The 72089-nt window shown below is 40.2% G+C and overlaps 1 protein-coding gene across 2 annotated transcripts; it reads left to right on the top strand.

The window, feature by feature from the left end:
* The first annotated feature begins 18790 nt into the window (after positions 1–18790).
* Positions 18791–49516, top strand: DIRAS2 (DIRAS family GTPase 2). Of its 2 annotated transcripts, none has more exons than XM_017528450.1 (2): positions 18791–19112; positions 45521–49516. In XM_017528450.1, exon 2 carries the CDS (start codon positions 45557–45559, stop codon positions 46154–46156), a length of 600 nt encoding a protein of 199 aa, XP_017383939.1. In that variant the 5' UTR covers positions 18791–19112; positions 45521–45556; the 3' UTR covers positions 46157–49516. The 2 variants fall into 2 exon arrangements, with proteins under 2 accessions (XP_017383939.1, XP_017383940.1); XM_017528451.2 differs by lacking the exon at positions 18791–19112 and adding an exon at positions 19119–19297.
* The last annotated feature ends 22573 nt before the right edge of the window (positions 49517–72089 follow it).

Below are 72089 nucleotides of genomic sequence, written 5' to 3' on the forward strand. Positions count from 1 at the left end.
CATCATGCAACCTTAGAACTTCTTTTTGCTCAAGCTGGAGACCTGTGTTTGGTGTTGAACAAAAATAAATGTTGTACTTACTTCTCCCCTTATTTTGTTACGACAGAAAGCCTAATTTAACGGTGGCTGATACTGCTGTTTCCTTAGACACTGCCACCAAACACATTAAAGCAATCTCTCAAGAGAAAGGAACTCATGATGTGTTTACAGGAGCAATTAACAGTTGGTTTGTAGGCATCCTAAGGATGGCAAGCTTGCATTTTCCAAGGGTCTCTAATCTTCATATTTCCAGGGATCTCTAATCTGTATATGACTGGCAATATACAAGTCAAATAACTTGGAAACCTACTAGGATGAAAAAGAATACCTCTTTAAATCAGGTGACTTTACAGTAAACTATGGTCCTTAATTGCTATCACACTCCAAAGGGGACTATGGCCAATTAGACCCTAATACTGTTGAAGTGCCTATGTTGTCTGAACCTTAGCTTGGCTACTTTGGTTCAGTTCATTTCATAAGAACTATTATTAAAGAGTATGCCTTGGCATTTTGGTATCATCTTGATAGTCATAATCATAGTCCCCCGGTACACTGTATCCTCTCAAGTCTTAAATGTTTTGTATGCAGTCATCCATTGAGAGTTGAATGGTCTCATCCCAACTGGGTCAGCAGGGACATAAAGAATCATTCAGCTGGTACAAAGTGTGACTTGTGAGTTCCACATTGACACCAAAGAAGACCCGTGAAGCTCCATACTAAAACTAAAGAAGACCTGTGAATTCCACACTGAGACCAAATGCATCTTTATGATGGTGGCAGTGAGTGGCAACAACGCCTAAAGTTTTGGTTAACCTCTCTAAATTGAGAGGCTGACCAAAAGGGGAGAATTGTTAAAGTGAACTAAACATGGCCTGAGAAGGACTCCATACTTCTATATTTGAGTTCTTGTGGACAAACTGTAACCTAACTTAGTTGGCAGACAGGATTGAAAACCTAACTTAGGAGTATGCATCTGTAACAGTCACTGAATCTTGGCCAATCTCAGTGGCCATACTTCAACCAATGATACACTGCTGAGTGTTCAGACTATGTTCAAATAAGGCAAATGCCAACTGTAACCAAGTCGGCTGTTTCTGCACCTCACTGTATGTCACGTTCCCTTTTTGTCTATAAATTTGTTCTGACCACAAGGCATCCCTGGAGTCTCTCTGAATCTGTTCTCTGGAGGCTTCCTGATTCATGAACTGTTTTATTTTCTTGCTCAATTAAACTCTGTTAAATTTAATTTACCTGAAGTTTTCTTTTAACAGATCCTACACTACCTTTAGTCCTTCTCTTGGTTAATTGATTACCTTTTAAAAACTGATAAAGTCTCTATTTGAACCTAAACTCAAGATTGTCCTGACAATGTCTCCTGACTCCATTCAAGATGAGGAAAGATTCCAAGGACTCTCATCTTTTTTCCCGATTACACCTGCAATCTAGTTGATTACATGATTGTCTTAGTCCATTCAGTGTTGTTATAAAGGACTACAGAAGACTGGGTAATTTATAAAGTGTAAGGCCAGTTGCCTCGTTGGGAGTCAAACAGACACATCCATCTCTCTCCACGCCTGATAACCACGTCACCACTTAAGCTCGGCCTGGCCACATGGCTTCCCCGCACCCGCCTCTGCATACCATACCCAAGCCCACACTCAGCACTAAACTATGCATCCAACCCTCAGCCCGCTGTTAAAAAAACCTGCAAAAGAATTTTTAAAGAAGCCCCACCAAGCCCTACCCAGTAGCAGTCTGCCCCGTATGACCCCAGCCGGCCCACTTACCCAAGGTCCCACCTGCCTACCAATGGCAGCTAGCTCCAGGCATTTCCTGCCTCTCAACAACCAATAAAATTGCCTTCGCTTTGTTTCCCCAATAGCCAGTCAATTGCCTTCCCTTCCCATAAAACCCCTTGCCCTAAATAGCTGGGTGTCACTTCTTTGGCCCCTTCCTGGACCACAGAACCTCGCCTGGGAGCTGAATAAATTAGCTTCTCATTTTCTTATACTTGCCTCAGTTTCCTCATTTTACCTTGGCAATAAACCTTACAAAAAGTAAAGATGTTTTATTTGTCTTATGCTTCTGCAGGCTGTACAAGGAGCATGGTGCCAGCGTCTGCTTGGCTTCTGGTGACAACCATAGGCGATATCCATATTCATGTTGGAAGGTAAAGGGGAGCCAGTGTGCAGCTCACATGGGGAGAGAGGAAGCAAGAGAGAAAGAAGGGAGATGTCAGGCTCTTTTGAACCACCATCTCTCACTGGAATGAGTGAAGTGAGAACTTGCTGGTCCACAGGGAGGGCATTAGTCTATAAATGAGCAATCTGTCCCCATGGCCCAAACCCTACTCATTAGGCTCCACCTCCAAAATTGAGGATCAAATTTCAACATGAGGTTTAGAGGGGACAACATTCAAACGATAGCAATAATGCCTTTTTTGTTGTAATTTGTGTTATTTTATAACATTTGCATGTCATTTTGCAACCATAGTTCCCGTACATGTTAGCTTGAGTTCTATTGCCCAGTGTTCTTACAGATTTCCTGTTGGCCTCTTGGTTTTCTGAAGTTCTTCTTTTTTGTTCCCATCTCCCACTCAAGACAGATTTGTGTTAGCTAGTATTTGGCTTTCTCTTTGTGTAAAATTTTGGTTAGTGTCAGTTTATTTTTTGTGAATTAAAAATAGGTAGTCTAGGGAAACATTCAGGATCTAACTGTTATTTTCCTAAAACTTCTCTATACTGTTCTCATTTCCTTTCTTAAATTTTGCTATGGAGAAAGTCTGCAGCTGGCCTGTAAGCCTGAGTTCCTTCATCCCAGGTAGTTTTGTCTTTGCAGGAGGAAGAAAACTTGTACATTATTCATATAATTTGATTGTTTCTTTACATTTAAAAGGCTATTACGATTAGCAGTTTATGTTCCCTGTTAATTATTCTGTGTCTACCTTTGCTGTGACACATTGTACCCTTTAAATATGTAGATTTAGATCGTTTCAGGCATTTAGAAATTACATCTTTAATACTTATTATTTTCTGTTCAAATTTTCTAGGGATATTTATTATTCCTATGTTGATATTCTATTGTCTATTTTCCAGATATATACTTTTCTCTATTTATTGGTGGACACATGTTCAGTGATAAGAAAAATAAAACCAACAGAAAATGACTAAATATGATAAACCACATAGCTGCTCCCTCACCCAGGGAAGTAATGAGTGAATGACATAATGTTCTATGTGGAAAACCCTACAGATTTCATAATATAATGTTAGAACTAATGAACAAATTTTGTAGAGTTGCAAGATACATAATACACAAACATTAGATATATTTCTATACATTAACAATTAACAATCCAAAAAGGAAATTTAAAAAAATCATTTTCAATAGCATCAAAAGAATAAAATGCTTAGCAGTAAACTAAACCAAACAGACAGAACTCATGAACAAATTTTGTAGAGCTATAAGATACATAATCAATGTACCAATGTTATATATAGTTCTATAAATTAACAATTCAAAAAGGAAATTTAAAAAAAAATCATTTTCTGTAGCATCAAAGGAATGAAATACTTAGGAGTAAACTAAACCAAAGAGGCAAAAGACTGAAAACTATAAAACATTGCTGAGTAAAATTTAAAAAGACATTGAAAAATGAAGGTATATTTCATATTCATGGATTGGAAGACTCAATATTGCTAAAGTGTCATTACTACCCAAAACGATTCAGCAATTCAATGCAATTTCTACTAAACTTTTTCAGAATCTCAATTACAGTTTTGCAAAACTAAACTTTTCCCAAAATTCATATGGAATCTGAAGCAATTCTAAATATAAAAAATCTTGTAGAAGAAAGACAACATTGGAAGATTCACACTTCTTGATTTCAAAACTTATTACGAAGCCACAGTAATCAAAACAAGGTAGTACTGACATAAAGATACACAAATAGACCAATAGAATAGAATAGAAAACTCAGAAATAAGTCCTTGCATATATGGTTAAATGGTTTTTGCCAAGACCATTTAATAGAGAAAGACTAATCTTTTTGACAAATGGTGCTGTGCAAACTGGATATTCAGATGCAAAAGATTGAAACTTTTCATCATATGCAAAAATTAACTCAAAATGAACCATAGGCCAATATGTAAGAACTAATACAATAAAACTCATAAGATAGGGCAGGCACAGTGGCTCATGCCTGAAATCCCAGAACTTTGGGAGGCCAAGGCAGATGGATCACCTGAGGTCAGGAGTTTGAGGCCAGCCTGGACAACAAGGTGAAACCCTGTCTCTACTAAATAAATAATCAGACAGGCTTGGTGGTGAGCATCTGTAATCCTAGCTAGTAGGGAGGCTGAGGCATGAGAATCACTTGAACCTGGGAGGCAGAGGTTGTAGTGAGCAGAGATTGGCCACTGCACTCCAGCCTGGGCAACAGAGTGTGGCTTTGTCTCAAAACAAAAACAAAAACAAAAACAAAAAAACTCGGGAGAAAACGTAGAAATAAATCCTTGTAATCTTGAATTAGGCAATGATGTCTTAGGTACAACACCAAAAACAGGCAACAAAAATGTAGATAAACTGGATTTCATAAAAATGAAAAACTTTTGTTTTTCTAAGGCCAGTATTAACAGAGTAAAAAGACAACACACAGAATGAGAAAATATTTGCAAATCATGCATTTGATAAAGAATGATAACCAAATTATATAAAAAATCCTACAACTCAATGACAAGAAAATGGTTTAAAAATGGGCAAGGAACTTGAACTGACACTTCTACAAGTAAGATATATAAAAGGCCATTAAGCATATGAAAAGATGTTTGACATCACTAATAGTCAAATATAAACCAAAACTGCCATGAGACATCACATTTGTTAGGATGGCTAATATAAAAAACAAAACAGAGAAGAATAAGTGATGTCAATGACGTAGACGACTGTGGTCAGGACTGTCAAATGGTGCAGGTACTGTGGAAAATAATACGGTAGTTCCTCAAAAAATCAAACAGAATTTTCATATAATCCAGCAATTCCACTTTGAATATCTGCCCAGAAGAACTGAAAGCGGGGACTTAAATAGATATTTGTACACCCATGTTCATAGCAGCATGCCTATGAACACAATAGCTAAAGGTGGAAACAACCTAAATGGTCACTGACAGGTAACTGGATAAGTGAATGAGTTGTGTATATACGATGGAGTATTACTCAGCCTTAAATAATTCTTCCTCATACTATAATGTGGATAAACCTTAAAAATGCAAAGTGAAGTAATCCAGACACAGAAAAAAATACGATTGCACTTATATGAGGTGTTTAGAATAGCCAAGTTCATAAACACGGAAAATAGAACCGCAGTTCGCTGGGGATTGGAAAGGGGAGTTATAATATAATGGGTACAGGGTCTCAGTTTGGGATAGTAAAAAAGTTCTGGAGATCGATAGCGGTAATAGTTTCAAAACAATGAGAGTGTACCTAATTCTACTTAATTGTACACTTGAAAATGGTTAAAATAGATTTTATATTATGTATGTTTTACCACAATAAAACACATTTTTAAGTTCTTCTAAATTTAATACATTAACTCTTTGAACATTGTCAAAATAACAGATTTCTCATCATAATCTCCAGAGTAATATTCAAGAAATATAAGCCAGTGCATTTAGTAGGAAAACTAATTTCCTTTAGTGCATTTCTTATTTGATACAAGTAGCCTTTCAAAAGTAACTACTTAATGTTCAGTCTTGCTCTCACACCAGTGCCATCTGACCTTCTGAATGCTGCCTCATCGAGAACAGACACATTTGGGGTTAGCTCTTCCATGCCCATCTTTCAGAATTAGAATTTTTACTTCCAGCGTCCTCTTTGTTTATGACTACACTTGCTTTTTTCTCTAACTGCATTTCATCATTTTAACTGCTTACTTAGGTTTTTTTTTTTTTTTTTAAACAGGGTCTTGCTCTGTCACCCAGGCTGGAATGCAGTGGTGTGATCTCGGCTCACTGTACTATCTGCCTCCTGGGTTCAAAAGATCCTTCCACCTCAACATCGCAAGTAGCTGGGACTACAGTCATGGGCCACCATGCCCCGCTAATTTTTGTAAGCGAGGGTCTCACCATGTTGCCCAGGCTGGTCTCAAACTCCTGGACTCGAGAAATACCTCCAGCCTTGGCTTCACAAAATGCTAGGATGACAGTAATTAGGGTTTTGTTTTTTTTTTTAAAGAGAAGTCCTTAATGTTAAAAAATTATACAGTGGAGCATGAACGTCTAGAGTATCCAAATCCTCCCAACTAGTTTTAGTTGTACCAGGATCTATCCAGCAAGCCATGAACGTGGGAATACATTTGTGCTCTCCCATCTCTGGCCATCAAACCTTGCCCAGTCTACTTCCTTAAGTATCAATTCTCCCTAGCTTCTGTGCTCTGTCACTGCCTCAGTTCAGCCCTTCATCTCTCCCTGCTATGATTCATGATGTCTCACCTGACTTGTCTCTCTGCCTCTAGTCGCTTTCCTTCCAAATCCACTTCAGATTTCTAGCAAGCCCAGAAAACAATCAGTCCAAATTAGATCAAGTTGCCAGTAGCCTTTGGAAAAGAGATCTTGGAAACAAAACAAAACAAAATGTATTCTCTGGGCTTTAAACATATGGTCTTTATTGTGTTAGGGTAGCTTCCTTTTTTTGCTGTTTCTAGTTTGTTGAGTCTTTTTATCATGAAAGGGTGTTAAATATTGTCACTTTTTTTTCATCAGTTGTGTTGATTATATGTGTATTTTCTCCTTCGTTCCAGTTATATGGTAGATTACATTGATTGATTGATTTTCATATGTTGAATCATCCTTGCATTGCAGAAATACATCCTACTTTGTCATGGTGTATACATTATTATGTACTGTTGAATTATATTTGCTAGTATTTTGTTGATATTTTTGCATCAATATTCATATAGAATATTGGTCTGTAGACTTATTTTCTTATAGTGTCTTTAACTGACTTTGGTATCAGAGTAGTGCTGGCCTCATACAATTTTTTACATGACTGAGAATAATTGCTATTAAGTATTTGTTAAGTTTTTGCTTACTGATTAAATCTCCCCATTAGTCATAGGTATATGCAGATTTCCTATTTCGTCGTGATCCTGTCTCATTAGGCTGTGTTTCTAGAAATTCATTAATTTAGCTTGGTTATCTGATTTCTTGGCATACAATTGTTTATAGTACATTTTTATAATCCTTTGTATTTCTGTAATATTAGTAGTAATGTCTTTTCTTTCACTTCTGAATTTAGTAATTTTAGTAATTTTAGTCTTCTCATTTTTGAAATTTATCAATCTACTTAAAGGTTTGTCAATTTTGTTTATCTTTTCAGAAAGTCAGCCCTTGGTTTTGTTAACTTTCTATTGGTTCTCCTCTATTTGGTTGATCTCTGCTCTAATTTTTATTATTTCCTTTATTCTGCTAGCTTTGGATTTAGTGTGTTCTTCTTTTTCTAGTTCCATAAAGCATGATATGGTTTGACTGTGTCCCCACCCGAATGTCATCTTGAATTGTAGCTACCATAATTCCCACATGTCGTGGGAGGGACCTGGTGGAGGTAACTGAATCACGGGGCAGGTCTTTCCCGTGCTGTTCTTGTGATAGTGAATAAGTCTTATGAGATCTGATGGTTTTATAAAGGGGAGTTCCTCTGAAAACACTCTCTTGCCTGCCACCATGTAAGATGATGTGATTTTGTTCCTCATTTGCCTTCAGCCATGACTGTGAGCTTTCTCCAGCCATATAGAACTGTGAGTCAATTAAACCTCTTTCCTTTATAAATTACCCAGTCTTGGGCATGTCTTTATTAGCAGTGTGAGAACACACTAACACAAGGCACAAGACTTAGGTTGTTATTTTGAGATTTTTCTTCACTTTTTATGTAAGCATTTACAGATATAAATTTTCCTTAGCCCTGTTTTTATTGCATCTCATAACTTTTGGTATGTTGTGATTTCATTTTCATTTATGTTAGATATTTTATAATTTCTCTTATGATTTGTTCTTTGATTCACTGGTTTTTATTTTGGAGATTTTCCAGTTTTCCTTCTGCCATTAATTTCTAGTTCCATTCCTTTGTGAACATAAAACATATTTCTATGGATTTCAATCAATCTTTTAAAAAAATTGAAACTCATTTTGTGACCTAATATATAATCTATCACATAATTTTCATGTATTCTGCCCATGTTGGGTAGAGTGCTATGTATATGCTTGTTATTTCCAATTGTTTTACAGTGTGTTCACTCCCTGCTTTTTTATTAATCTTTCATTTAATTGTTCTATTTTTTTATTTAAAATGGAATATTGAAGTCTCCTACTATTATTGTAGAGTTGTCTATTTTTCCCTTAATGTTAATATTTGATTTTTATATTTTGGAGCTCTGATGTTTGGTGCATGTATTTTTATAACTGTTATATTTTCTTGATAAATTGAACTTCATCATTATATAATGTATTTATCTCTTATAACAGTCTTTGACTTGAAGTTTATTTTTCTAATTTTAGTATAGCCACCTATGCTTTCTTGGTGACTATTTTCATGGAACATTGTTTTTCATTTTTTCACTTTCAACTTAGACATGTCCTTGGGCCTGAAGTGAATGTTTTGTAAACAGCGTATAGTTGTGTCTTATTTATGCATATTCTGCCAATCTATGCTTTTTGATTGCAGAGTTTAAAGTAATTATTGATAATATAAAACTTACTATTACCACTTTATTTTTTTCTATATGTATGATAGGTTTTTTTGGTGCCCTCATTTTCTTCCTATTGCCTTCCTTTGTTTTCAGTTGATTTTCTGTAGCAGCTATTTTGATTTCATTTTCATTTTCTTTTGTGCATATTTTCTTTGTGCTTACCAGTGGATTATATATAACATCCTAAACTTAGAAAAACCTGTTTCAAACTTGTAACAACTTAACTTCAATTGCATACAACCAAAAAAAGCCTTTTAGTCATTTACAAATCTGCCCTCCTTTTATATTATTAAATGCCATAAATTATATCTTTATGTACTTTGTATCCATTATATACAGTACTCATTAATATAGATTTACAATTATTTTTATGCTTTTGTCTTTTAAATTCTATAAAATAGTAAGTGGAGTCAAGAACCAAAATTACAATAATATTATTAATTTTTTCCCTCAGGTATTTACCTTTACCAAAGATTTCTAAATTTTTGTGTGGCTTCAAGTTACTGTCTCTCATCCTTTCATCTCAACTTGAAGAATTTCCTTTAGGATTTCTTGTAGGGCAGATCTAGTGATAATAATCTCACTCAATTTTTTTTTGCCTTGGAATGTCTTAATTTCTCCTTCATTTTTGAAAGACAGTTTTGGGAGATACAGTTGTTTCATTTTTAACACTTTAAATACATCATCCTACTGCCTCCTGGCCTGCAAAGTTTCTGCTGATAAATCTGCTGATAATCTTATTAGGGATCCATTGTACATGACTTGTTGCCTTTCTCTTGCTACTTTGTCTTCGACTTTTAACAGTTTAATTACAACGATGAGTTCATGTCCTTTGTAGGGACATGGACGAACCTGGAAACCATCACTCTCAGCAAACTGACACAAGAACAGAAAATCAAACATCGAATGTTCTCACTCATAGGCGGGTGTTGAACAATGAGAACACATAGACACAGGGAGAGGAACATCACATACTGGGGTCTGTTGGGGGGAAATAGGGGAGGGACGGGGGGGTGGGCAGTTGGGGAGAGATAGCATGGGGAGAAATGCCAGATATAGGTAAAGTGTAAGAAGGCAGCAAATCACACTGCCATGTGTGTACCTATGCAACAATCTTGCATGTTTTTCACATGTACCCCAAAACCTAAAATGCAATTTAAAAAAGCAGTTTAATTACAATGTGTGTCAGTTAGGTCTCTTTTGATTTAGTCTACTTGAAGTTCATTGTCATTCTTGCATTTATGTATCTATGTCTTTCTTCAAATTTGGGAAGTTTAGAATTTTTTTTTTTTGCCTCTTTTTCTTTCGAAGTTCCTCTAATGTATATATTGGTCTGCTTGATGGTGCCTCATAAAACTCTTAGGTCCTGTTCACTTTTCTTCATATTTTTTTTCTTTTTGCACCTGAGACTTGGTATCTTAAAATGATCTGTTTTCAAGTTTGCTAAGTCTTTTTTGCATTTGTTAAAATCTGCTGTTGAAGCTTTCTGATAATTTTTAAAATTCAGTAATTGTATTTTTTAGCTCTTAGATTTTGATTTGGTTCTTTTTAATAATATTTTATTTATATTCTAATTTTGTTTATATATCATATTTTTCAGATTGCCTTTAGTTCTTTGTCCATGTTTTCTTTGGCTCTTTGATCATATACAGAACAGTCTCTTTTTAGTAAATTTTTGTCTAGTAAGCCAAAGCCAGTGTTTCTTTAGAGTATGTTTTTATAGATTTATTTTGTTCCTCTGAATGGGCCATATTTTCCTGTTTCATTGTATGATTTGTGAACTTTTGTTGAAAATTGGGCATTTGAATAAAAACAGCCACATTGCAGACTTTGCAGACTGCCTCTGTGCAGGAAAGATCCTTATTGATCAGCTTGGCATGAAGGTTTAAGGTCTTCTCTGGCTCTTCTGGGGATGCATCCTCCCTAGGACTGTGTATGCACCCTTTTCCCAGTGCCCTTATATACATGACTATTTTTACATGTCTTAATTTTCTAGGAGTTTTACCCCTTTCTCTTCCCTGGGCTTAGATGTCCTATTGTGGTTCTCTGCCTGTAATATCTTCCTTCCAGATATCTATGGGTCTGCAGCTCCCCTGTAGTTTTCAAGCATTGCAATACCCAACACTGCTTTCAATATCCCTGACCTACTATCCAAGCTGCCACCATTCTTGTGTGATTGCTGAGTCAGGCAAGACAGGAACCCATTCCCTGCACAATCCCCAGACAAGCTAGAACACTGCAAACAAGTTCTTCTCTTTTACTTCTTTCCCAAGAAAAATACCAGGAATTGAGTAGCTTCCTTTGGCACTCTGCTAAGGCGGGAGTGGAGCAAAGTGAGCACAAACACAATGCCATTTTCTGCTATTAAGAATTTTCTTTTCCTTCGTTGGACATTTACTTGGTTGCTACAAAGCCTTGACTGGTTTCTAGAACTTTCACTGAGCTATTCAGTCTGTTATTGCTTGATATTTCTCCAGGGAACAAAAACCTAGAGTTCCTAGTTTTCCATCTTGCTCAAGTATTTTGATTCCTGAATATTCTTATGTATATTATTTATTGCTTTAGAATCCAGGTGGTAAGGGAGGTAGCATTTATGCACTTCCTTCCTAAATTCTTTTTCAACCTGACATGCTGAAGAAATGATGAAAAGGACTCATGGTGCCTAACTTCATATAGCTTATAGAATAAAGAGTAAGACAAAAATATGCATATAAATGACTAATACACAAAATTGAAGATGTTATAACCTAGACTATAAAGCAAGCAGAAATAGGGGCTGGATGATGGAAAGTGTCCTGGGCAGTCCAGGCTGCTAGGCTGCTATAATAGAATACTATAGACTGTGGATTAAACAACAGAAGTTTAATTCTCACACTTCTTTTTTTTTTTCTCTCTTTTTTCCTCTTTTGAGTCTTGCTCCGTCACCCAGGCTGGAGTGCAGTGGCACGATCTCAGCTCACTGCAACCTCCACCTCTCGCGTTCAAGCGATTCTTCTGCCTCAGCCTCCCATGTAGCTGGGACTATGGGTGCATGCCACCATACTCAGCTGAGTTTTGTATTTTTAGTAGAGATGGGGTTTCACCATATTGGCCACGCTGGTCTCAAACTCCTGACCTCGTGATCTGCCCCCCTCGGCTTCCCAAAGTGCTGGAATTACGGGTGTGAGCCACCACGCCTGGCTAATTTTCATACTTCTAAAAACATTAAACTCCAAGATCAATGTGCCATGAGATCTGGTGTTTGGTGAGGGCTTTCTTCTAGGTTTGCACGTTGCCACATTTCTGCTGTGTCCTCACGTGGTGGAGAAAGAGTGTGCTAGTGTCTCTTCTCATATAAGGGTACTACTAATCCCATTATGGGGGCTCCCATCATTATCTAATTCCCTTCCAAAATCCATATCTCTAAATACTATCACACTGGGCATCTAGGCGTCAAATATATGAATTTGGGGGAGGGTTACAAATATTTAGCCCATATCAGGAAGTATATTAGTTTGCTAAGGCATCTGTAATAAAGTACTAAAACTGGATGGTTTAAAAAACATAAAGGTATTATCTCAGTTCTAGAAGGTGGAAGTCCAAAACCAAGGTTTCAGCTCTGTTCCTTTTAAAGCCTTGGGGAAAAATCCTTCCTCACTTCTCTCAGCTCCTGGTGCTTGCTGGCAATTCTTGGCATTCTTGGGCTTGTAGATGATCACTCCCATCTTTACCTCCATTATCACTTGATGGTTTTCTCTCTGTGTGTCTCTTTCTCTCTTCTTAAAAGGACACCAGCCATGTGTTCTACAAGGGGTGTTCCCCGTAGGGGCCCATCCTACTCCAGTATAACCTCTTCTTAACCTATTCTATCTGTAACAGCCCTGTCTCTAAATAACGTCACATTCTGAGTTACTGGGGCTTAGTATTTTACATATCTTTCGTTGGAGGGCACAGTTCAATCCACAGCGGAAGGTGATGCAACTTTAAACGAGGTGGTCAAGGAATGCCTCTCTGTGGACAAGATTTTTAGGAGTATGTTGGAGGCAAGGAATCCAGTGGAACAGCCACGGCCATAAAAGCATACAGAGTCCAGTATGGTATGTGCAGCAACCCAGGGGGAGGAGGGGCAGGGTGAATTTTGAGAATTGAAACAAAGCCTGGCCGGTTGGCACCTGTGAGTAGAGAAGAGGATCTGAGATAAAACTGGAGATGAAGCAAGCGGCTGGATCCTAAGAGCTTTATAAGCCAGATGAAGCTCTGGGCTTGATTCTCAAAGCTTTATAATATCCTGCTCTGCTCATCCTAGCTGCTGCGGGAACAGGGTGGAGATAACATAATTCAAGGAGACCGCTTCGGAAACTCATACTTACCTGGTCATTCCTTCAATCTTTTTGATTCTTCAGAGGGGACAAATGAGTGAGAAGGACAGACAATGTCTTTTTGCTACCTATTATACAAATGGAAAAGATCTAACAGACAGGGAGAAATGAGGGTGTGGAAGAGACAGACACTTGGAAAGAAGAGAGCCTGAGCACAGAGGAGGTATGGGCCGGCTGAAGAGGAGGCGTAGCTATGTGACTGGCCTGGAATTAGGATGCTTGAAACCAATATTCTATTGCGATGCCAGGGAGCAGGATATGGCTGTCAGTAGGACAGCTGGAGTGCGGTGCAGGAAATGTCAAAGGAGAAAAGGAAACCATGACAATAGGGACCAGATGTGAGGCAAATCTTTCAGGCAGTCAGGTAGAGAGGAAGACCACCAGGCCAAAAGGATGGCAGATAATGAAAAGATGAAGGGAAGAGAATGGCATGATCCAAAAAGAAGCAAGATTTTGCAGCTGGGAGGGGAAGATATGGCCCAGAAAAGATAATGTATCCAGAGGAAGGAGAACATCTGGTTGAGATGTGACTGGAAGCAGGGGCCCAGAGAACGGTCCTTCCACAAAAAAAATTAAATTTCCAAGCAATTTGATGAATAGGACACAAGCATTCCAGAGGACATAGTGGAAGGTTTGGGGAGGAGGGAAGGAGAGGAGTGTGATGGGTTGGATCCAGGAATGCCCAGAGCAATGTTAGTGCACGGAGTTACATTTTACGCATATAATCATCTGTTTGTGTCACTAATATTTTGAATAGACTAAGGGAACTAGGTCAACCTCATATAAGGCAGGGATGAGAAACTCTCTGAGATTACGGAGAACAGATGTCAGCTTTAGCATCTGTGTAGCTCGGCTGAGCTGAAAAGATTAAGAACATATAGCAAGCATGGTGCCTCATTCTTAATGGGGCACACATGGTCGGAAGGAAGGAAGAAAGGGAGGGAGGGAGGGAGGGAGGGCAGGAGAACGGTGAAACCTTGTTTTACTTAAGAGCATCTAGTACAGCTGGATGGTACAGCCTAAGGGATGGTTAAAAATACAGAATCAGGATTGAAACCAGTGGAATAACACTATACCTTTACCTGCTGCAAAGAAGACCTACCTCTGAGATCCTTTATTTGCAACAAAATTACACCATCCTCTAAAAGTCACTCTTGGGCACCGCCAGGGATGCCATGGGGTACCACCTTATCCATCACACAGGACTGAAGCTCTTATTGCCCCAGTGGCAATACGATAGAAATACACATTTCGGTCCCACTCGGGAGCTACTGATTCAGAATCTCTGAAGGTGCAGCTCAGCAATCTGCTTTTTAGCAAACAATTCAGGTGCTTCTGATGCACAGGAGAGTTTGAAACTCATTACACTAAAATTCGTTTTAAAAAATATCACACATCTATAATTTTGGAGTATCACTGCTGAAGGTTCTCAGCTGACTCCCTTTTTTAGCATTACCTTCTACCAAAGACAGCCACCTTGCCCAAAGTTGCATTCCTGAGGAGGAGCGACAGCATACAGACAATGACTGATCCAGAGTGGCTTTCTTGCCTCAGTGTGGGCTACCTTTGAAAGGCCACCCCAACTTCAGAGCTCTTATGTTTGGGCCAGTACACTCATGGACAAGAAGGAAAGGAAAAGTTTATTTTCTTCTTCCCTTTTGGGGGTAGCCTTTATGTGCTTCCTTTCTTCAAGATCTGCAGAGCTTTTTTGCATTTCAAGGCTGCAACCTTAGTTCCCAGGATTTGGCTCCTCCAGAGATTAGGCTGGAATGACCCTGTCGAGGAGGACATGGTGACCGGGCCTTTGAGGTGCAAAGAGACTGGGGCCACTCCTGGAGGTGGACATCCTCGCTGGTGACAAGACTGCTGGGAAATGGAGTGTTCTCTGGGCAGCAGAGGCCTGTGCCGCACCCTTTTACGAAGGAACTTTAGAAGGGACAGCTGAGAAGAAACTAATGTTGTGATGTCAGGAAAATCTGCTGAGTCTTCATTACCAGAAACATCGCAGAGGATGGAGTGCATTGTTCTCTTGAGCATATTGTACCAGCCCGCTGCCATTTGCTAATGGTCCTGCATAACGTGAGTGGCATTGCTTATCTGGATTCCTGCTCTAAGAAGCATCAGCATTACCAGGGACCCCACCCCAGACCTACAGAATCAGAAAATCAGGGCGTGGCCCAGCTGGAAATGTTTGAACAAGCCTCCTCCTCCAAGGTGATTCTGATATATTGTAGCATTTGAGGTACTCTGGCTTGGAGCTTCTCCACTTCTAACAAGCTTGGGAATCTTCTAGAGATTTTATTAAAGTCAGATTCTGAGATTGAAGTAACTTTTCAAGAATTTTAGAGAAGATATGTTGACAGGGCATTTGCTAAATGGATAATTAAAAAAAAATTGTAGTGCAATGAGTTTCAAACTCTACTATGCATCAGAATCACCTGGAATGTTTGCTAAAAAGCAGACAGCTGGGCTCCACCTTCAGCATTTCTGAATCAATAGGTCCAGGTAGCGCTGACATGTGTATTTATAACAACACCCCAGGGTTGCTGATACGGGTAGTACTCAGAACCACTGTCTTAGAGAAAACAAGATAAAAATAAGACAAGGAGACCCATGGAGAACATAGTCCAAAGGCATGTGCTCACTGCATGCTTGCTTGCTCAGCATCTGATCAGTGCATCTACTGCCTTCTCTCTTAGTTTGTGTCCCCAGTGTTAGAATTTGGTTCTTCCTCTTTGTTGGTAGTGTCTGGCACTCTGTGGACCAAGGTCATAAATGGAGCTATGAGCCCTCACACAGACCATGCTCGCCTGATTGGGGAGCGGAGCTGATGTGTACCCTGTGGGATGTGCAGTTTGTATAATATACAAGGTGACCAGCAGAGGGTGAGAGCACCCTGGGGCTCAGCAGGTGCATCCCTCACCCAGGTGGGTACCCAGAGTGGTCTGCACCTGTCCAGGAAGTTCTTTGCACAAAGGGTCTTCTGTCCCTCAAGCCACATGATGTCTGGGCAGAGAGAAGGGTTGTGTCCACCCAGAGAGGAGCCGTCTTTTCATCTGCACCAAGGCCAAGTGTAAGCTTGCAGAGTCCTAAGCTGTGAGAACAAAGCAGGAACTCAGCTGAAGAGGCTCTTTTTACAGGCATCCAAAGGCCCTGGGGAAAGTGCACCTGTGAGACTGTGGAGAAGGATGGGGCTTCCCTAAAAGGAGTGACACTGGATTGATTTACTTTAGAAAACAAAGGCCTGTTGTGTTGCTTCCACCTCAGCATTCAACAGCCCACTAGCATTTGCTACTGGTCTCTGCATGACCTGAGTGGGATAGCTCACCTGGATTCCTGCTCTAAGCAGCATCAGCATTACCCTACCCCAGACCTACAGAATCAGAAAATCAGGGCGTGGCCCAGCTGGAAATGTTTTAACAAGCCTCCTCCTCCAAGGTAATTCTGATATATTGTAGCATTTGAGATACACTGGCTTGGAGCTTCTCCACTTCTAACAAGCTTGGGAACCTCCTAGACATTTTATTAAAGTCAGATTCTGAGATTGAAGTTTGGGAGTGGGGATTAAAAGTCTGTATTCTTAATAAGTTTCTAGGTAATGCGGATGCTGCAGATCCATGAATTCACGTTGAGTAACAAAGGTTTATATTAGAGCAATGGTTCTTGACCTTTGACTTCCTGTTTTACTCTTGGCTACTATTAAAACAACAACAAAAACCCATAGCTATAAACAACCAAAATGTATAGCTCACAGTTATAGAGGCTGGAAAGTCCAAGATCAAGGTAGATTTGGTGTCTGATGAAGGTCTGCTTCCTGGTTCACAGATGATGCCTTAGCTCTCCTGGCCCTCTTGTGTAAGGGCACTGATCCCATTCATGACAGTGCTGTGCAGAGGTCCCACCTCCTCACATTGGTAAATAGAATGTCAGCATATGAATTTTGGGGGGACACAAACAGCAATTTCACGTTGAAATACATGGATGTTTGGGTCCCACCCACGGAGGACTGGACTGGAAATTGGACCTTGTTTTAAAATGTATTTATAGCTCACCTGCTGATTCTAATGTGCAGGCAGGTGTCAGAAGCCCCTAGCCTAGAAATGGGACAGGCTCTTAGAAGGATGTAAGTTAAGGGGAAGTTAAAGGAGGAATTTGGGAGCAATCTGTTCCTTCTGACTGATGAAATATTAGGGATCCTGGGTAGTGCCAAAGAGGCCAAAGACATCATTTTAAGTGAGTTGCTCCTTGTTTAAATGAGGCCTCTGGGCCCCTGCTTCACATTCTCAGAACAAATAATGACGGCATGTGGCAAAAGGCAGAATTCTTCTGCATTGTGGGGTTTTCAGCATAGAACTGGCTCTCTTTATCAGCTCCAGATTTGCTCTCCCTGCTTCCATGCTAGCACTGGCATTTTGCCTTCAGTATTTTTGCGTCTTTAATCCTTTTACCCTTCTTTGTTTAGTTCTTAAGTTCCATTTTGTCATTTAACCTGATAACCTACATTTTGGTTGTCATGGAAAACATCCTGACTTTTAAGACTGTCAGGATGGTTGTTTCAGGATCCAGAAACTGCATCAGGCAGTGCTCGGAATCCACTGTCATTGTCTTCAGAGCCTGTTCTGGGATGGCTTTCTGAGTGGTCATACATTCCTTTGCAATGAAGAGGAGGCTGGGGGGCAGGGTGACCACTCTGCTTTTAGATATCATTAGCATAGGTGCAGGTTTGCTGACAGTAGCCTTAAATGACTTTGGTAAAAACAGTGTATTTTTTATATTCCAATGGCCATAGGATCAAGGCCAGAATCAGGATGAACTGGGGAATAAAATAAGTTTTTTTGACCATAAGTTGTAAAATGCATAGCTTTAAAGTATAATTTTAAAAACACCTATTTCCTGTGAATAGTAGGGCAGAATTTTACTTTGGAAATCAACTTCAAAGGAAAACATGTTTTAATTATTCAGAAAGTGAAGACGGGATTAAAACAGATAAATAAGATTCTACAACACAAACCAAATGTAAAGAACTACAAAATATTAATTTTGCTCAAGTCTTTTAGCATATTTGGTATTACAAAAGAACGAGCAACATAACCAAGAGAAGAAATCTTCCTTCAGTCTGTAGTTTAAATTTAATATGGCTCAATGTTACGGTCAAGCACTTTTAAAAATGCCTGCACAGAATTGTTAGCCATTAATCGTTTTCTTGCTGATTCACCTGTTTTTAATCAATGTGTCTTTGACAAAATTGTTTATCAATGTCAGGAAATAAAAGTGGTTATTTCCTTGAAATGCTAATGTGGAACCACTCAGTGAAAAGGCAGTTCTAATCCAAGCTCGCCAACAGCGGTGTTGTCATAGGATCCCATTAAATTAGAAAGTATTAATCTAGGCTGTGTGGTTGGCTACGGGGCAGGGCATTTTGCCTGTCTTTAAATGAGTCGGTTTTTAAAAGTTAAAATCTGGAAATGGAAAGAAAGACTATATGGTTAGTAGTGATTATAGTTAGCAATGTGAACAAAATAACCTGGTTCCCTTTCAATGGAATTGTTTTAATTCATTAAATTATCAGAAAATTCCGGTCCTCACCATCTATTCAAGGATCATGCGGTAGGTGGCACCTAAAAGCTCTTTGGAGGCGAGCGGGGGCCATTTAAGCAGGAGCAGCGGCCTCTGCAGCAGCTGGCACATCTGAGAAGGCAGAGATTGAAGAGAGAGGAGGAGGAGCCGCGTGCAGCGGCGGTGACCGTGCCAGGCCGGCGTGGCTCAGGCCAGCGCAGGTGCAGGGGCTGTGGGCGGGCGGAGCGCGGGGCGCCGGGCGCGCGGCGGGAGAGCAGCTGACCGCGTCGTCACGGCGGCGGGAGGGAGCGCGCTGCGCCTGCCTCCGGGAGGAGCTGCATCCACACAGCCTGCGCTGTCCTGTCCTGCGCGAGCGGAGCTCTTGAAGAGGCTCTGAGCGGAGTTGTGTTCCTCCCCAGGTAACCGATTTCCCCCTTCTGCCGTGGCCTCGCTGCGTCCGCCCTGGGGCACGGGCGGCTTTGGCTTGATTGTTTGCCAGCCCCTGGAAAGGGATTACCTCTCTCCGGGAGGGCGAGTCCGCGTGTAAATACTGGAGTTGTTAAGGGGGGAAGAGACCTGCATTTCTGTATCCTTGTCTGGAAGGGTGAGCATCGCTCCTACCCTTGTCTGAAACACGTTCTTTTTTAAAAAATCTGTATCTTACATATTATTAGGGATTCCTTGCAAAACAAGAGTTACCGTTTTGGAAAATTCTATGATGCAGGCGTTTCTGTTAACCTGGAAGTTTAATGGATTGTAGGAAAAGTGTAAGAAGATGTGGTCTAAAGTGAGAAAAAATGCCAAGCACGTTAGAGACTGCCGTTTGCTTCGGCATGCTTTCAACCTCGACTGCTTCACTTCATGGGCTTGGCTGAGACCTGTCTGAATCTTTTGTTTGTCTTTTTAAAGAATGTGTTTCATGGTATCCGTATGTGTTCCTTTCCTCTCTCTTGTTGTAAGAGCAGAAGATGGGCAAGGGGCTGCATCCAGTCTTTAGTTGTAAGACTGTGGTTTCCTATCAGATGACAATGACTGCTGACAGCTCCCAGGCTCACCTGCAAAGCAGTGCTGGCTTCGGGCAGTGTGGGAAACTGCCTCTGTCGTCCTCTCTTGAAAAATGCTGTTTTTCCTCTTTAAAACTCCAATTCACATTCTATGTGGGTTTGGGAGACTTTTAAACTACAAGCTCTATGAATCATCTGTTACATCAATTGAATGTTGGAATATAACATTGTGGTGGAATTCAGTTTCTTCCTACTGTGCAGAGACACAGCTTGCCTTCCCTAGGAATTTATTTTACATATTTGCCCTTGTTATCTTTTAAATGGATCCCCTAGCATGTGAGAAGCTAGTCTAGCATATCAGAACTTTTCTGCTTCAAACTAAAAATTTTCAAAAATATTATTTTTAAGGAAGATTTTCTAGGTAACGCTGAAAGTCTGGAGCGTTTTACATTCCAAACCAGTCACAATATGCTCCATTTCCAGTGGCATTTGGATTCGAGGAGGTGGAGTGGGAGGGAGAGAAAAGGGGAGGATAAAATTAGAATAAAATTAACAAATTTGTAGGGGAATCATACTTTTTTCTTGGTTGTTGCCTGAAATTGCAAATTGTCCACAATTTTCCCTATCTCTGGAAATGCAGGAGGCTCTGTGGGCTGGGGACAGGAAGACACAGTTCATTTTATAGAAATAAAAGATACAGTGGCAAGGAAACATTTTCATCCCATTTAACAGATGGCAATTTAATTTGGTAATAGTCTCAGGCGGGCACAGAGAAAGGAAGGGGCAGGGAGGGGTAATTGCCGTTGATACCAAGGCGTGTATACCGAGAACTGCTGCTCACACTTCAGTGATCCCTGCAGATGGGCAGTATGTGTTCATGGTTATTGTAGAAACCTCCAGAATCTTTCTTTGTTACACCTTTAATAGACTTGTTCCTAAGAGGCGACTCAGAAAACAAACAGATGGAATGCCAAGTTGTGAAAGTCACTTTTCAGTTTGTGTCTAACAACTCAGCATTCTCAGCAAAGCAGTTTCCTCACGAGAAGAGCAGAGGAGATCTTTATTTATTTATTTATTGTATGTTGTTCCTATCCTATACACCCACACACAAGTTTTACTGTATTGGAAATGTATTATTTCAGTGGTAAATACTGCATATCTTACTGAAAAATTAAAACCTTTTAAAAAACAACTGGGGTGCTTTTGTCAAAAAGAGTGTGTATCTGTGATAATAAAAATGTACTGTTCATTCTTCTTCTAATTTGGAGGCCAGAGTTGATATGTTGAAAATTAACCTGTTGATTTAGACAGAATCATCATTTCCCTATGATAAATGCAGTAAATTTTTCCACCAGAGAATTTCTTTGTTAGAGGAGCATTCAGTTGTCTGGGTTGAGGTGGTTGCCTGCCAGCTATTTTAAGTAAAAAAGTGTTTAGTGCTGATCTGTAACTTTGGATTCAGATAACAACCATCCCCAATTCTCATTTATAGGGTGGATTGGCTCTATCTATCATCAGTCTATCTGGTATGAGTACTGATAGTAGACAGATGTCTCTTTCAGAATAGAACTGATTTGTAGGACACTAATTGATTTTGGTTATGATTTTTCCAGGAAAACAGCTACTCAATCAAAAGACAATACAACGGTTGTTATGTTGTCCAAATTGCTGATGGCTTTTTAAGAGTTAAATTTACTAATTCATGCATACATATTTAAATAGGAACTTAAAATTATTTAACTGATGTCAAATAATGCTTTAGTTTTCAGTTTATTACATGGTTTGCGAGTCTCTCCTCACTGACAGGGAAGGACTTTTGGAAGTACTCAAAACAAATGACCCCTCATTCTCTCCTTCTTTGCTCTCAGCCACTGGCAAATTTAGAAAGAGATTCCTTATAGGCGACTCCTTAATGCAGTGTTTTCTTATAAATCAGTACTGTACAATAGAATTGAAATGTGTGAGGCACGTGCAGAGTTTAAAATGTCCTAATGGTCGTAATAGAAAAGTAAAGGGAAATTAATTTTAATTTTAGTTTTTTAAAAATTTTTAATTTATTTTATTTTTTAATTTTTAATTTTTTTAATTTAATTGATTTTAATTTTGATTTTAAAGGTGAAATTAATTTTAATACTATATTTAAGCCAGCATATTAAAAAATGACCATTTAGATATAATCCATAGAAAATACTAATAAGATATTTTACCATTTTAAATGACTACTTTGAAGTCATCTCAATTTGGATTCGCTGTGCTTCCAGTGTTCAATAGCTCATGCAGCTGATGGCTATTGTATTGTCCAGCACAGCTATAGATCATTAATCAATTGATGGTAATTTAAAAGCTAAAGCCTTCGGCGCCGTCACCAACTAAGCACTATCAAAAATAAATATACAAATGGTCTCAGATTGCTGTGAGATACGTGTCCTTCTCTTTCCTGCCGTTAACTGTTGTGCTGTCTTGAACCTATTACTTGGTTCTTTGTCAGAAAGACAAGAGGATTAGATCAAATACCTCCTGTGATTCTATAAAAAATAACCAGTGATTAGACATGGGGGGTCCACTCTGCATGCAGCCTGGAGGCTTATTGTGGCAGAAACAACGGAAAACAGGTATGCCTGATGGGCGTCATCATTTTGCACCATTACTAACTTCTATCCCAAGAAGTACTGCCCACCCCACCCTGCACCTGGGGTTTGCTTCAGCATAATTCTTGATTACAGAGATCAGCAACTTAGTCCCCAAGACCCATTATGAATCATTCAATTTTCATATAATTTTTTTATTGAACAAGCAGCCGCAAACCCATTATAAAACTAATAAACAGCCAGTGGCTATTCTTTACTATGCAATAAAATATATTACACAAATCTTTCAGTATTATTCTTTACTGGTGTGAGTATTTTCAATGTTTGTGTCTATTTATTTTGACACCATTAAAGTTTAGGGTGAAATCTAATGCTTTACAAATGACACATGAATACCGAATTCTTGAAACACAGAAATTAATGGCCTTAATGAAAATATATCCATTTCTTTATCTAGTCCCTGAATACCTCCATGATCAGTGAGTGCTTGTGGGGTGGATACCATTTCCATCACATGGTTCTCTGTCTCAGAAATTATCATAGGAGATTTAAAGAGGGCAGCGTTTTGTATGAAAGGATTTGGGGCAATATTTTTTAAAGCTAATTAATGTCTGCAAAGCGATAATTTTTCTGAGGAAATAACGCAAGAACTTTCCATTATGCCTTCCCATAATAAACATACCCCGCCCTACTTTAACATCTTCAGATACTCATTAGGGCTCAAAGAAGCCTTTGAAGGAGGAAGCTTTCTTTCTTCTGTCATCCTTACATTCTGATTGTTTTATTGGAGCACCTTTGTGACTTTTGAGTTTGGGGATTTCTCTCTAGAAGATGCTGAGCAAAAAGGAAAAGTGATCAGAACCCAGGTTTCTTCATTGAGGAGAATCCAGGTGGAGTCCACTCAGCTCCCTATTTGCATACAAAAATCCAGCTCAATGCCATTTTTGTATAAACTTAGACTCATCTCCCCAGCCTTACCACCCAGCTACCTACTGCCCCAATAACATGCATACAACACACATGATCAGTGGAGTATCTCATTGCCTCCTTGCCTATAAAACGGTCATCTGACACTTAAAAAAGGATTGACTAAGCCTTTTGCTCCCATCTCTTCACCTTTGTGCTTCTCTTTTGGAACCATTTTGGCCTTTACTGGGTTCTTACAGAATGAATGGGAGTGGACCACAAAATGTAAAACTGACATTAGCTTTTTAGTAAGGTATGTGTAAGTGTTTGCAAGCCAAGAAGAGATAGAACTACGGATAATAGAAATGGCTGGGCAACCTAGATTTTGAAAATAACCTAAATTTATCTGACTATCACGACAACCATGTGCTTATCTATTTTTAAAAAATGTTGCCAGGTTTACGTATAATGCTTTGTGTATCTTTTTTGTTCTTCCATTCTTTAAATGCTAGTTAAAATTCCTCCATATATTCAATAATTTCAAGATGCAGAAATAAGTTGTTGGAACAAATATTTAAACAAAGAATGAAAAGGTAAATATGGGAGAATTTTTAATGGTCTCAGAGTAGGGAAGGGCTTTTTAAGGATGAACTCAAACTGAAATACTAAAAAGTTTGTTAAATTGGATCCACAGAAATTTTAAATTTTAAATTTCTTTCCAGAAGACAATATAAAATAAACAATATCAAAGGGAAGATATTTGTAACATATTTTAGATGAGGCCTGTTTTTTTAACACAGTGGTTCTCAAATTCTGTAAGCATCAGAATCACCTGATGGCCTTGCTAAGCCTGAGATTGTGATTTCAAACCCATGCGATTCTGATTCAGCTGATCTGACTCAATGGGGACCTGGTGTTTCTAATAAGGTCCCAGTGAAGGGGATAGTGCTGATCTTCCAAGCACAGTTGGAGAGCCATGGCCTTAATCTAAGACAATACCATCCTTGCAAACTACTAGAAACTGAGCCAAGAACAAGAACACACCAGTTCCAAAGATACAAATACCAATTACTTTTAACAAATGATGCTCAGTGTCACCCAAATTAAGCAAATACAATTAATTCGATAATGAGAAACAGACACCTTGTTTCAATGAAAGGGATCAAAGAGTTCGATAATACTCCATATTATGCAAAGTCTGGGTAAATAGCACTCATACACCATCATGGAACAGGTAATGGAGAAGTTGGCAGTAATTTTCAAGAGCAACAGACATTCGCTACCAAATTTGAAATGTACCTACCCTTTGATTCTGCAGTTCCATTTATGGGAGTTTTCTCTACAGGTAGGCTCAGAAACATAAAGTATTTATGTATAAGGCTACTCATTGAGCAAAAGACTGAAAATACCAAGAAAGTGGTTAATAAATGATAGCTTGTCCCTCAGCAGCGTCTTTTGAAGCTGTTAAGAAACACAATCTGGCTCTATATACGCTGGTATGAACAAACCTGTAGATGGCTCCCAGCTTGCTATGCGTCAGTGTATGATGTTTTGACTTTACAATAGTGGGAATGCTATATACATTCAGTAGAAACTGTACTTTGATTTTTGATACTTTCCTGGGCTGGTGATATGCAGTGGTATAGGGTATGATCCTCTCTCATGATGCTGGGCAGTGGCAGTGAGCCACAGCTCTTAGTTATCCACATGATCGCCAAGGGAAACAACTCATACTCTATAATTGACTGTGTTGCCAGAAGACTTTGCCCAACTGTTGGTTAATGAAAGTGTTCTGAGCACATTTAAGATAGGCTTGGCTAAGCTATGGTATACAGTAGGTAAGTTGTATTAAATGTATTTTTGACATAATATTATCAATTTGTGAGGGGTTTATCAGGACATAGCCACGTGGTAAGTTGAGAAGCAACTGTACATGAAACACTGTGGATGTCGTACTTGCATGTATTTGTCTACCTCTCTGACTAAATAGCTATCAATTGATAAGTCTCTCTTTGACAACGTACCATTTTGTTAACACTTGATCACAGTGCCGCTTTCTTACCAATGACCACTCAGATCATTTAGTCACATGCTAAATGTTTCACTACCAACCCCCTTTTTCCCATTCAATTTATGCTTTGGACAAGAGACCATTTCTGGCAATTGAGACAAACATCATGTTGAGTAAGTTGCCATTGTGAGTTAATGTGAAACAATGAGCCGATTAAGTTAACCCATTGTAGAAATATTCAACTTTATTTTGTTGCATTTCAAACAAAATATTGTTGATTTTCGCATTGGTAACTTTTTGGTGATATTTTTATTCATACAGTGGCATTCTTTAAGAATATTCAGTTGTATTCTCTGTCCTTTAGGACAATTCCAGATTCCACTGAAGTTGAACCACTTCCATTATGGAAACAAAGCCATGTTTGAGGTAGCAGGGTCTTGCCCTGCAATCCTGAGACTACAGATGGAACCCAGACCTCTTAGTTGTAGGACTTGTACTAAATAGAAGCGTATACTAATTAGAAACTGTGAGTCTTTACCCCAGCATTGAAAGATGTGTGAATACCAAATATCATCTTACCTTCTCATTATCTTAAGACTGCAAAGACCAACAGATGAGACTTCCTACTGTGAATCTAGTCTCCCATGGCCTGGCCCTTCTCTGGTCGGACTTTGGCCCCTAGTGTTAAGGCTACATTTGAAATCATGAATTAAATATCCCATGATGTAAACATAACCCATGTTTCCCCCAAATACGTGTTTTCTTGACCTGTTGGTATAGTTGTCCAGAGTTCAGCTTTTGGTGTGGACCTTATATGAAGCATGTGTAGCATTTTTGATGAGTCAGAAAATATACACGGTTATCCATTATAAGCTGTCTGGCATCATCATTGCATTTTTAAGTGATTCTATAAGTCTCAAAGTTGCTTGGCAATATTATAGGTTAGTCTGAAAGACTTCCTTCTGCGACATTTTAGAATCCAGCACTTCTTGTTCAGTTGTTACTAATTTGGATTGGTTTGGGTGCCTTCCCAGATTAGCTATGATTATTATACCTAGGTGCAATAAAACGTAATTGAAGATTCTGTCTCCAGATACCTGATGGTGTGAAGCGTTCATCCATAGCTTCCTTGTTTTTACTGAAGCCTAGGCCATGTTTCTGGTCCCCTAGGCTATTGTGATTTCTCCTCTTCCACGCGTGTTTGGACTTACCTAAACTTGAGTTCAAATGTGGATTCTGTCACTAGCTATGTAACAATTCTCTGTGACTTTAACCATCCAGGGTCTCAGTTCTCTCATCTGTAAATTGGGGCTACTAAGAGCTAAGTCAAAAGGTATTTTTAAGACAAATCTTGCCTAGAACGTCTGGATTCCAGCTAGGCAGTAAGGATTCAGGCTGTTTGGGTGGTTGATATCTGATGAGCGTTTGAGTGGTTCCTCTTTCTCCGTGTCTCAGACTTACTCCTCTCTTTCACAACTTGGCATGAAGCCCATTGTCTTATAGTTGTACTTTATTTCTGGGCGGGATTCGGGCTTCAGCTTCAGCCCTTTCTAGTTTACCAGAGCTCACACTCTCAAATGAATGTGAAAATGTTCCCTTTTTTTCTATGTATCTTTCTCTTTTCATTGAACCAACTAGGATTCTATTTTTTTATCTGGTTAAATCCACTTTCCTCCTTTTGCCAATGTTCCTTTCCTCTGTTGACTGGACTCATCGCCCCATAGGAGTTCCTGGCTCTAACTGAATTCAGTGGTTTTGAACATGAAAGAACATGCCTTGGTTGATAGTCTTGTTTCTCTAGCCATGAGATGTTCATCTGTGTAAAGATCCTGGGCATCCTGGCCTTGACTGGAAGCCTGCCAAAATATCCTCCGGTACTAAGGACTGTATGAGGTTATTGATCATTGGATTCAAGACACCTTGGTAGCTATTCCCTCTTACAGCAGTTTTGTTAACCTGCCTGGTCAGCATAAAGCAGGCACAAATAAATTTTCATTGATTAATGGCTCCTAGGTCCTTATTACATGCCCTTGCCTTCTTCTGACTTCCTGGATATTGTTCTTCACTCACCAAAGGTGTTGACCCTTGGTTCACTTTCTTCCTCCTGACCTCATGTTCAGATATCATCCAAGGTAACTCCACTCACTTTCCATCACTGTTTTATGCTCCACAGGCACAGGAGGACCTTTCCAGGACTAGAAACTCTTACATTTCTAGGGGGACCAGAGGGAGCCTCCCCACTCTGACCATAGCACTTCCTTTTCACCCTCACCAGGAACTTACATTTGATCTTGCCAGTGTATTCAGCTATTACCTTCTCTTTAAAATGTATACATGCCTATATATCCGTATTTTAAAATTAATTTTTAAAAACTTAACAAATCAAAACTGTGTACCATGTAGCTCCCAATTCATAAACTTTTCTCTGATTCACAACCAAAGTCTCAGGAAGTGTTTCTGAGCTTGCCCACTCCTCAATCTACTGCAACCGTCTTCTACCCTGTGGTGCCATCGAAGCGCCTCCTGCCAGGTTCACCAGTGACTTGCATTGCATGGCACCCAGTGGGCACTCGCCAGTTCTCATTTGACTTCCCTTTTTAGTGCCAGTTCAGGCTGTCAAGCCCTCTCTGTTTCGCAGTCTTTGCTTTCCTTGGCTTCCGCAACATAGCTCCTCCATGGAGTTGCTTCTCCTCCTCTGATCGCTCCTTTTTTTAATTTTGTGCAGATCCACTACTTTTACCAAACATGAAATCCTGGAGTCTCTTCAGGCCATGTCCAAGTCATCCACTCCTTTCTCTTTGTTCTTGCAAATTGTCTTATCCACACGCTTGTCTTCCATCTCTGCCTCAGTGCAGGTAGCTCCCAAATGTGCATTCAATCCCAGATGCTCTAGCTGGCCTTGGACATGTATCCACCTGTCTACCTGATGTGAGCCCCTGACTGTCCCAAAGGCACTTGGGGATCTGCATGCTGAAGATTAATCCCATGACTCCTTCCCTAAAACCTGTCTTTTGTCTAGCGTTCTCTCAGCAAATCATTTCATCCTAGCTATGCAGTTCTTTAAGTTGGAAACCTTAGGAGTTTTTCTGATGCTTCCTTCTCCTCCATTCTACCTCCTAACCCTTTTTTTCCCACCAACCTATCTATCACTGGCTGCTGTTGATGTCACCATAATTGTTTTCTGCCTTCCCTGCTCTCACCTTAGCCCAAGCTGCCTTTGTTTTTGACCAAATTGCTCACTTGACAGAGAAGCCAGGGCCCCTGCAGTGGCTGCCCTCTGCCCTCTACAAGCCTCACATGATGTCAGCATGCCTTCTTTTCCAGCCTCACCTCACATGGCTTTCCCCTGGTGGCCCATGGTGGCACCTTCCTTCCAGTATGTGAAAGGTTCCATGCTGTCCCCCTCCCCGGGGCCTGCCTGGGGCACATCGTGTTGGTCTGGTTTCATTAATCCATCCACAGCAGAGAGCCCTGGATATCATCAAGCAGGAGCATTGCCCTGTCAGTGAAATAGACACATGGTCTGCACTTGTGTAGACACATGGTCTACAGTGCTCTGTAGTTGCAGCCTGGAAGCCCCATCTGAGATCCTACCCAGGCTACAGAAACACATGTCACAGCAAAGCAGGGGTGAAGCCAGAGATCTCTGCTTACCTTGTTCTTGTCTGAGGCAAGTTGCTTAGCCTGCCTTTCCCAGTGTGCTCATTGGAAGCAAAATACTGATGCATGCATGCACTCAACAAATTCTTCTTGTGTGCTACTTATGGGCCAGGCAGTGTTCAAGCATTGGGAGACAGTAATGAATGAAACAGACAAAAAGCCCTTAAGGAGCTTTTAATATAGTGGAAGTAAACACAAATTTTTTTAAAAAAAGGAAATTATATACTATATTATAAAGCACATGTGCACTGGAGAAAATAAAGCAGGAGGATGCCACAGACTACTGGGTTGAGGCTGAGGCTGAAAACTGAGATAGGGTGGTCAGGGAAGTTCTCATTGAGCTGGCGATATTTTAACACAGGCCTGTGGGAGGCAAGGGAGTGAGCCCTGTGACTACCTAGGAGAAGAGGGAGCAGCCAGTGCAAAGGTCCTAAGGTAGAAGCATGCCAAGTGAGTCCAGAAGCAAGGAGGCCAGTGTGGCTGGAATTAAATGAGCTGGGGGATAATGGTGGGAATGAGGGTAAGGTGTGGAGCAGAGCCACTTGGCTGTTACTCTCAGGGAGACAGGGCCAGTGATGGCGGGTTTGGGGCATAGGAATAATGTGTTCTGCAGCCTGGGTGGAGAATTGATTGGAGTGGCTCAGGGCCTGAGGCAAACTGATCACCCAGCAGGCTGCTGTGGTCATCCAGGTGAGAGACGATGGTGCCTGGAAAGCCTGCTAACAATGAGGAAGGTGATTCATATTGGGGCCTGGAAGAGTTTGGAAGATATCACTGACAAATGTTGCTGATGGAGTGGACTTGAGGTATAAGAGAACAAGAGGAGGTAAGGAGGACTCCAAGGTTCTTGGCCTGGGTCACTGAAGGAATAATGTTGCTATTGACTGAGACCAAGAAAACTGTAGGGGGGCAGTGTTGGGGTGTTATAGGGTGTTTAGACTTGCACACGTTCTATCTGGGAAATGTGCACGGCACCCAGGTGGAGATGCTGAGGCAGGAGGGGGTATATGAGTTAGCAGTTTTAGGGAGAGGTCCTGGCCATGGGTATGCAGTTCGGGCGCTGGCATATGAATGATATGCCATATCAGATGCCCCCACTGACTGAATGAGTAGAGTAGCAGCAAAGGACGAGTAGCAAAGATAGGGTGTGGCTGTCTCACAGGCAAGCTAGTTGCAGTGATGGTGCCGATCTAGCTCTTCTGCTGCCTCCACCCTAGTACAAGCCACCCTTGGCACACACCAGGATTATTGCTGGAGCCTCCTGACTGGGATCCTGCCTCCACTCCCAACCCTTGGCCTGCAGGCCCTCAAAGAGTTACTTTTACAATGGAGGTCCCATCCTGTCACTTCTCTACTCAAAAACCCTCCAGCGGCCTTCTGTTCTTCTTAGAATAAAAGCTGACCTTTTCCCTGTGCTTACAAAGCTCTACACGACCTGCCTTCCCCAGAACCTTTACTTTGCTGACCTCATCAGCCTTTTTCCCTCAATTCAAGAATTTCTCCGTGTGTCTTGAGCATGTTGGACAAGCGTCTGTGTTTGGACCTGCTGTTCTCTCTGTCAGAAGAACTCCACCACCCACACACAGGTTTCCACAGAGTTCATGCCATTACCTTTCTCAAATTGTTGCTAACATATCAACGTTTCAGGGGGTCCTTCCCTGGCCTCTCATCATCTTTGATGCTCACTACATATTTTGAAATGTAATAAAAATATATTAATGTATTTCTGTCAAATGGTTGCACGCTGTAGGAAATCCCGCATTTGGAAGGCCTTGCAAATTATTTTTAAAATTTGATTTTCAGGTTCTGAACTGTACTGATTGGAGAGTTAACTTTAAGGACACATTTACATTGCTTTGGGCAATATCATGTAAGGGTGGAATCATTATTCTATGTCCCTTTTCAAAATGCTGTCTCTATAGGATGATTAGCTTTCCAAAGCAGGTACTGTGTCTCTCACCTTTAAATGACAGGGATGAAGAAAATATGCCTATTTTTTGGAAAATATCTGCTATCTGGCCTGCTCCTGAAGACCTATCAAATAGAAAACATTAATAAACTTAGAACAATGCTTTTGTATAAAAGGAAAATGCACACCTTGATATTAGTTCTACAACTCTTATTTTTTGCTACAGAGTAACTAGCGAATCATTGTGTGATAGAAAATATTTTAATGGTTGCTGCACATCTCCATGTAAAGTATTGGAAAGATTCTATTATATTTTAAAAGTCTGACTTTTGTAAATGGAAAATAACATATGCAAGTGCATGCCATCCCGTAGCTCCCACCTACTTTTGGATTCAAGATCTTTTCTGCAATAATGTAGTGATGGATGATGCAGTAATTCACTTCTTGCTCTGTTTCTGTCATGTTATCACATATCTTTGTGTAATTTTTTATTTCCATTTTTTACACATACATTTTTTTTATTTCCATTTATTTACACATTTATTTATTTATTTATTTATTTATTTATTTATTTTTTGAGACGGAGTTTCGCTCTTGTTACCCAGGCTGGAGTGCAATGGCACCACCTCGGCTCACCGCAACCTCCGCCTCCTGGATTCAGGCAATTCTCCTGCCTCAGCCTCCTGAGTAGCTGGGATTACAGGCATGCGCCACCATGCCCAGCTAATGTTTTGTATTTTTAGTAGAGACGGAGTTTCACCATGTTGACCAGGATGGTCTTGATCTCTTGACCTCGTGATCCACCCGCCTCGGCCTCCCAAAGTGCTGGGATTACAGGCGTGAGCCACCGTGCCCGGCCTACACATATATTTTTTATTTCCATTTATTTACACATATAATAAATGGCATAAATAAATATTCCATTTATTTACACATATATTTTTTAATTTCCATTTATTTATGCATATTTTTATTTCCCTATATTTACACATATCTTTGTGTAATTTTTTATTTCCATTGGCACTGCCAACTTTTGAGTGGTTTTAAGTAGAGTTTTTCAAAAAACTTATTTACTTTTTTATGGTTTAATTCTCTTCACTGCTACAACTTTCCTTTGTTGGATCACACACAAAAAATGTATTCCCACAGCAAATAATAAATATGCATTGAGTGTTTCTGATGTATCTGACATTGGGCTAGTGGCATGGATGTGCTGGGGAATGAACCAAAAGTCCGTGCCTTCCTGGCTTCTATATTCAAGTAAAGAGGAGGAGAGAGAGAGAGAAGAAGAAGAAAAAAATGGATGTAAGTGCATAAAAACACCGAAGGAAGAATACATGTACCAAAGTTCCTTATTGTTGAAAGAGAATCATTCTAGCAAATCATAAATGAGCTGAGGTTTATTGGAAACATTTGTACTTTTGCCCTCTCTGTGTAACTTTTGTTCGGGTTGGCCCTTCTGTATCTGTGGCTTCTGCATCTGCAGATTCAACCAACTGAAAAAAAAAAATGGGGAAAAAAAGATGGTTGTGCTCGTACTGAACATGTATAGACTTTTTTCTCAGGTCATTATTTCCTAAATGATGCAGTATAACAGCTATTTACATAGCATTTAAGCTGTATTAGGTATGATAATCACCTAGAAATGATTTAACATATCCAAGAGGATGTGCATAGGTTACCTGCAAGTACTACTCCATTTTATGTAAGAGACTTGAGCGTCCGAATTTTGGTATTCACAGGTGTCCTGGAGACGATCCCCTGCAGATACCAAGGAACAACCGCATTGTTTTTTTTTCACACTGTCAGCAGTTTTTTCCTATATATCTTCTCATAAGATTTTGAGAAAAGTGAATTCTAGTTTGTACCATACATTTTAGTGGATTATTGTATATAGTTTACCACAGCAGGAAAATAAATGTTTTTCCAATGGTTTGTGGCTTTTTTGCCTTTCACTGTTAATAGAAAACCTTAAAAGAGGATTCTAAGCATTTTTTTAAAAATCAAGCTTAATTAAATTTTGTAACACATTGGATTAAGTATTATGTGTTATTAAACTGTGCTGGAAAATGGAGGTTTGTTTTTATGTTCTCCAGCAGTGCAGACCGTGTGAGTCACCTATGTAATTTTGTATTTGTAGCAACCACATTTTAAAATGTAAAAAGATAGGTGAAATTAATTTTAAGTAATGTATTTTTAGGCTGGGCGGGGAGGCTCACACTTGTAATCCCAGCACTTTGGGAGGCTGAGGGAGGTGGATCACTTGAGCCCAGGAGTTTGAGACCAGTCTGGGCAACCTGATGAAACCCTGTCTCTACAAAAAAATACAAAAAGTTAGCCAGGAGTGGTGGCATGTTCTTGTAGTCCCAGCCACTGGAGATGCAAAGGTGGGAGGATCACCTGAGCCTAGGATATTGAGGCTATAATGAGCCACAATTGAGACACTGCACTCCTGCTTAGCTAACAGAATGAGACTTTGTCTCAAAAAAATGTACGAGCGTGTGTGTGTGTGTGTGTGTGTGTGTGTGTGTGTAAGGTAATATGTATATATGTTTTTTTCATTTTGATTTTGTTTTATTTTACATTTCGTATATTATCCACAGGGTCAGCAATGATGACAGCCACCTAGCCTCCCCAGTCTGAAATGGCAAGATGGTCACAGCTGTGGCTGACAGTAAAGCACTGATATGCTCACAAATATATAAGATGATCATTTTAACTTGTAATCAGTATTAGAGTTTATGAATAAGGTTAGAAATATTTTTTTATTCTAAGTTTTCAAAATCCAGGGCAGCACATTTCAGTTCAGCCAACTGCATTTCAAGGGGCCAGTGGCACTGTGTGGGTAGCACAGGTCTGCGGGCTGAGCGTTAGATGCCATGGCTAATAATGACTGCTTCACACGGTCAGTAATACGGTATAAACTTAAGGCCAGCATGAAGGTGTGTATTTTAATTGATCTTCTCAAGATATTAGTTTTGTTTTGTTTGTCTTGTCAGATTCGATGAGACCCTTGTTAGTTTTTTTCTTTTAAAAAAAAATTACTTTCAGTTCTGGGCTATGCGGGCAGAATGCACAGGTTTGTTACATAGGTATACATGTACTATGGTGGTTTGCTGTACCTAACAACCCGTCATCTAGCTTTTAAACCCCGAATACATTAGGTATTTGTCCTAATGCTCTCCTTCCCCTTGCCCTACACTCCCTGACCCTTGCTGTTTTAACTATATAGTGTGGATGAATAAGGAGGAGCTGTCTGCCTAGCTAATGCTGCCAATTATGTTCATTATGGGTATTATCTTTAATTCATGGTTTTGTTATTTCTAAAAATGTTTACGCATACACTCTTATCTATTTTTATTTTAGTAAAATATATATAACATAAAATTTTCCATTTAAATCCTTTTCAAGCATATAATTAATTCAGTGGCAGTAAGTAAATTCACATCATCATGTAATCATCACCACCATCCGTCTCACAAAACCCAAACTCCATGCTCATAAAACAACTCTCCTTCTTCCATTCCCTTAGCCCCTGGCAACTCTCATTCTTATTTCTGTCTATGAATTTGACTACTCTATGTACCTGCTGTAAGTGGAGTCATACAGTATTTGTCTTTTTTGACTGGCTTATTTTACTTAGCATAATGTCCTCAAGGTTCCTCCATGTTGTAGCACGTGTTAGAGTTTCCTTCCCATTTAAGGCTGAATAATATTTCTGTTGCCCTAGTCCATTCTTGCTTTGCTATAAAGAAATGCCTGAGACTTGGTAATTTATAAGAAAAGAGGCTTCATTGGCTCATGGTTCTGCAGGTTGTACAGGAACCATAGTGGTGTCTGCTTCTGGGGAGGCCTCAGGAAGCTTGCAATCATGGCAGAAGACAAAACGGGAGCAAGCACTTCACATCATGAAAGCAAAAGGAATAGAGAGTTGCGGGTGGGGGGGTGAGGGGTAGGGGGAGAAGGAATGACATATACTTTTAAATGGCCAGATATTACAAGAACTTACTCACTATCGCAAAGACAGCACCAAGCCATAAGGGATCTGCTCCCATGATCCAAACACCTCCCACCAGGCCCCACCTCCAGCATTGGGGATTACAGTTCAACACAAGATATGGGCAGGGACAAATATCTAAACTGTATCACCTGTCTATGTACACTGAATTTTGTTTATTCATTCATCTTTTCTGTGGAAATTGGGTTTGCTTCCACCTTCGGGCTATTGTGAGTAATGTTGCTGCGTAAACGTGGAAACACAAGTATCTATTAGAGTCCCTGCTTTCATTTCTTTTCCACCCAGAAGTGGAATTGCTGGATCATACAGTAAGTCTATCTTTAATTTCTTCCACAGATTTTGTACCATTTTAGATTACTACCAGCAATGCACAAGGGTTTCAATTTCTATCTTTGCTAACACTTTTTATTTTCTGCTTTTTTAAAATAGCCATTCTAGTGGGTGTGAAGTGGCATTTCATTGATTTACATTTCCCTAATGACTAATGATATTGACATATTTTTATGTGCTTGTTGGCCATTTATATATATTCTGTAGAGAAATATCTATTCAAGTTCTTTGTCCTTTTTTTTTTTTTTTTTTTTTTAAGAAATGGGGACTTGCTATAGTACCCAGGTTGGACTTGAACTCTTGGGCCAAACTATCTTCCTGGCTCAGTCTCTCTGGTAGTTTGGACTATAGGTATGTGTCACTGCACCCAGCTTCTTTGTTCATTTTTTTAGTTGGCTTGTTTGTTTTTGTTGTTCAGTTGTAAGAGTTTCTTTACATATTCTGTATACTACATCCTTTTCAAATATATGTTTCTTCCCATTCTATAGGATCTCTTAATTTTCTTGGTAATGCCCTTTGTTGTACAAATTTTTAAAAATTTGGTTGAAGCTCAATTTACCTATTTATATGGAGTTACAAGAGGCCTCACATAGATAAAAAAGATCTTGAAAAATAAGCACAAAGTTGAAGACTCATATTTCCCAATTTCAAAATCATCTACAAAGTTACAATAAACAAAATTGGGTGGTGCTGACATATGCATAGACATGTAGAGCAATGGGATGGAACTGAGAGTCCAGAAATAAACTCACATTTATAGTTGATTGATTTTTCACAAGGGGGCTTAGACCATTCAATGCAGGAAGAATGATCTTTTCAACAAATGGTGGTGGGATAATGGATATCTACATGTAAAATAATGAAACTGGACACCTACCTCACACCATATATAAGAATTAACTCAAATGGATCAATGACCTAAGTATAAAAACTAAAACCATAAAACTGTTAGGAGAAACATAGAAATAAATCTTCATGACCTTGGATTTGCTAATGGATTCTCAAATGACACCAAAAAATGAATAACAAAATAATTCATGATTGTTTGAAAGAATCGTTTTTTATACCTTACCAATTTTGTAAACATTTAGGTGGCTAACACTAGAAATTCACCTAACCACGTATACGTGGATAACCCATGGGCTGACAGTGAATGAAATAGCCTGAGCTGCACACAGTAGCAGATCAAAGCCCTTGTAACTGGCATCAAATACTTTCTTTTCCATACACTCAGATTCATGTGCTCCAGTTGACTTTGTCTTTTGGAATGTATTTCCCTGCAGGGGTTAGCATGCTGTATTGGTCATTGGTCATTGTTCAACAGTGCCTTGACCAAGACAACGATATTGTTTGTTATTCACATGATTTTCCTTTTTGTTTCCCTTACTCACATAAAAAAGGGATGAAGCAGAAAATGTCCAAAATGTAGTTAGGCTCTTGGCAGTCTTAAAAGTGTCATTAAGCATGTTTTATTTGGCTCTTTGGAATTTTTGGTCATCATGTTTTCCCCAAATTAAATTGTTCTAGACAAATATAAGTGAATCTTATTTGTATACTTAAAGCTGTGGGCTTATTTGCCTCTTTAAAATGAAACCTTAAAAAATAATTTATGCTATCCCCACCATTCCAAGAAGTGCCCGTTTATCTCCACTGACTTCATTCTTGCAGATAGTATGCATCTTGAAATGAGCAGCTGAGACCCTCTGGATGTGTCTCACAAGACTGTACCTGCTCCACTGCCAGGGAAGATGTCTTCATAACACTACAACACAAGATTCCTGAGAAAGCATTTTGCTTTTCAGGATAAAGATGAACTATCAGCGTTTAAGTCTTGTTTATGATCAAACATTTCCCACTAACAAATCTATCATTTTTTAGATTCAGATAAGAAGGTATATAAAGTAAACATTTATTTAAATCAAGATTCTAAAAGTATATAAAAGTACCCTTTTCTACCTAAGTAATTTACACTTTGTTGATTGTTGTTTCTTAATGACCATTGTTCACCTTGTATTATTAAGAGTTTTAAGGGGCTCTCATGTACCAACTTAAAATATAGGGTTTGTTTAAAGTTAATAACATTTCATGGAAACCAGATCAGTAATTGAGCAGAGACAGCCTGTATAAACTTCATAAACATTTTAACTCAGGCTGTAGATGGAACATTTAGGGCAGAATAGTATACTAAATTATCAACCTTTTCCAAACATTTTCTCTTAAAGATCTGAATTCTTCCAATCTATAATTTTTTCTCTAGTTTTGACTGTTTTTTTGGGCAGTGTCTCATTATGTCACCCAGGTTGATCTCGAACTCCTGGGTTCAAGCGATCCTCCTGCCTTAGCCTCCCAAGTAGCTGGAATTATAGGTGTGTGTCACCATGCCCAGTTCCATGACTGTGTTTTGAAGCAGGATTAATTTAAGGTATAATACAGATAAAGGCTGTGGGTTTGTTTTGCCTGAGATCCTGCTTCTATCTCATTCACATGAATCCAAGTTTCTTCTAAAATATTCTTGAATGGGAAACTTGTGTCACTCAGTAAATCAAACTGTATTTTCCCTGAATCTAGGCGCTAGAAGCCTAATCCTGATTTTCACTGCCTACAAGGTCTCGTTTTGAATTCTTGACACACATTCTTACATTTTATGCATTTTGGGATGGATGGTTTATTCTCTTTTCTTAATCCTTTCCTTCATCTATCTGTCTATGTATAAGCTTTTTTGGATTATAAGTGAGAGTTGAGACAATTTAGTTCAACCAAGTTCAAGTAAAGGGAAATTACAGGGTTGTGGATCACATCATCCAGCCAGCCTTCTCATTCAGAAGATGGGCTGTCTCCAAACAGAACTGTACATCTTCAAGAGTACTCACACTCCAGCTAGCTCTCACAGCCAATGTGATGATTCTTTCATAAACCAAATGAAAAACCAGAGACCAGAAGACATCTGGGGAAAATGAGCAGATGAAAAAGAAGGATTCATATGAACAAACAGAGACAGAGATAGCTCAGATAAGTGAGAACAGCCACAACCAATGACAAGGAGCATTCTCATTGAAATTCAGCACGGTATCACATTTCCTAAGATAAGAAAGTACTTCTATGAAAAAAGGAAAATCAGAGTACAAGAAAGGTTATTAAAAATAGAAGATGCTGGAGAAATCAAGAATAGGTATAATCAATCCATCATCTAATAGAAGCCTCAGAAAGATAAAAGATGTAGGGGTTAGAATGCTGTAATTTTTAAAAATAGAAGACAATGTCCCAGGCTGTGGGAAAAATTGGGTTTTTAATCCCTTCTGTCTCCCTCTAGGCCCCCAAAAGCAATTCTGAAAATATCCTTGTGAATCTTCATAACTCCAAGTTTAAAGAGAAAACTCTGAACTGTTGTAAAGAGAAAAAGAAAAACACAAATTTCTAACAAAGGAAAGATAATCATACTGCCTTTGGATTTTACATTAACAAGCCTGGCTTACAAAACTTAAAAATGAAATAACCTCTGAAGAAGAAAGACTTTGAACTTGGGTTGCATTCAGGACTCTATCAAGTCAGAGAGAAATTTTAATGCCATCTAAAATAATTTATTAGTATTGTCTATACCAGCACATGAAATGGTTGAAAGGAGACAAATTGAAATATCAAAAATGGCAACTAAGAGTCAGAGAAAAAAAACAACTCCAGAAAAAAGTTGGATCCAAATGTTACCAACAGAAAATTATTCTTCAATTAGCAAAGTTTGATAAAGAATATTATCCTTCTCTCTCAGTGGGTCCAGTCCTACCATCTACTCAAATAGTTACAGAATCCTATTAATGTTCTTTATTGATAGAGTATGTATGTATGTATGTACTTGAGACAGGGTCTTGCTCTGCTGCCCAGGTTGGAATGTAGTGGTGTGATCATAGCTCACTGCAACCTCACATTCCTGGGCTCAAGAGATCTTCCTGTCCCAGCCTCCCGAGTAGCTAGTATCACAGGTGGGTGCTGTCACACCTAGCTTATTTCTGTACTTTTTGTACATATGGTGTCTTGTTATGTTGCCCAGGCTGGTCTCAAACTCCTGACCTCAACCAATCCTCCTGCCTCAGCCTTGTAAATGCTGGAATTATAGGCATGAGCCACTGTACCTGGCCTATTGGTAGGGTTTAGAAACAGCCTGTAGCAAAGCACAGAACACTTACTTATATTTTAGAACAAACTATAAATGATATAGCTGGAAATCTTAAATACTAGTGCATACTTTATTTTTCTTATAACAAAAATCAGGGTAGTGGAGGAAGGAATGTAATTGTGTTAATTTTGTAGATAGACCATAGATATATTACTCAAATGATAAGTGCCTCATTTAAAATTACAACAGTGGACATCAGAAGATGATGACTGAATTCTCATTCTTTTAAATAGTTGTTATTTCTGAAAAGAGAGACTAGAGAGGTCCTAAACGAAGGGGCCTGGCTATACATTAAAAAGCATTTTATAATTTCCTTATTTTGTTTTAACCAAATACATGCATTGTGTCAATTTTTTTTGGTTTTAAAGTGTACTTTTGTAAAGATTTATTAAAATGTAATCAGTCAGGCTTTCTCCTGCTCTCTTTGTAAGCTTTACTCAGCTCACTCTTTGGTTTCGTCTGGGCAGTTTTAATTTGAGCTTCTGAACTAACAGGTGCCCTCTCTTCTCTGTCTCCTCCCTTCCTTGAAGATGAACCTGCCGAGTGTACCCTAGACCCCAGTGACTTCTGCTTCCTTCCAGATTTGCTCCATCAGTTATCCATCACCAGAGCTATACAGAATCTTTCCCATCACTCTAACCCTGCATTACCTTATACCACTCATTCTTTCTCCTTTCCTTAATCTCCGTGTTTATTTAAAGCGAAGTCTACATTTCCTGGCTTTCTAGCCATCTCTTCCATTTCCATCGCTCCCAGGCCAGTATTGCAACATAACTTCTACTCCCTTCACAGCCCCCCAATATGTCACTTAACTAAAATTTTGTTAGTCTTGATTTAACTCCTGCTTTGTGAAATCAAAGTTATGCTTTATTTCTATCATACTTGATCTCTCAACGCTACTATTCCTCTAACTGGGATCTGAAAATGTATCCTATTGGATTTTTGAGTTTTCAAAGATTTTTTAAATTTGAAATTCATTTTCATGATAATTTTAAGTGAATAAGATAGAATAATCTAGATAATGGCCACGTAACAACACAGTGTTAACATCTGTGTAACCACCACCCACATCAAGATATGTGACATTTCCAACACCCAGCAGGCCACTGTTGGGTTCAAAGATGTTGTTGCATGTATCATTCTTTGTATTACTTCCTTCCCCTTCCCCTCCCTCTTCCCCTTCCCCTCCCTCTTCCCCTTCCCCTCCCTCTTCTCCTTCCCCTCCCTCTTCCCCTTCCCCTTCCACAGCAAAGTCTCACTCTGTTGCAGAGGCTGGAGTGCAGTGGCGCGATCTCTGTTCCTGGGTTCAAGCAATTCTCGTGCCTCAGTCACTCAAATAACCAGGATTACAGGCACACAACCACCACACCTGGGTAATTTTTTGTATTTTTATTAGAGACAGGTTTTGCCATGTTGTCCAAGCTGGTCTCGAACTCCTAGTCTCAAGTGATCCACTTCACCCTCCCGAAGTGTTGGGATTACAGGCATGAACCACTGTGCCCAGCCTGTATTGTTTTTTCTTAAAGAATTAATATGTTCATTTAGCATTTAGGGTATTGTTATTCATGCTATGAATATTTCAGGGTTCGTTCATCTTCTGTGACTATATGGGATGTTTCAAGTATTTGCCTAGTAGGAATAAAGCTGAAGCCTCTTACCTTTAACATGTCATTTCTCATACAAGGATCTGTGACCTGATGCTCTGTATCTGTGAATCATTCTCAGAATCAGTGGACAATAGATTATATGCAGTGGATTACTGGCCCTCCCGATGTCTATTTATAAGTAAAAACTTCATTGAGACATAATTCCCCCTATTAAATTGTACACTTCAGCAAGTAACTTCACAGGGTTTTACAGTACAGCCATTACCACTGTTTTAGAATATTTCATTGCCCCCAAAGAAACCTTGTACCTATTATCAGTTACTTCTTGTTTTCCCCCTAGTGCCTACCCCGTCCCACCCCTAAGCAACCACAAATGCCCTTTCTGTATATTTGCAATTCCGAATGTTTCATATAATGGAACCATACAGTATGTGTGGTCTTTTGTCACCAGCTTCTTTTACTACCATGTATTTTCAGGATTCATTCATGTTGTAGTATTACCAGTTTCTTTTTATTGATGAATAATATTTCATCGAATGGATAGATCACATTTTACTTATCCATTCATTAATTGCAAACATTCGTGCTGTTTTTACTTTTTGGCTACTATGCATAATATTGCTATGAATATCTTTGTATGTCTTTTGTGTGGCTAAGTGTTTTTATTTCTCATGGGCATATACAAAGGAGGGGAATTGCTGGGTCATATGATAGATTAGGCATGTGGTATTCTTCTTCCATTCTACATGCTCTCTCCCTGGAGAATTTTTTTTTTCTTGAGACGGAGTCTCACTGTGTCGCCCAGGCTGGAGTGCAGGGGTGTGATCTCGACTCACTGCAACCTCCGCCTCCCAGGTTCAAGAAATTCTCTTGCCTCCACCTCCAGAGCAACTGGGACTACAGGTCCCCGCCACCACACCCTGCTAATTTTTGTATTTTTAGTAGAGAGAGGGTTTCACCTTGTTGGCCAGGTTGGTCTCAAACTCCTGACCTCATGATCTGCCTGCTCCCTGGAGAATTTTTGTTTATGATAGTGCTGTTTGTATATGAATGGTATCCAGATATTTATCACTAGATGAGGCCTCTCTGCTGAACTTTCACGCTAAACTTCAATCACCTGCCAGATATCTCCTCCTATTTGTCCCATAAACCTGAACCAATCACAGCTCCGTTCTCCTTCTGTTTACCACGATTTCTCTAAAGCTGCTTTTCTCTTTCACCTTTTATCTTGATTCATGGTGAGTGTCACCTCTCACTTGCTCCCCCGAGTGTACTCCTGGATGCCAGTTTACACAAGCTGTCTACCATGGCACGAGCATTAGCTCCATTTCCTTCATTTATTCTTTCCCACGAGGTTCTTTCCTCTGACTGACCTGCCTTCATTCACCATCTGGCAAGTTCCAGCCCTCTGTGAAATGTTTCCTGAAGGTTCCAGGCAGAGCTAGATGTCCCACTAGGTTCTTCACCTGCGAATTTGCTTCCACACCACCTCCTTAGTGAAATTGCTCCTGATATCTCAGGTTCCATTAGGTTCCTTCAGACCTCTCTTTTGCAGCATCTGCGAAGCGGGGTATAATGTATACTTTCTTATGCTTGTCCTCCCTCTAATGCTGTGAGTGCTATTGGGTAAGCATTGAGTATCTAGAAGTGCACAGTATCTAGAAGACACTTTATAAATGCTTATGAAATAAATGAATGGTTCTAAGATGGAAGAAAATAGCTTGTTTTGAGTTTATTTTGTTTGTTTTTTGAGATGGAGTCTTGCTCTGTCACCAAGGCTGGAGTGCAGTGGTGTGATCTCAGCTCACTGCCACCTCGGCCTCCTAGGTTCAAGTGATTCTCTACAGTTGGGGTGTTTGTTAGTGAGTTGAAGATCAGTATGGAGTTATTGCCCCAGACCCATCTCATAAATGCACATTGAATTTTATACCCCCTCAACTGTCTGACTCCTTGTTCATCTTTCAGATTCTTGCTTCCACGCCGCCTCCTTAGTGAAATTGTTCCTGATATCTGAGGTTCCATTACTTTCTTTTAGACCTCTCTTTTGTAGCACTTGCTGGGATATAATTTATTAAATATTTGTGAAGTTATCTTTTGGATTGATGTCTGCTTTACTTGGTTCTGAGTTCCATGAGAATAGAGATTCTTCCTTAAGTCTGTCCTCTGCACAGTTATTTCCTGGCCCCTCGTCCAGAGCCTGGATTAGTGGAAGCTCAGTGGATATTTCTCTGGGTAATTGAATAATTGTATCCATGAAAACTTTATCTTTAGCATTTGCTTCCTATGTGTTGGCTGCCAGCTTAGTAATGGAGACACCTTAACATAGCTATGCTAAGTAAACAGGACCACATATTCAGCAAACTCATAGAGTATGTGCGCTGCGAACCAAGAGCTCTTTGACGTATATTGGGATGTAGAACTTGTTAAGACATGTTCTCTTCTAGCTATATGCTTATGCTCTAGTGTGGAGCTAAATAACCACAATACAAGGCAAAACAGAGTTAGGAAGCTCTCTTCTAAGCAAAAAGAGGGTTTCATTTTGAGGATGTAGAAAGAAACCTAAGAGTAGATTCCATTGGCCATTTTCTATGCTTTAAATGTGTCCCCTAAAAGTGCATGTGTTAGAAATGTAATCCCCAAATGTCTATGTTCATGGCATTTGGAAGTGGGGCCTTTGGGGACATAATTAGGAATAGATGTGGCCATGAAGGGGCTGGGCAATGCCTGTCATGGCATCAGTGGCTTTATAAGACAAGGAGAGAGACCCTAGCTGACATGCTTGCTCTCTCTGGTGACACCATGCTCTCCTCGATGTTATGACACAGCGAAAGGCTCTCACCAGATCTAGCTTCTTCATATTGGACTTCTCTAGGCCCTAAGCCCAGGGAAGACGCAAAGTGAGCCCGAGAGGCAGCACTCCAGAACTGTAAGCGATAGATTTCTTCTAAAATTATTCCATCTGTGACATTCTGATAGAGCAACAGAAAACAAATTAAGACACCATTGAGTTTTTTTAAATGTAGAACAATTTTTCACAATGCTTCAGCCTCAAATTAATCATAACTATCTCATAAGCATTTTATAGACTTCATCAAACTCCTAAGCAGGCTCCCCTGCCGTCTTTTGTTGTTAATGAACTTTCTAACAGTCTTTTATATTCTCTGTTAGCACTGATGTTTCCTTAGTCTCTTGGAGGGTTTGGGATTCCAGAGTGCATGCAAGAACAGCCGTGTATTAAACTGAGCAGATTTGTAGGCAGACATACAAGGCAAAATGAGAAGGTGGGATGCCTCAGTCCGGGGCTTTGACCTGATGTTCTGTCTACCAGGAGAACGTATTCACCACACAAATGCACTTCCTTCCATTGGTAGTTATGTTTAGTACTTTCACTGGACTCTAGAACTGATTTTGTTCAGTAAAGCTTTTTGTTATTTTTCCAGTTACCCTAAAACTAGAAAAGTGAAAAGTCAGCACAGTATCTGCTTGCAGAAAAGAATGAATTCCATGCTTCACATTGCCATGTTACTTATCAACTTCAGTTTTAAAAATGTATCCAAATTTGTGTAATTCTCTATTTTATTTGGTGTTATATGTCCTTCCTTACCAAAGAAGGTACAGAATGAAAAATTTGTGATTGGTTATGAATTAAGAAGGCACATCTACACATCCCTTAGACTAGTGGTGAGGTGTGTTATAAAGAGTTGCTGCATTCGTCTCATTTCAATGACCCTTAATGAGTAGTTTATGCTACTATCCTGGTAATATCCAATTCCTTATGTTTCTTAAAAATAAAGCTTATAAAATCATCTGAATTTTGACGCATGAAGTGACTATCCAAGCTTATTATTTAACTCTTCCTGCTTAATGGAGACAATCTGTACCATCGTCCAAGTAATGCCCAAAGCACGGTGACAGCTCTGTCTACAAACTGCCTGGGGGGTGGGCACTGACATCCACAGTGCTTTGGTTGTATCCTAGCCTTCCCTCTTAGTGGCTGGGTAACATCAGACACATTCCTTTCCCAATCTCTTGTTTCCAGTTTCATCATTGCACAACAGAGCTAGTGGCACCAACTTCTGCAGAGTAGTGAGGATTTCGTGAGTTAATATAAATACTGAATAAATATTAAGAACATCCTTTCTCCTCAATCATCTCCCTCTCCCGGTATTGGTTAACACACATACACACACACACATGGATGACCAGTATATTGGGTACTCAGTACTTCAGGAAAAACAGCAAAGATCTGCTACTGATGATGACAGTGATGTGTGCGCGCGTGTGTGTGTGTGTTTTGGAGGGGTGGTTAACTTCTATTCTCATTGCCTTTCCTTGGTGCTGCCTCTCGGGCTCACTTTGCATCTTCCCTGGGCTTAGGGCCTATGTGGAAGCAAATATGCTAATTGTCATGGTCCAATAAGGAGAAAGAGATGGACTCCAGTGAGGCCCCCAGTAGATTGTCCTTTTGAAACTGCAGATTGACCAAATTTATTGGGTTTAGAGTTGTAGCCATTTAAAATGTCATCACCTCCCATTTTTAAGCTATCAAAAGAAGGTAGAGACATCCTTATTAATGTTTTTATATTTTAATTATTAATTCTCTCAAACATCTGGTTCCTTTGCTAGGTGCGTCCTGGCTGATCGTTGGAGCTCTCCAGCAGCATGCCTGAACAGAGCAACGATTACCGGGTGGCCGTGTTTGGGGCCGGCGGTGTTGGCAAGAGCTCCCTGGTGTTGAGGTTTGTGAAAGGCACGTTCCGGGAGAGCTACATCCCAACGGTGGAAGACACCTACCGGCAAGTGATCAGCTGCGACAAGAGCATATGCACGTTGCAGATCACCGACACCACGGGGAGCCACCAGTTCCCCGCCATGCAGCGGCTGTCCATCTCCAAGGGACACGCCTTCATCCTGGTGTACTCCATCACCAGCCGGCAGTCCTTGGAGGAGCTCAAGCCCATCTACGAACAAATCTGCGAGATCAAAGGGGACGTGGAAAGCATCCCCATCATGCTGGTGGGGAACAAGTGTGACGAGAGCCCCAGCCGCGAGGTGCAGAGCAGCGAGGCGGAGGCCTTGGCCCGCACGTGGAAGTGTGCCTTCATGGAGACCTCAGCCAAGCTCAACCACAACGTGAAGGAGCTTTTCCAGGAGCTGCTCAACCTGGAGAAGCGCAGGACCGTGAGTCTCCAGATCGACGGGAAAAAGAGCAAGCAGCAGAAACGGAAAGAGAAGCTCAAAGGCAAGTGCGTGATCATGTGAAGGTCCTTCCTGCGGGAGGAGCAGCTGTGTGTCCCCGGCACCTCACTCCCCACAGTGACACCCACCGTCGTCAGGGTAGCATGTACAATGCCCACGTGTTAAACATTGCATTTAATGGAAATGCGCCCTAGTGTCCTTAAGAGGGCGTTCCACACCACCAACAATAAGCCACCCCCCTCTGGAGTCACAGAATCTGCCAGGCGGCTCAAGTGAACACCAACGCACTCAGCATCCCTGGGACTGAGAGGCGCCAATAATTTCTGAAGGTGGTGATCAACACCTGAAGATGGGAGGACGGGTACCCACGAAGCAACATGTGCCGAGAGGACTAAATATCATCTACATGCATGTGAGAGCGTGTCAACCCAGAGCTACCTGCACCAACCCCAGACAGAAGCCAGTCACATCTTTGGGGGAGGGGAGGGGCGGGAAGCAGTGAGAAGATCAGATGGTCCAAAGTGGACCACAATCAGTCCATTTTACAGCTTTTTAAAAGGGGATTTAAAAATTCAGCTTCTCCCCCAAAGGGTGTTCATTCTTAATTCCCACCTGGCCTGTTGGAAGCCTTGCTACCCTGAGGGGATGTGTTCGCCTCATGTAGACCTAGTTGGGAAGTATCATTTTAACCTATTAGAGTATTTATCTTCATGTACAGGGACAGGTTCACCAATAGTATGCTTCTCTGTCAGAAGTTCTTTAGTTTTTGAGTGAGGATATCGTGACAGTATTAAAACATCGCAATAATGTTCCTGTGTGTTATGCATCGAGGGTTTTAGAAATGTGGTTTTCTTCTTTTGACCTGTGAGGACTATAACTTCTTTCAGTCCTCAGATTTTAAATACAAGCAAATAAAGTTGCTATTTTTGGACATTTTTTTCCTCCAAGGTGGTTTTCTTCTCTTAAATAACTCAATCTCTACTCAGCTGGGTAGTAGCCAGCAAAGGCCATCAGACAACCAGAAGCACATTCATTTTTGTGGCTGTCACAAACATGTATAGGACACACTTTGCACCTTAATGAAATACTTTGAAACAGAAGTTACTCACTGTGTTTTTGATGATCTATCTATATTGGAAATATATTCCTGGAAAATGCATTTAAATAATAGTAAATTCTCTTGCATGTTCCATTATACATGACTTCTAAGAACTGTTCGATGCAGTATTCACTCTAGAAACAATTATCTTCTTCTCCTAATGATTTTGTGTGCATCTTTAATCTTTCAAGCCAAATTATAGCCATTGCAGGTTTCCTGTGTGTTAGCTTGGGGATAGGATGGTGGCTGGAGACAGGCAGGCTGCTCTGTGCCGGGCAGAGCCCGCTCAGCTTAATTGTTCTGCCATCGCAGAGCCTGGTTGGACTTGGCTTCCTGAAAGCTCCCACTGATAGTGCCTGTTAGAGCTCCTGTTTGTTTCAGTTGGCAGAACACGTACTGGCCCCAACTGTGCAGCATCCTCTCCGCAATCTTCCTGTCACCTGTCTGGCGGGCAGAAGAAGCTGTAGTTGCAAGTCGCACGTGGGCCTGCCTGGCTGTTGGGCGGCAGTGCCAGCACAGTCAGGGCTTAAGTTGGGGATTTTTGACCATGCCACCTCCTGCAACTGCTGTTTCTCCTGTCCCTCCTATGCAGGGCTTGCAGCAGCAGCAATGTGGCCATCTCCATCCCCCAAAGCACACTTGCTCTCTCAACATGTCCTAGATTTCTTTAGTCTTTTCTGGTTCAGTTCCCGTGTCCTGATCTCATCCTCTCTGGTCTCCCAATAACTCACCCTTGGGATGTGTTTAGTGCGTGGGAGGTGCCTTTGAGAACTGCTTGACTCAATGATCTCCTAGAACAAAACCGCCCTGACTTTACAGGGAGAACACTCATGCTGAGCTGACAAAGCAAAGAAGTAGCCTGGTAGCCAGCTGAGGGTGCAGAGCATTTGGGCCAGTCCTGAGGCCCTCTTCAAATTCTTCAGGCAGGCTTGTTCTGTTCTAGAAAGCCGTTGCAGCATTCGCAATGATATCTTTAGTTGGCAGATTTTCTGGAGCATTTGTTTTTCAACTTGTCCTGACAACTTTTTCTGTTTCTATTCTGAGAGAGAGAGATGATTGAGTTTTAATTTGGGTATAGGTTAAATGGAAGAAGAAACAGAAGTTTGTGGCCAAAATGGGGTGTATCGATTTTGAGTGGGTTCTTTGCTAACAATAGAATGTGATCTTTGCCACTGACTGTAGTGTTAATAAGGCTTTCAATGTGAAATATTCTTGCAAACCGTCCCATTTCTACTGATTGTAAGTCAGAATTTCTTTTATCCCTTTCACATCGGTTTCTACATGTTTAAGTGTCTAGGGCTTTATCAGCATGAGAAGCTTGTGATTACTGAAAATCTGATCTCATTCAGGACATGGTTTGTTTTTTTTCCTTCATATTTTGCCTGTAAATTTTTGGCTAGGAAGGCTATTAAAGCCTCAATTATGGGTCTTCATTTTGAGATCATTTTCTGTGAACTGAACTGAGGATATCGATGGTTACCCCAAAATCATCTTTTAGGAGCTCCCCAGTTGACTCAGGGTTTGAGGAGTTAGTATAGTGGAATCAGTTTGTTTTTAAGCATTTGTATGTTTCCATTTCCAAATGTGTAGCTGTGGTTCTTGAAAACATGGCCTACATTGCAAATGGGCACAGCAGTTTTTGACCCAGCCAGAATAAGTTATAAAATTAACATTGCTTTGAAGATGGCGTTCTGGGCATGGGACTCCATGACTTCCCTTCCATCCCCATGAGTCCCTCCTCCATCCTGCAACAAGCCATGGGCATGCATACAATGCAGCAAGGCCAACACAAGAGCAATATTGAATTGTTCATTCTATCTAAAATTACATGTATATATTTACCTTCCTGCATTTTTGTAGTATAAAGTAAATTGTACATATCTGGAAGCTAGTTTATTTGTTTCACTGTTTGTAATATTTAAGAAATCCTCATTCTTTGTAGAACAAAAATGTATTAAATATTTTAAAAATTGCTCTGTGATTCTTAATTTTTTCCCCCAGAATTAGTAATGTGTTGCTTCTACATAAGTTCTCTGGAAATATCTACAACTAATGGGACACACCTAAATCCTTGAAGACACGTCCCGGAATTCAGTACCCCACAAGGACAGTATGTATACAAAGTATTTGCAGAGCATGACTTTTATATGTGTGAGATATCAATGTGTATATTTATATTTAAAGTGTATTTATTGTTACAAGTCTAGTATATTTTATTTACTCTGCAGTTATAAAAATCACCCTTGCATACAAGTTTCTAGTTGCCAGTGATGTTCTGGAAATAATGGGACATATTACAATAAAGCTACAGTTATGACACCTTGGCTGGAAGGTAGTGCTGTTTCTTAAGGGGTTAGCTGGTCTAGAATGGCCTTGACTTGGTGACCCCTCAGCTGCTGTTGTGTGCTTATGGCCACAACAGGAGGATATCAGGCTCTGTGCAGATCTAGCATAGGCAACAGCAGCGCACTCTGGGGTATCCTGTGAAACTTTTCCCGCTGCTCCTTGTCATTGGGTGGAAATGAAGCAGATGTTCCAGACAGGGTAAGGTAAGAGGGAAGGAGTAGGGAAGGGCCCTACTTGTCTCAAAATAGAAGAAGTGAACACAAACTGTCTTCTCTTTTTTTTAGTTCTGCCTCCCCCCACAACCCCAGGCTATGAAATTGTAAACCAAAACTAAAATTCTAAGCTCCCCAACTGACTGATGGATACTCCCCTTGGCCAAGGGCATTCCAAAGTTAACCTGAAAAACTAGTTAGGGTGATGATGGGAAGTGGGAGTCAGACCTACCTCATTATACACTCCTCCCCTTGGAATTCAGGCACAACTGACCAGCATTAACATTAAAACATCTAAAGATTGATAGATCACTTAGATCTGATAAGAGGCATTTCCTTCTATTGATTCTTTCTACATAAGAGGAAGCTTGGTTTCCATAAACCTTTATCTTAATCCAAACATTCCCTTCTACTGATTCCAGTCTTTAAACAATAATCTAACTCCTTCAACCAATTGCCAATTAGAAAATTCTTGAATCTACCTGTAACCTGGAAGCCCCCACCAAACCACCGAATATCTTACATGTATTGATTGGTGTCTTATGTCTTGCTAAAATGTGTAAAACGAAGCTATAGCCAGCTCACCTTGGGCATGTTTTCTCAGGATCTCCTGGGGTTGTGCCTAGGGCCGTTAGTGACTCTTATTAGGTTCAGAATAAATCTCTTGAAAAATTTTATAGAGTGATTCTTTTAATTGACAAAATGAGGTTGTTAAGTCTGGGACAAGTCAATGACTGAGGTGTGGGATTACAGCAGAGAAAGAGGTTTAATTGTAGGGTCACCCAATGAGGAGATAGGAGAAAACCTCAAATCTACCTCCCAAAGGACTGAGGAGCTAGTGATTTTAAGGGTTTTGGAGTGTGCCACAGTGTGAAGTGTGGAAATCACTCATTGACCAAAGAGTGCAGGGTGTAGTCATGGGATGAGGATGAAGAAGCCGTAATCTCATGCTGATCCTATCCTTCTGTGGGGTCTTGAAACTGGTTGCTGGAATGTGGGGCCTGAAAAAATCAACTGATCCTTAAAGAAAAGCCTTATAATTCTGTCAGAGATCCTGTCTATAGGAACAACAGGGGTGCAAATCAATTCTTAAACCATCTTATAACCTTAATGCCAGAAATCTTATCTACAGGAACAAAGAGATACAAATGGTCAGAATCTAGTGCTAGATAACTTTTAGCAACAAGAAAGTGGGCCAAAGTGCAGCCTGATTAATGCTTAATTATAACTATATTTCTATCCGGAACCTGGCATGCCATTCTTGTCAACCCTGTGGGGACAGTTTCTGCCCTAGCATTGCCGCTGAGCACTGCTTCTGTTTGGTCTTTATTTCTCTTTCTCCATACTAATTGTAAAATAAAGCTTAATTTTGATGATTCAGGAATAATTGATCAAACACTAAAGACAAAATCCTCACTCTGCCACGGAACAGCTAAGTGACACTGGGTAGGTTCTTACCCTCTTACTGCTTCTGCAAAATGGGAATTATTAACATCTGTAGGGTGGTGGCCCTGAGGATTAATTTAATGATGAGCACAAAGCACAGAGTTGGCTTATCACATATTAAGCTGTCAGTGGAAACAAAAATCTGCTGACTATGTAGCATTCTATCTGGAAGGTTGGCGGCAATGTGAAAATCAAACTACACAAGTACACAACCACCAGAAACTTCCACCTCTTCCAGCCTCTATCAACAGCTTTCCCGGTCTTGCTGTCTGCATGCCCCTCCCCACTCCAACATCCAACCCACCATCATTATTGCAACATTAGTCAGGGCTCCCATTTATGGAGATAATGACAATCAGCAGGCCCCATTAGGCCCCATTAAAGGATATTCTGGTGCTTATCAAACTTTAATGTGCAAATGACACACTTCAGGATCTTGTGATTCACTAGCCTCTGAGGCAGCAGGGCTGAGTGGGGCCTGGGAGTATGCATTTCTATCAGGCTCCCAGGTGATGCTTCTGCTACTGGTTCAGGGACCACACTTTGACATGCAAGGCTGTAATCTACTTGCTCTTTAGCGTTGTTGCACATGGGAATCACTTGGTAAAGGAGTTTGGCAAACTGTTGGTTCCCAGACCTCCTACCCCCAACAGAAACTGTGTGTTAACAGGTCATTCTGATATGGAATCGAATTTAAGAACCACTGCTATTAGCCAAGTTTAATCGGGAATGCCTGCCAGCTCCCTAAGTCTTGGGGCGGGATGGAGATGGGAGCAGGCTTTGTTAAATCAAGTTCCTCTTCAGTGACTTTTTTTTCAATCAATGGTATTGAGGGGCTCGGCTTTCTCTACGTATAGCATTTTCCAAGGTTAGCACTGAGAGAAAATTGGAATTTAACAGCATCTGCCTACCTGTTTTACCCCGGGGAGTTCCATCAGGGCTCGGTGGGCAGTGAGGTCCCTGGTTGTGGTCTGAGCCTCAGCATCCATCTGGAGAACCCCTCCTTCCCCTCTTGATCCAAGCATGGCACACTCTCTATTCTTAACAACTCCTCAACCTTCTTCAATGCCTGCAAATACTGAAGACAGGTGCTCCTAAAGCCGTCTTTGCAAGAATTATGACAGTGAGAAAAATCTAACAGGAAAATTATGACTGAAAGAAATCTGACCTAAGAGACTCCATCTTGCTTCTAACCTCCAAGCTGCCCTTATTTATTACTCAGCTTAGGCCAAACTAACTTTGGGATGAATTTATAGTTCAACTTTGAAACACAGATGTTAACAGCCCCTCCTTGGGCAAACTTCTCCTTGCCTGGAGACTAGACTCTTTTGCAAAACTAATAAATTAGCCACAAGATTAGAAATTATTATTTTGAGACAGGCAACTCCAGCTCTGTTGCCCGGGCTGGAGTACAGTGGCATGATCTTGGCTCACTGAAACCTCTGCCTCACAGGTTAAGGGATTTTCCTGACTCAGCCTCCTGAGTAACTGTGATTATAGGCACGTGCCACCACACCCGGCTAATTTTTGTATTTTTAATAGAGATGGGGTTTCACCATGTTGGCCAGGCTGGTCTCGAACTCCTGACCTCAGGTGATCCACCCATCTTGGTCTCCCAAAGTGCTGGAAGATTGGAAATTATTATGAGGCTACAAGATTTCTAACATCTCCACTTTTTCCTATATCTAACAATTCTATTGTAAAACCTAAGATTGGTGTTCAAGATATTTTTCAGACCCTGCATTCTGATGGACTAGCTGGTGCCACCCAGACTGGTAAACTGGCTCATCTGATCTTGTGGCCCTCACCCAGGAACTGCCATAGTGCAAGAGGACAGCCTTGACTCCCTATAATGCCGTTCCTAATCCAGCCCATCCAGTATTTCCCATTCTGTAGCCCCCTGTCCACCAAACTACTTTTAAAAACCGTAGCCTCTGAATTTTCAGGCAGACTCATTTGAGTTATAATAAAATCTCCAGTCTACTGCTTAGCCATCTCTATTTGTATTAAGTTCTTTCTTTATTGCAACTGCCTTCTCTTGATAAATCGTCTGTATCTGGGCAGAAGGCAAGATGAACCTGTCAGGCAGTTATGCCCCCATCAATCCTGCCTTGGCTTAGCTGACTTGCTATTGCCCCAGATACTGTGAATGTGGGGTCCGTGCCTGCAGTTTCTTGCATTCAGCACTCAGTGGCTGCTGCTGAGGCCACATTCACAGGATTCCTTTAACCCACGGCACTGGCTCCGCCCTGCCAGGGTTGCTGCTTCAGATCTGGGCATGAACTCTCATGCCTTCATCTTTTCACATCTCTGGATTGTTCTCATTCACTTTTCCATTTCTATTTACCTTTCTCAACTAAAAGGGCTCTGCACCTATCCTAGTCTATCACATGTCACTCAGGGGCCCAAAGAGGCAGGCATCTTCCTAAGGCATTTTAACGTAACTTCTAATGTCACAATGATAATAATTATCATAATTGTTGCTATTTTTTGTTCTCTTCAAGGTCTGCCTCAAACAACATGGAAGGAGTTAGCTTAGGTGTAGGAAAACAGAAGAAACCACCATACTCCAACCTAACTTCTGTAAGGAGGGAGGGGGAAGTTCACAAGGAAAAACAAGTGGAGATAGAGCTGTTCATCACAAATATAAGAAGAAAGTTATGCAGTTTCTTTGTTAGGGGCAACACAGGGATATGAGTAGATGTGAAATGTCTTCTTTGCCCTTCCCTAAAATCAAGACTATCTTTTTTGCAGTCCTTTTAATAAAAAGTACACATTAGCTTTCAAGAAGTACCTCTCCAAGTGTTCACGCTCACTCTGTGTGTGTACACACACACGACACATGCACACCCTAACAGAAATAAAGCAGCCCCCGAAATCAGATACGACAAAATACCACAAATATCCCCATTCCAATCTTAGCATAGGTATCAGGATCTCTGAGCAAGCTGGAAAATGGACTTTAAGATATCATTGTTGCTATAAAACTGGCAACATACAATTACAAAGTGGGTGTGTCAACATGTACTGCTTTGGTTATGCTTGGAAATCCCTCTGCTTGGAATTCCTCTGCTTGGAAATCCCTTCTCTCTGTCTCCCTGCCCATCCCTGCATGTGAACGTGTCTCCTAAACTAAGGCTGCCCTCAATTGGCCCCCTCTATGCTTTTCCCAGTCATTCAAGCCCGAAGGATTTCTCTCTCTTTGAAATTTTTCTTGATTCTTGCTTTCTTTACCTTTCTGGCTCTTAGCACGTTTTGTTATACAGAAGTTATTTCTTCATAATTCTGATTTATTTGATACTGTTTAACCCAAGGTTATGATTGAACCCTCTCAACAATCTGAACTATGCTTTGGACCAGTAAGTATCCCATGCACATTTGCTAGATTGAGCAGCAAAACCCGCCTGACTGCCCGAGGTGGGAATCACCTGTGCAGTTCTCCTCTTCCCATTCTTCCCCCTTCTGGGCACAGAGTAAGATTGCACTTCCTGGCCCTCTTGTTGGTGACACTTGATGGGTTCTGCCATGGAGTTGTGAGTAAAGGAGGCCCCTGATTTTAGGCTGCAGCATTTCATTGCCTTCTCCCCCAGGAACAGGCAGTGTTCCAGAGAGGGGTTGCTTTCTTGACTTGCTTTTCAGAGTGAGGGCAAGGCTGAGATGGAAGCAGAGGTCCCTGCTGACCTGTGGTAGATTTAAAGCCTATTTAAAACTTTTGTCGTTTTAAGTCTTCAAGATTTTGGAGTCGTTTGTTACTGGGGCATAACCCAACCCATCTTCACTAATGCATTACCTCTGTTTATAGTCTCAGAGATTAGCATTTCCTGCTTCTCAAACTTTTCCTTCTAAGATTTGAATGAGAAGTTATTAAAATCTGTACAATGTAAATAAATACAGTTCAATGGAGGTTAAAGTTCTTAAGAACATGCCAGAAACTTGTAAAGTGTTTTTTTCAATCCTTTTTAACAGGTTATAAAAAATAATATTGTCAAATTTATGCTGACTAGTGGTAGCAAGGAACAAATTAGACTGCAAAAATTATGCACCAAAGTCAATTGGATGAAAAGTACTCAGGTATTCTACACTTTTTAATCTTTGCCTGGTAAGTCAGTATTGCTGAATATATTGATTGGGCGATTGAGTAGTCTGTAAGTGTTTACATAGTTTCCAAGGAAAAAGGAGTGAAGTTCTTTTTTTCTATAAAGTTAAAGATGTGAAATATAAAACTAATTGACATTCAGCAAAATTCCATTGAGTTCCTAACAGTAGTGCTGTCAACAGCAGTTACAGAGACAATAGGACCTTTGTCATGTCATTGAAGCAGATATTCCATTAACATTGTACATTTCATCTTGGCTAGTATGTGGTAGGCTCACCTGACAGCAACAATTTTTTTTTTCTATTTTCTTTTCTTTTTTCTTTTTTTTTTTTGAGATGGAGTGTCACTCTGCCACCCAGGTTGGAGTGCAGTGATGTGATCTCAGCTCACTGCAGCCTCCATCTCCCGGGTTCAACAAGTCTCCTGCCTCAGCCTCCCAAGTAGCTGGGACTACAGGTGCGCACCCTTACGCCTGGCTAATTTTTGTATTTTTAATAGAGTTGGAGTCTCACCATGTTGGCCAGGCTGGTCTCAAACACTTGACCTCAAATGATCCTCCCACCTCAAAGTGCTGGAATTACAGGTGTAAGCCACTGCACCTGGACCAACAGCAATAATTTAAGAAATGAAGGTTGCCATGCAGAAGTTGCTGATGGAAGGTGCTCAGTGAGGGTGCTGAATCAACTGCATACTTTTTGCCAGTGATTACGGTTCTTCTGCTCAGCCCACCACCACTGGACTGTCCCTGTGTTTAAGTTTCCCCAAGTAAAACCCTGTGTCTCATTTGCTGGCTCTAGGTCTCTGGTCTCTTAAATCTGGTGCCGTCCCTACTGCAGTGAACGTGTTTGTTGCACGTACTTTCTTATTTTTGTTAAATTGCATTTTTCCTTTGTATATCTAACTCATCGTTCAGTGAAACATAAAGGTCCATATAAAATAGCAGCAAACTAGTACGACCGCTATGGAAAACAGTGTGGAGTTTCCCTAAAGAACTAAAAGTAGATCTACCATTTGACCTAGCAATCCCATTTCTGGGCATCTACCCAGAGGAAGAGAAGTCATTATACAAAAAAGATACCTATAGCATGAAATACTACTCAGCCATAAAAAGGAACAAAATAATGGCATTTTCAGCAACCTGGATGGAATTGGGAGACCATGATGCTATGTGAAGTAACTAGGGAATGGAAAACCAGATATTGTATGGTCTCACTCATAAGTGGGAGCTAAGCTATGAGGACACAAAGGCATAAGAATGATACAGTAGACTTTGGGGACTCAGGGAAAAGGGCGGAAGGGAGTTAAGAAATAAAAGACTACACATCGGGTACAGTGTATACTGCTTAGGGTGATGGCTGCACCAAAATCTCAGAAATCACCACTAAAGAACTTGTTTGTCTAACCAAACACCAACTATTCCCCCAAAACCTATGGAAATAAAAATAAAAAATTTTTAAATGTCCCTCTACCAAAAAAGTGTATAAGAGATAAGACAAAAATATCTGAAGATTCGATATTTTGGGTCTGGATTTCTCCTGACAATGCATTGATGTTTATGAAAGTTTATCAATTCATTAAATTTCTACCACCACTGGTACACCAATCAAGACATTATTTTTTAACAGAAGAAATGCAAAGTAATACTGTGCAAAAATTAAAATCAATGAGTTTTTAAAGGAAGAGAAATAACTCATGACATATTTTATAGCAGTGTGAAATAAATGTGAAATAAAGTGTGAAATACATGAGTTCTTCAAAGAAGAGAAATAACCCAACTTTATATATTTTGTAGCAGAAAGAGACATAGTGACATTATAACAGAGACCTGTAAAACCAAACAAAGTTTTTTGCAAATTTTCTCAGAAAGAAAGAACGATTGGTCTTTAGTTAACATTCCTTTACATATTGATGGATATCATGTAACATTAAGAGCACACAAGTGGAAGAGCACAGCAATAGGGTGTTAGTGGATTCCGTTTCATACTTGGTCGTATGCTGGTGGAACACGTGAGCAGTCAACAGAGAATCCATGCCATACAAGAAGTGTTCTGTTATTGTTATTTGTTTAATTAGTGATGATTTTTTTTAACAGAGGATATGGGGCTGTAGAGAGTACACTGGGGTCAGGTCCAGTGGGGACTCATGATGACTGACATGATAAGTGAAGAGTTTTACTTAAACACCAAATCACATGCTGCTTTATTTTGCAGAGAAGTTGGAGGTTAACAATATGCCTCCTGCTCTTGATGGATTATTTCTTGTTCAAGGAAATAGTGAAAAGTGTGAATATGATTAAATCCTGTCCACCAGCATCTTGTGGTCTGCTGTGTTTAGGCAAACGGGGAGGGACAGAGGCTTGATTGAGCACCCTGGCTTTCAGCACTGAGCATGGTGACCCTTGAAGGGAAAGGCACTTACCATGGTCTTGACATTAGAGATATGTGAAACCGTGTTCTTTTTGATATTGGTAATATCAGTAGCATAATCAAACGGCATATTTCTGAGACACAGCGAGTACCCTGACAGGCAGATGTTATGGTTTTTCTTCCATTAAGGAGAGTGCATTGTCTGTAATTAAGTCTGGCAGAGGACAAACAAAAATCTCAAATAATAGTTACTTAAAAAATAGATTTTCATTCCTTGTTACATAAAAAGAGTCCATGGATCCATGAAATCATGAGCTATCCAGATTATTTAGATAATTCATCTTCCACATCCTAGATGATTCTAGGATGTGAGTGTGGGCTGCATCCTACGGCCTGTGATGACTGCTGGAACTGCAGCTATCAAATCCTCTGCATCCAGAGGAGGGGCTCCGAAGAAGGCATGCGTCCTCCACAGCACTTCAGGGAGCACTAAGCAAGGAGCTGACCTTATTCACACGGCTACTCTAATAGCCAGGGAGACTCAGCAAAGGCTCAGTCTTTTTTATCTTGGAGGCCATATGCTTATCTAGAAGTTGGGGACTTTTTATTAAGAAGAGAAAAATGAATATTGAGAGAAACTGGCTGTTTTTAGGTTTTATTATTATTCAGGTATGGTGAAACCAACAGATCAGGAGAGGGCTACCTTTGAAAAGTTAGTTACTACTCACAGTTCCTAACAGAAGGGGGCATGCCATACCAGGTGGGGCCACATGGGGAAGCACCAGGGTCAGTGAGGAGGCTGAGAGAGGAGGGGTAAAACATGCACAAGAGCCTTTATCATGTGGCTTCTGTAGGCAAGGCAAGGCAAGGCAGGGCAAGCAGATTTAGGATTGGCCAGCTTGAATAATTTCAGCAGTCTCTGGGACTGTAGGGCTATCTCTTGTCATCACATGCCTGGCCCTGGAGTAATTAGGGCAGGAAGATGGTGGCTTAGATGGTGAAAACCTGAGAGAGAAGGTGGGGAGGAGGCAGGCTGTGGATTGGTTGGTTTGCATACATGAGGTGTGCTCACAGGGAGTCACTTACTGCTTTTAGGGTTGGCTAATCCAGATAGGATGCTTCCAGGGTCACCCAGATATCAAAGCATCAGAAATACGGAAAATAAAAGGACATGATTAATAAAATGCCAATCTTTGTCTTTTATAGGACATAAAGATTTTATGAGAAAGTAAAATGGCTCAATCATCAGCATTTCCCTGATATTTTATGATTTTCCCAGATTTCCTAGAGAAATAAAGCAATGCCATGTTATGAATAATTTAAAAGGGTACCCAAATGCTGAAAAAAGAGCATGAGGAGACCCTTTCTAAAGCCAAATGAAATAAGTGACGAGAGTAACAATCCATTTGCTGCCAACTCTTTATTGAAATTTTAACCTCTGGCTTTTGGGTATTTCATGCTCTTTGGCTACCATGGTGCCCGAACTGCCTGCCAAAATCATCAACTACCAACTGTCACTCATAATGAGCCATTATTCCTTTGACTTAGGAGTTTCTAATTTGGTAGGCGTATATTAATATGACCAAAAAAAGACTGTGACTAGGCAGTGAGATGTGACAACCTTATGAAAAGATGAGAGCACATGCTGGTGCCTGGGGACACTGCTTCCCCCAAGCATATGACATTTTCCCGTGGAATCTGTTCAGTCGTTCCATTGTCAACAGACCACACAGGGCGTCCAGGTCCCCAGACCTCTATTTAGGGGGACTTTACGTGTCCAGACTGTTGCGTGGTATGAGTGGAGGATGGCAGCACACCACATCCAAGGATGCTCATTTCACTGCTCCTCTGAGAGCTTCTCTGGTTGCTTACCGTCAGTGTGCTCCAGAGGACAGTTCCTATTGGGTCACAAACCCAAATGTGTCCAGTTTTTCAACTGCACTCAGTGACTTGAAATGGGCTGTAGCAGGAATATTTCTACCTTGGCAAATGCTACAAATCAGGGTTTCCCTTTTCTTCTCTGTAGAAGTGGTTGTTGAGCTTTAACCAGCATACCGCTGTTTGCAATGGACAAAGCACATAACTTATCCCCTCTGTGAGGCTGTCATTCTTTACATCCTTCCTCTCCTGGTTCGGTACTATCTTCATCCTTCTCTCACCAGAACCTTCCTTGCTGATTTCCCAGCTCGTCAGTTACCAGTTGATTGTTAAATTCATCCTTATAAATTGCATTTTTGTATTTTTGAATTACTCTTGAAGGGTTTTAAAGAATTATAACCTGTAAACAGTGTGGTAAAAATTGGTGCAGCATTTTGGGAACATTCTTGGAAACATTAAAAAAAAATTGTAATCCACTTGGCCCAGCATCCACTTTAGGCATATCTGAAACTAATGTGAAATATAAAAGAAATAATCTTATACTCAGAGATGCTGTTTGTAGCCTTAATTAGAAGAGTGGAAAAAACCTAACAGTCGGATGCAGCATGGAGTGGTGAGAAGTGATTGTCAGAATAGCCACCCTGAGGCCCTGCCAGGGACTTAATTATCAAAAAAAGTTTAAATTGGGTTCACTAAGAAAGTGTGTTTTATATACTTTAAAACCATGTGTTTTAATGGGCTTTTTTTCTGTTTAGTGTTCAATTAAGCCAGAAAATTAGATTACTCGGAGCACTCGATTAATTGACTTTTTAAATTGAGATTTTTACAATCACATTTAAAACAAAAAGTCTTGTAGAGTCTTTAGAGTAGGGCGGTTTGTTTCTGCTGCAGGCTATGTAGCTTTTTTAGGTAGATAGAAAATAGCAATGTCAAAAGCCATCAAGAGCTTTGATCGGGAGCAGATTCACACCCCAGTTTCCTTAGCTGTAACTGGGAATTACGGTAATATCTCTCAAGATTAAATGAAACCACACACAGGTAAAAGACTTGGCACAGTGTTGTCAATGATAAACACTCGGTGTCCCGGACATGATCATATTCACCCAGTGAGAGCTGTTCCCAGGCAGGATGCACAAGGTAGTATCCAGTACCTTATCTCATTCTAATCTGAGCACTACTTCTTTATGTCCTTATTTGTTTTTCTGATTGTAACGTCATGCTTTCTAATAATCAATGAGAGTTAAAATATGTAGTTTATAATTACTTTGCTGTAGGTTTTCTTCTTTAGTTTACATTTTCACTGTTTCTGTTCACATTCTCTTTTAAAATCTGCTGTTACTTTCTTTCACACAGAACTCAAACTGGTGCTAAATATAGATAATTTGAAATAGCTATTTTTACCCTTTCCTTTAAGGTTCCCTTTCCTTCTGAGTGTTTTGAGAAGAGGTTTACAGTGGGCTCCTGCTGTCTCTTCCTAATGGAGACCCAGGGGGTCCCTCCTGAGGTCAACAGACCTCTTTCCTCCTCCTCCACTGCGGGACTGACCAGGGGCTCGTGGTCACCTTGCTGCAGATTAAAGTCTTCATAATGGGCCCTGTCCTCACCACGATGCGACATCTGATGGGTGTGATGTGTGACAAACAGGGGTGCCCTTCTCCTGATGGCTTGTGCTCAGTTGCATCTGAAAGAAACCCCCAATGACAGTGGCTTGAGCACACTTCTCCTCTTGAGTCATAACGATGTCTTCTGGAAGCATCCCAGGGGTCCTCAGGATTCCTCTAGGCTTCTCCATCCTAGTTACTTGCAAATGACTGCAGCAGCACCAATTGCTATGCCACATTCTAGGTGGCCAGGGGGAGGAAAGGCAAAGGGGAAAAGAGAGTATGCCAGCCAAGTCAAACTCCTCTGCTTTCTGGAAGGAGCTTGCTGGAAGTCCCACCTAACAACTTCTACTCATCCTTCACTGCCCAGCACTGTCTCACAGGGTCGCCCACCTACTGGTCTATTTGTAAGGCTATAAATAATCTTATATTCAGAGATGCTCTTTGCAGCCTTAATTCGTAGAGGAATGGGAAGGGAGAGGGTCAGCTGTGAGCTGGGCACATTGCCAGACCTCGTGAAATTGGTACGCCGGTAGGAAAGGGGAAGGGGCCACCACTACCTTGTCCCTTCATTGTTGACATCATCCATGACACACCTGTGTGTTTTGAATCCATATCAGACATTATTGAACAGTTGGGGCAAGTAAAGGAGATTGTTTCATAGAAAGAATCCTTTCCTAGCCTGGCCTGGCTGCTGCCTTTGTTAGAAAGTCTCCATCCACTCTTCATGAAGCCCCACCCCATCCACAGAAGAAGGCTTGCCTCTAGACTTCACCCCCTTGTTCCCTTACCCTCAGCAGCTTAATTATTTCCAGTATCTTAATTATTTCCTCCTAAACAGCACTTCTCTACTTCAAGTAATAAACTGGTAACTTAAGGAAAAAAAAAAAAAGAGATTATGAACCTTGGGTAGAGATCTATACTATGTGTACTTAATATTACTTGATATGTCCAAATACAGAGCTTGCTGAACTTCTTACAGTTTTATGCAACTTTAAAACAAAAACAAAATTCCACAGAAGCTTTGAATAAAACCGTGCAATCAATTAATATCAAATCAGCATCATTAGTCCAGTGGGAAATAGTTTTTCCCTCCATGGCTGATCTTGGTCAAATACAGCTCTGATTCTGCAATTGTGAGGTGGCTACAGCAGATTATGCTATGCACTAGCTCAATTATTCCAGCATATTTCTGTCTGCAAGTCACTGCATAAAAGCATTATTGCACAGTGTATCAGATGCCATTTGGGCCCCATTCCTTTCTCACTCATGCTAAATTAAGTTAGTTTTCCTTGGTTTCAAGGCTATCATACATACAAGGAAGCTTCAAGGTGGGATGCCACATTAGGTGATCCTCCAGTCTTGGCCATCTGTGCTCAACTCCTTCTGTCTTCCCTCCATCTCCCCACCAAGTTTTCCCCTAGGCATTACCCAAAATTAGAAACTTCCTAAGTGCATGAAAACCTGGGAAAATTTAAAACTCTTGCTTTGATTAGGCTCTCAGTTAAGCCCATCATCTACCATATGAGGATAAAGTAGAGAAACGGGGGCTGGAGGAGGCCTTGGTGAGTAGCAGCTACATGTCACTCATATTTTTGAGACTAAAACAACTCGATTGGGGTGTCCCAGTGCCTTGGGCTTTGGACGTTAATTTGTCATCTGTGATGGTTAATACTGGGAGTCAACTTCATTGGATTGAAGGATACAAAATATTGATCCTGGGTGTCTCTGTGAGGGTGTTACCAAAAGAGATTAACATTTGAGTCAGTGGGCTGAGAAAGACAGACTCACCTTTAATCCAGGGTAGGGGAATGGGGGCACCATCTAATCAGCTACCAGCGAGGTTAGAATGTAAGCAGGCAGAAAAATGTGAAAAGAGAGACTGGCCTAGCCTCACAACTACATCTTTCTCCCGTGCTGGGTGCTTCCTGCACTCAGACTTCAGACTTCAGGGTCTTCAGTTTTGGAACTCAGACTGGCTCTCCTTGCTCCTCAGCCTACAGATGGCCTATTGCGGGATCTTGAGATCTTGTGAGTTAACATTTAATAAACTCCCCTTTATATATCTGTATCTATCTCTATCTATATATAGATCTATTCCATTAGTTCTGTCCCTCTATAAACCCTCATTCATCATCATAATTGTGTATGAAGTATGAGCAAAGCATGGTATAAGTGATATGGGAAGGAAAAACAAAGCCTATTCACTCATCTAGGGCAAAGTCTCAGGAGAGTTTAGGAGAGTTTAACACGCTGGAAAATCTGGCCCTATGTATGGCAGTAAGGAACTTACCAGTCTTTTAGCAGTATACTTTTACTATTTTGCTATATAATTTAACACCAGAATTTATTGACTCGAGTTGAGAAAACAATGGCCACACAGCATCCCAGCATTCTATCTGGGTTTAGAGTCTCCATTAAGCAGTAACAGGAAAAGGGAAAAGGCAGGGTAAATGTTGTAGGTGTTGTTTCAGAATTACCTGTGCCATTTTTTGGTCAAATTGAATAGATTCTGTTCTGATTCTGACAGGAGCCAACCTTCTCTCATCCTCCAGGAAGAAATGGGACCTTAGCTGAGGATCACTGGACCCGAGTCCCATGAGCCACAAGGCATTGTCGTTTAGGCCTTGGTTGCCCCACTTCATGTACCTGTGATGTGGAGTTGCTCTTGCCTTTGAATGTGACTTGGATAAATTTCTTCTCCTGGCTTCTCCGCTACTCATTACATGTAACTAACTCTGCCTAGTGTCAGAAAATAATTCTGGAAGTAAGTCTGAAAACAGTTCTGCAGAATTGAACTTCCTAATCATACCAGTCAGGATTATGTGATATGGCGATAAGAAACAGTCCCGAATATCAGTGCCTAAAAACAACAAAGGTTCATTTCTTGTCCTGCTGCTTTTCCCCTGTGCCTTTGTTGGGGCACTCCTCCAATGGGATCTAGGATGTTAATGTAGCCCTTATTCTCTGGAATGAAAGTGACACACATTGTTTCTGTCCATAACTAATCGGCCAGAATTAGTCACATGTCTTTGTCCAAGCTCAAAGGAGCCAGAAAATACAGTCCGGCCATGTTCCTAGAGGGAGGAAGCCAGTGAAGAAGGAAATAGCTGCGATCAGCATTAATGACCACCCATCTATCAAGTATTCTAGCTGGGTGCAGGGTCTCCGCTGAAAGACAGTGAAAATACAATGGGAAACTGGAAGTAATCTTTCTATTGGTAGATTCTATCCTCATAGAATTTATAGTTTTTACTGAGGTTATGCACTTTCAAAGGAGGACAAGAAACCTCTATACCGAGAGTCGAAAATAAGACCATCTATCATTTGAGGAAGATGCTGTCTGCATAGCCAATCACCTGGCCATTTTGGTCTACATTCACCAGTTATTTTGTTCAATTATGTTCAATTTCATGAAGCATCCAACTGACTGTGTATTTAGATAAGATCATAATCAAAGTCTCATCAGAAGAGCTTGCTGGAGGAAGTCCCATTGCATAAGATTTTGGAGGCAGAAATATCCCTATATAAGGTAGATAGAGGAAAGCTATTTTAATTTCCTGTTAATAAAAGCACCAGCTAAGGTGGGAAAGATGAGGCAAGGGTGGGTGGTTTTAATGAGGTTCCAGAGTGCATCCAAGGCTGGAGCAGCATCCAGGCAGAGAGTGAATTCTAGATATTGGAACCTGTTGCCATGGTGATTGGTTGGAGGAAGGTGGGACCATTTTTAAGAAAAGGAATTCTAGATCATCTGAAGGAAAAGAGATGCACTTAGCCTCCACATTGTCTAATTCTACGGGGAAACATAATTAGATGACATTTGAAATTATGTACATCATATCTACTTTATTATGCAGTATCAAGAAAAGAAAAACATGAATGCAATTAGCAGCCATGGAAACCCGGCAAAATCTGACAATATTTGTATTTCTACCTCTTGCAACCCAACCCCCCAAAACAAAATTAAAAATTGGAACTTTTGGAAACCACTCAGAAATCAAGTACAGAGAAAAAGAACCTTGATTTAGAAAGAGAACAGTACTAGTGATACATTGTACTGCATACAGTCATCCTCTGCAAGCTGCAAAAACACATTCAACCATGGTGATAGTATCCACTCTTTCATAAATGCAAATTCCATCTATATGGGAAAAACAGGTAGATTGGTGCACCAAAATACCAAAATAATTCACCCAGTTCAAAAGATATTAATAACAATGATGGACCGATAGCACCATGAATATCTGACTGGAAATTCCCTATTAATATTAGCTTCTTATGGAATGTAGTCAATGAATGATAGGAATTAGTGAGCTCCTTGAGAAATATGATATGACTGCCAAGGTGAAAAGCAAGCTTCAGCTATCGTAGTTAGGAAGTTTCAGTGGCAAATGAAAACCACCTTTGAGATTTATAGAAAATGAATTTTCCTTTTCACATCACTCAAAATGAATATCTTCACTTTCTATTTCTAAGAAGTTAGCAGTAAATACAAATAATAATCATAAAGGAACAACAAAAGGTTGGCAACAGAGGAACCTGGAGAAAATAGAGAGGAGTTGTTTGTGAACGTTGAATCTCTGCGTTTCTAAATTCTGTGGATCTAGTTAAGAAATGGGAAGCCTTTGGACATCTGACCCATTCTACATACACTTTAGGTGGAGGGACCCCCAGGGTTAGAGCAGATGATGCCTGTGTTATGAATGAAAGGCGAGAAGACTGAGTCTGGGTTGGGCACTGTGACTCATGCCTGTAATTCCAACACTATGAAAGGCAGAGGCAGGTGGATGGCTGGAGCTCAGGAGTTTGAGATCAGTCTGGGAAACATAACATAGTGACACTCTGTCTCTACAAAAAATACAAAACTTAGCCGGGTATGGTGATGCACACATGTAGTCCCAGCTACTCAGGAGGCTGAGGTGGGAGGATCGCTTGAGCCAGGGAGGTTGAGGCTGCAGTGAGCTGTGTTCATGCCACTGCACTACAGTCTGGGTGACAAAGTAAGACCCTGTCTCAAAAAATAAATAAAAATAAAAAATAGAAGACTGAGTCTGGGGTTCTGTGGCCAGAGGGGATGAAGGAGGGTGCTAGGGGAGAAGGTGGCACTGAGGCATAACCAGGGTCTAAAGGCTAAGAATTCTCGTAGTCTCTGGACCTATAAACATGGTCCCCCCATGAGTACTGGCGAAGCCCAGGTTAAAAAGATAGGTGCCATCCAGACTTTGTTTCCAGCCTTTTTTTTGGAAAAAAAGAGCAAAATGACAATCCTCTTTCATTTTTCCAGGGGAAACTCATCAGTTTGAAACTTTTCATGGAGTCAGAATGCATTGAGTAATGGGACCCTCCACATCACCCTCCTGAGGGCACCTGCAGGAGAGAAGATGAAATATGAGAGCATCTTCTTGTATCAAGCTGAGACTGATGGGCTTTTCAGCCTTGTTTCTGAAAGCACATATCCAACAATCCCTATTTCAACAGGGAGAAAACTCTTCTCACTCTGTTTCTTTTCCTATCCTCCCACCAACCCCAGACATCTTGTTAGAAGAGAGGGGAAGACCCTCTCTGTAAAGTCTATGCATGTAGATGAAAACCTCATACCTTATGCAAACGTGCCAACTTGAATCCTAAAACAAAGATATTTATTTATTGCATCTCTTTGCGTTTACATGGTTATACAGAGCTCACCTTGTAAAGATCTGGTGCCAGCAACATATATGAAATTTTTTATATGTAAAAGAATATGAAATAGACTTGCCCTAAGACCCAGCAATTGCACTTTTGGGAATTTATGACAGAGAATCGAAAACTTACTTGTATGCAGACACTTGTACACAAATATACAAAACAGCTCTATCTGCTATAGCCCCAAACCAAAAATCACTCAAATGTCCTTCAGTAGATAAATGGTTACACAAAATGTGGTATTGGGTTGCTGTAAAAGTAATTGCTGTTTCATGACCTGCAATGGCAAAAATTGCAATTACTTTTGTACCAACCTAATACATCCATACCATAAAATACTACCCGGCGATAGAAAGAAACAGTTGAGTGACACACCAGCTGAGATGGACCTCAAGGAAATTATGCTGAGTGATGAAAGCTGGTCTCAAAAGGATATACAGAGGTGATTCTTTTTAGATAACCTACTCTCAATGTCCATGGCTATGTTGTGAACATAATTAGTTATGTTCACAACATAGCCATGGACATTGAGAATAGATTAGTGGCAGCCCTATATTAGAGATGGGGAGTAGGGGTTGGTGTGGCTATCAAATTGAGTATGTTGTTTGTGGTGGTAGTTATGTTAATCTACACGTGTTGATAACATTGCACAAAGCTACACACACACACATACTCATGTGTATAGTGCATGTATACTTTGTGAAATCTGAATACATGCTAAGGATTGTGCCAATGTCAACTTCTCTATTTTAGTATTGTATTATAATTGCAAAAGATGGGGGAGTCTGGGTGAAGAGTGTTCAGAATGTCTTGGCATATTTCTTTGCAAGTTCCCTTGTATCTATAATTACGTTTTTTAAAAAATGTTAAAGGCATTATGAAGCTAACTAATCCAATTGCTGCTGCTCATTTTGTGCTATTTCTCAATTAAAATGTCTGAGAAGCCTCAAATTTCTGTCCTTTTAAAATGTAATAGGGATAATACTTTAGAACTGTGTGAATACAGCTATCGTATGTAAATAACATTAAAAATTACAATAGAAAATTTAACAGGTATTCAAATGTCAAAGAATCACTGTCAGTGAAACTATTGGTGAACCACTAGCCCTTGTCCAACAGACTCAGCTTCAAAATGGAATAAAAATTGTGCCCAGTGTACATTAAATAAGAACATCTATCATTCAAATAATTACAAATACTTTAGGACATGATTCGATGTATTATAAACCTTCTGAAAGCTTTCTAACCTTAATTCTGTAAGAACAGTAGGCATAACACTCCGGTGAACTTGACAATACAGCTTGATCCCAAAGTGAAGACTGTGCTGCGGGGCAGAGGGGTAGGGGAAGGGGAGCAGGTGCAGTTTCATGTTTAAGGATTTTCTGAGGATGTTGGTGCCATCTCATTCAATACCAGAGCACAGTGTACCTCCATGAAATATTCTGGGTGTTAATCTGCTGAAGAGAGAGAAATGAATTCAATAACTTTTTAAGAATGCTAGAGACAGAAGCAACATTTTCCAAGAACCACCATATATCCTAGATACAAAAGAGAAATGAAAACAGAAGTATTATTCCTGCAAAGATAAAACATCACCTATTTATCTTTAGTGTTGAAGAACAGAAAGGAGGAAAAATAATTTACATTTGACTTTGGAGAATGGCAACTTTTTTATATTCTATTTTTATATGCTTGCATAGTTGACATCTTTAATGGAAACTAATATATTTTACTAATTAAAATGATATACTTTCATTATAACAGAATTTTACTGGTGTGTTTGTTTCAGAAAGAAGCTAAAATTTGTTCTGTATTCTGAACTGGATCCCAAATGACCTACTCTATTTTAGTATTAAAAACTGTTACTTTCCAGAATGGTACAATTCACTAAATTAAGAATTATGCCTCTAGCGTGATAGAGTCAATTTAGAAAACTGTAGCAAAGTAGGAAAAGGTACAAAAGACTGTATGTTATTTTAGATAAAAATTGCTTTTTGTCTTAGGACCACACATTGAATCCATGTTCGCGAATATTTATTGGTTGGTATCTTGATGTGCCACACTGTGCATATGAGTTTCTGTACCGTCATTCCCTTCTCACTGTAATTCAGCCACCTGCCACATCATTATTGTTACCACCAGTGCCTCTTTGTACCATTTTCCTTCCTTCATTCTACTTTGCACGTCACAGTGGACAAAACTTTATTTCATATTGGGTAAGTTTTTGGTAGTTGTGTTTTTTTGAGGAATTGTTCAGATTTGACTGTTTAATTTACATCTGTATGGTTGTTGATGGTATTCCTTTTTATTCTTTTAATGTCCACTGGGTCTGTAGTGATAGCCACTCATTCCTTCTTGGGTTGGTAATTTGTGACTTCTGTGTTTATTTTTCATCAGCTTTTCCAGAGATTTACCAGTTTTATAGTTGAAAGATCAGCGTTTGGTTCAATTAATTTTCCCTATGTCTGGTTTTGATTTTCATTGATTTCTGCTTTGATCTTTATTAATTCCTTCCTTCTACTTTGCTGGGGTTTTGGGGTTTATTTCACTCTTACGCTTCTATTTCATAAGGTGGAAACTTATGATTGACTTGATGCCTTTCTTCTTTTCTTATGTAAGCCTTATGTTTATAAATGTCTTTCTAAGCACTGCTCTTGCTACATCTCACAAATTTTGATGTTGTATTTTCACATTCATTTTATTCAAAATGTTATCTTATTTCTCCCTTTAAACATTTTCACAAGTAATGGAAAACTCACTTGGCAACCATGGTAGGCTGAATAATGGCCCCCAAAGATGTCCACATCCTAATCCCTGAAATCTGTGAATATGTTAGTTTACATTATAAAAGGGACTTTGCAGTTGTGCTTAAGTTAAGATCTTAAGATGCAGAGGTTATGCTGGATTATCCAGTCGGGCCCAGGGTTGTTAGAAGGGAGAGATGATGAGGAATGGGTGACAGGCAAGGAGAAGCAGGAAATGACGAGAAGATGGACCTCCCCTTGAGCCTCCAGAAGGAGGGCAGCTATGCCAACACCTTAGTCTTGGCCCATAAAACCCATTTTGAACTCTGATCTCCAGAACTGTGTGATAATTAATGTGCTGTCTTAAGCTACTTAGTTTGTGGAAGTGTGTTACGGTACTCATAGGAAATGCATCTACCAACTGCTTTTGAAAAATGTCAAGTCTCCTGATTAGTTGTAAGAATAGCACACCCATGAACCCTTCCCCTGTATTAACATCTTGCTATGTTTGAACCCCTCCATACACATGTCCATGCTGCTGGATCATTTGGACGTGAGCTGTAGACATCATCATGCTGACTCTGAGTATTTCAGCATGAATTGAAGAACAATCACCTCTCCTTTTTAAACAGTACACGGACCACATTCAAGTGATTTAATGTTGCTGCATACTTTACCTAACACAGAGTTCATGTCCACATTTCTCCATTTATGCCAACAATGTCCCTTACTGCTGGAATCTCCCCCCGATACAAGACCCATCCAGCATCCCATGTTGCATATTTAGTCTCCTAAATCTGAGCAGGTCTCAGCCTTTTGGTTTATTTTCCTCCCATGGTATTGACAGTTTTGCAAAATCTGGACCGGTTGTTTTGTAGAATGTCTTGCAATTTGGGCTGTTTTGTCATGACTAGATTCATGATCAACATTTTTGGGAAGGTTTATTACATAACGACATTACGAACTTTTCAGGGCCTTACTTCAGGAGATATTGATACTTTTTTGATGTATATGACTTTACATTTTATTTTTTGAAACATATCATGTAGTGACTTATTTTCTGGCATACAGTTCTATGAATTTGAACACATGTATAGATTCCTGTAATCCCCATAACAATTGGGACACAGAATAGTTTCACCCCTACAACATCTCCCAGGCCCTACTTTGCCAGAATCTATACCTTAACATGATCTCCAGGGAATTCTCAAGCACAATAAGTCCGAGAAGCACTAGTTTAAAGGACTTGAGATAATGTTTTCAAGTTTCATGGCACAGAGCAGGCTATCAATTAATTATGGCTATTTTAAATGATTCTGTTTTATTATTAGAAGGCTTCCAAGCTCATATATTCACGTTCCATTATGTGAAAAAGATCAACGAATTTATGGTTTTGAGAAAGAAAATTATACTGTGGTCAAAGCCAGACATCGTCTTGCTGTAATTACAGTTCTATATCGCTTCATTGGTCATTAAATTGTCACTTTTCCACTGTGGTAACTTCAGAAAATTTTATGAGTTGAGATTGTTGACACCTGCTCCCTATGCACATGTGGTTGTGTACCAGATACACAAACCCATGCACACATGCAGACATTCACACTTTAGGTTACTAGAAATAGCCTTTTGCTATTCTAGTAATAGAGTATTCTTATGGAATATCTAAAAATAGCCTTATGAAAGGTGGTGTTATAAAAGTTAATTCTCCACTTGAGGCTTTTACTAAGAAGAGCATTCTGCTGAAACAGGAGGCTGGGTGAAATGTCCTGGGCCCTCTGCCCATCATCATTTCTCCTGCAGGTGATTTAAAGAGGATGGTGCAAAGTCACCTGCTGAGGGTGGCCTGGGCAAGGCTAGGTCATGATTCATGTCACAGTCTTTGCCTACTCATCTAGAGCCCAGCGTATTTGATTTACTCTTTCCTAAATATTGCTCGATTAGGGGCTAAGAATTCCATGCCTTGAGAGGGCCTTGAAAATCGTAGGGCATGTTGGATTCATGGTCCCTCTAATGTCATGTTAATGACCAATTTCAAAATCATGTTAATATGGTAATCCATTAAACCAAAGTGAATATTCACACATCTGTGTGCTGTCATATTAATGGTAGGGTTCACAGTCCTCAAATGTCAGCTGTCCATTCCCCAAAACAGGTCATTCTCAAAATTTCTGTTGATAAAGTAAAGCTAATTTTGTTAGATTTATTGCAATGTGGGAAAACACCACCCTCAGAGTCACAGTGTCTCTGATTGGGGAAGTAAGGGAAAGAGGTTTATCGAGCATCACAGACTGGGCTGGGTGACTTAAAAGGCACTCTTTCAGAAGAGAAACTGGTTGGAGTTGGACAGAGGTTACGACCAATAACTTGGTGTGCATAGCCAGTCAAGGGTCCAGAAGAAAGTATTGATAAGAGGCTAGTATTGATAGTTAACTATTTCATCTGTCAAGCAACTATTTCATAGAGTAGCTGTGTTATTTTTGCCTGATCCCAGTATTATTTAGCACAGAAGTGAGAAAGTGTCTTTGT

Source organism: Cebus imitator, unplaced genomic scaffold (assembly GCF_001604975.1).
Source record: "Cebus imitator isolate Cc_AM_T3 unplaced genomic scaffold, Cebus_imitator-1.0 Scaffold53, whole genome shotgun sequence".
NCBI lineage: Eukaryota > Metazoa > Chordata > Mammalia > Primates > Cebidae > Cebus > Cebus imitator.

Coding starts and splice junctions, on each gene's coding strand:
- DIRAS2 (XM_017528450.1), top strand. CDS start 45,557: ATGCCTGAACAGAGCAACGATTACCGGGTGGCCGTGTTTGGGGCCGGC.